At 29.4% G+C, this 64,997-nt stretch overlaps 4 protein-coding genes across 6 annotated transcripts; 1 reads left to right on the top strand and 3 right to left on the bottom strand.

Moving 5' to 3' along the window:
- Positions 1-2,235: 2,235 nt before the first annotated feature.
- LOC145183352 (bone morphogenetic protein 2-A-like) lies at positions 2,236-5,135 on the top strand. The gene is made up of 2 exons (XM_080058684.2): positions 2,236-3,151; positions 3,275-5,135. The coding sequence occupies exons 1-2, from the start codon at positions 2,842-2,844 to the stop codon at positions 4,081-4,083; spliced, it is 1,119 nt and encodes a 372-aa protein (XP_079914810.2). The 5' UTR covers positions 2,236-2,841; the 3' UTR covers positions 4,084-5,135.
- Positions 5,136-7,393: 2,258 nt separating this feature from the next.
- LOC145183582 (NF-kappa-B-repressing factor-like) lies at positions 7,394-10,522 on the bottom strand. Of its 2 annotated transcripts, none has more exons than XM_090086393.1 (3): positions 10,020-10,522; positions 9,687-9,830; positions 7,394-8,229 (listed from the first exon to the last, which is right to left on the bottom strand). In XM_090086393.1, exons 1-3 carry the CDS (start codon positions 10,198-10,200, stop codon positions 7,448-7,450), a joined length of 1,107 nt encoding a protein of 368 aa, XP_089942519.1. In that variant the 5' UTR covers positions 10,201-10,522; the 3' UTR covers positions 7,394-7,447. The 2 variants fall into 2 exon arrangements, with proteins under 2 accessions (XP_089942519.1, XP_089942520.1); XM_090086394.1 differs by having other exon boundaries at positions 9,680-9,830; positions 10,020-10,086.
- Positions 10,523-17,383: 6,861 nt separating this feature from the next.
- Positions 17,384-22,641, bottom strand: LOC145182537 (uncharacterized). The gene is made up of 7 exons (XM_090084877.1): positions 22,623-22,641; positions 21,924-21,999; positions 19,897-21,528; positions 19,619-19,775; positions 18,744-18,833; positions 18,018-18,071; positions 17,384-17,613 (listed from the first exon to the last, which is right to left on the bottom strand). Exons 2-7 carry the CDS (start codon positions 21,970-21,972, stop codon positions 17,583-17,585), a joined length of 2,013 nt encoding a protein of 670 aa, XP_089941003.1. The 5' UTR covers positions 21,973-21,999; positions 22,623-22,641; the 3' UTR covers positions 17,384-17,582.
- Positions 22,642-32,232: 9,591 nt separating this feature from the next.
- LOC145182912 (neprilysin-1-like) lies at positions 32,233-49,452 on the bottom strand. 2 transcript variants are annotated; one of them, XM_090084405.1, is made up of 16 exons: positions 48,279-49,452; positions 48,127-48,189; positions 47,810-48,001; positions 45,925-46,049; positions 45,594-45,819; positions 45,390-45,488; positions 41,586-41,663; positions 41,413-41,513; positions 39,970-40,028; positions 39,738-39,789; positions 39,465-39,532; positions 39,157-39,272; positions 33,340-33,399; positions 32,995-33,090; positions 32,617-32,669; positions 32,233-32,475 (listed from the first exon to the last, which is right to left on the bottom strand). In XM_090084405.1, the coding sequence occupies exons 1-16, from the start codon at positions 49,068-49,070 to the stop codon at positions 32,376-32,378; spliced, it is 2,280 nt and encodes a 759-aa protein (XP_089940531.1). In that variant the 5' UTR covers positions 49,071-49,452; the 3' UTR covers positions 32,233-32,375. The 2 variants fall into 2 exon arrangements, with proteins under 2 accessions (XP_089940531.1, XP_089940532.1); XM_090084406.1 differs by lacking the exons at positions 47,810-48,001; positions 48,127-48,189; positions 48,279-49,452 and adding an exon at positions 46,213-46,438.
- Between the last annotated feature and the right edge of the window lie 15,545 nt (positions 49,453-64,997).

Raw genomic sequence — 64,997 nt, forward strand, 5'->3', positions numbered from 1 at the left:
TTACGCGCACGTTCTAAGAAATACGTACACGTTCTAAAACATTCGCGTGTCCATCGAGCTGCAGAGAAAAAAAGTTTTACACTTTGAACTTTTCTGGAAATCTAAACCATGCTCTATCATCAAACTTTCCATAAAAAAAACCTGAGTAAAATTATAACAAAGCAATATTTCTAAATTTATTTAAAAATGAAACTGGGCATAAACAAATATTTGTACGGCTCTGTGATTGTGATTTACATGTGTATAGATTATTTTTAAAAGTTTTTAGAAACTTTCGGATCTTTAGAGTACTGAAAGCATTGTTTTATCATAAAGGAATTTTTATTTCACACTTTACTGAATTTAAAATTGAAAAATTGTTAGAGATTTAAAGGCTTGTGGAGGCTTTTTTTTATACTTGCCAAAAAAAAAACACAGTTTTTAAAATAGTTTAAAGAATGCTTAATATTTAAAAAATTGACCATTCAAAACTTCACATTAACTGGAATATGAACTAGAACTTATATTACATCATGGTAGTAATCAGATACATTTGTCGGGTGGATTTGTCATCGAGATTAAAGACTTACCGCAGCAAACATCACTTAGCACAGCGAATAAAAGAAGTTTGTTAAACAAATCCAACTGTGCGAATTTCTCTTTTTAAAATACCTTCTTTATTTCTTCCATTTATTTTCTGATCATACTTCCAAACCCTCCTCCCATTCACCCACTTTTTTATCGTCGAATGCCCGGCATCCATAAAATCCTGGTTTTAGAGACGCTTTTTTTCTTAAATTTTTTTTTGTAATTTAGTAGAAAACAGTATAGTTTGGGAGATCAAGTCTGGTATTCAACTCTGCTTCCTCTCAAAACAAGGCTAATTCACAATTGCTAAATTAATTCATGAAAAACTTTTGTGAATAGTTTTTATATGAATTTAATTGAAATAGAAAGGAACCTATTCAATTATAAATTGACTTCATAAAACAAACAAAAAAACATTTCGAGGCATTGAGACATCACGCTGTAGTAATTTTAATTGTTTTACCCTAAAAATACCCTGTTCAATACAAATGATGCTGATGCTGTTTAATTCAAAGTTAACTTAAAGAAAAATTCGGCTTTGTTTAGGCTGGCGACATTCCGTTAGGATAATCCGAAACTAGTCATTTTAGTTCATTACGTTTCGCAAAACGAAATCACTGTATGATGCATTCCTACGGCAAATATTTAGCCGAAAGATTAATGTTACTTTAAAAGCTTTTATGACGAAATCGAAATTGATGAACGACGATTGATAAACGATAATTGATACATGACGATGCTCATTTGTGAGATTAAAAAGATGATTATTATCATTATTATCATAATGATGAAAATGATGATGATAATGATGATGATCATCATCATCATCATCATTATCATCATCATTTTCATCATTATCATTCATCATCATCATCATCATCATCATCATCATCATCATCATCATCATCATCATCATCATCATCATTATCATTAAAATCATCATCATCATCATCACCATCACCACCACCACCATCATAATCATCATCATCATGATCATCATCATCATAATTATCATCACCATAATCATAATCATCATAATCATAATCATCATAATCATAATCACCATCGTCATCATCATCATCATCATCATCATCATCATCATCATCATCATCATCATCATCATCATCATCATCATCATCATCATCACATTATCATATCATCAGCAGCAGCAGTAACAACAGCAACAACAACAACAAACAACAACAACAAACAACAACAACAAACAACAACAACAAACAACAACAACAAACAACAACAACAAACAACAACAACAAACAACAACAACAAACAACAACAACAAACAACAACAACAAACAACGACAACAAACAACAACAAACAATAACAATAACAATAACAACAACAGCAACAACAACAGCAACAACAACAGCAACAACAACAGCAACAACAGCAACAACAACAGCAACAACAGCAACAACAGCAACAACAAAAGCAACAACAACAACAACAACAAATATTTTGATAACGTAATTTTTTTTTAAGAGAAATAAAAATCAAAAAAACTTCAGTCTCTGACATCAATGTTTTGGTATTACCTTGACCTTGTTTATTGCGCTGTTAAGTCAAGTCATTCGGCATATATTTGGATTTTAATATCAAAAATACCCTGTTTACTTTTCTGATAAAGATTAAGACTTATGTGAAAATTTAATTATTTTTTTTTTTAAACGTTGGTGTGTAGTGCGATGTATTTCGAAGTACGACGCAGCGAGTTTCACGCAAACTATTCGTTTTAAAAATAAGTCCTCTTGTGGAAGTAATTTTACGGAGGTTTGGTTTTTTAAATCAGTTTTTTCAATTGGTTTGACCTTAAAATGCGTGATTTTTATAGATTTGTAAATGGCTTTCGTGACCAAAATATTGTTTAAAGAGAAAAGTAAAAAATGAATTCCAAATATTGATTGTTGTTTTTATTTTTATTTACTTAATTAAATGACATTCATAACTTGAGGGTTAAGGTATGACGTCACACGTATTCACACTCAATTAGAGTAATTGCATTGTTACTTCAAAACGAAAACAAAAAAGAATTTTGGGGCGCTTTGATGACGAATATTCGCGTTTTTTAAACGTCCTTCAAAATTGATATTTTAGACTGGGCTATATTTTGCGCTGTAAAAGTTTCAAAGAAATGCAAAAATTGTATGCGTAACTCAACTCCAGTAAAAAGATTGTTTTCGTTAGCATTACATCAGCTAATATGTATTTAAATATTGCTTTGATACTTCAGGAAACTTAAAACAACGAAAATTCAAATGGATATTGCAAAGTTTTGTAGAAAAATATTGTGGGTTCTTCTGCTTGCCAACTTATGCTTTAAGGCGATTGGTTTCCAAGAAAAAATAGATTTTAGTCAAAGCAGTGATATGATGAAAGAAGAAATCAAAGCTGTTTTGGAAATGAAATTTCTTAGTATTTTAGGACTACCTTTTAAACCAGAGAAGCCGAAAAATAAAATTAAAGTTCCTGCTCAAGTATGGAAGCTTTATTACAAATGGTTGGACGATGCTTATGAAGATCTCGACAAAAGAAATGCTGATACAATACAGTTTCTTCATCACAAAGGTATAAAGTTATATACGAGATTTTTTAATTTTGTATGCGCGTGTGTGTGTGTGTATATGTGTGTGCGTGCGTGTGTGTGTATGTGTATTTGTGTAATTATATACATATATATTCTCTTAACAGAAGCGGATAGTTATATCGATGAAGGAAGTGAGCAAAAGGGAATAGAAAACTTACAGTTTGAAATAACTTTGTTAAACCAAAGTGACAAATTTCACCGCGCAGAGTTATATATTTTTAGTGAGCCTCACAGTAATCTCGGAAAAAGAATACCTTATCGTGTTTCAATTTATTACAATAACGACACAATACCCTTTATTGTAAGAAAAGTTGTGGGCTCACGATTTGGCTTTTCCTCCATTGATGTTACTAAAATTGTTCGTCAAAAACTTGAAAATAATAGTTTAAGCAATCCAATTTTGAATATTGGTATAAGTCTAAACGATCATTTGCACCTTCGACGCCGTAGAAATACAGACAATGACGAATGGCAAAGCAAAAGACCCGTTCTTGTTATATACTCTTTAGCTGGAGAGAAAACTAGAAAGTCAAAAAAAAAGCCCCAAAGGGTTAAGAGAAGCACCTTTAACAAAAGTGTAAATAACGAAATAAAAAAAGACACTTGTCATTTACACCCGTTTGAATTTGACTTAGTGAAGGTAGGTTGGAATGAATTTGTATTGGCACCGTTAGAATATGAACTAAACTATTGTGCTGGTTATTGTCCGCACCCACTTAGCCATCATTATAATATTACTAATCACGCAGTTATACAAAACACTGTTTTGAAAATAATGAAAGGCCAAGTTCCACCATTATGCTGTATACCAAGCAAACTTGAAAAAACAACAGTGGTTTATTTAGATCATAAAAGTAAGATAGTTATTAAAAGGCCGGATAATATGATTGCAACTGCGTGTGGGTGTCGTTAAAATTGGGGAAATTATATTTTGACCAATCAGCACGAGTTACAGCTAGGACATGCTTCAATTTTATTGAAAGTTAAAAAAAAAAAAAAAATGAAACGCAGAGAGTGTGAACCTATGATCAGCCATGTGACTACTTCCAACCAAAGGAATTTATTCATCCAATTGCGTATGACGCAGAGAACTCATAAAGTGTGTTCACAAGAATATGGAGAAAGTAATTTTAGAAATTGATTTATCGCTTCGCCAAATTAAATTACTTTAGTTTTGTGGAAGTATTTAACGAGGACAACTACAAGAATTGAAAGCCTAAAACATTTCAACGAGAACTAAGTATTAATACATTGTTGTTATTATTCCCAACTGAGAATTTATCGTTTGTCGTTTATTTTTTATTTGCGCATTTCTCACAGAGAACAAGAGAAAAGTTGATGGTTTAAGTGCTTAGTATTTTTCTTCTAAATACGAAAACAGAATCGAAAATTCTCTACCTAATCTTATAGTGTTAATCTTCTCTTGTTGTTGTTAAATTCGTTATTGAATGAAGTGGATGAACGAAGCAAGTCTCCTATAATCGAAAAAACATTAGGGAAATATGGCGGCTTTTCTTTATAATTATTTTGAAATTGGTTTTAAATGGTATGATGGCGCTACGTCAGTGTTTACTATTCAATATGTGTGCAGGGGTACACTAATTTTGGATTTCCTTGACTCCAATAATCTGATGTAAAGCTTCATCTCTGACGAACAATTGATAAACAGCAAATTTGCTGTAAAACCTTTCCTAAAGGTAAAACAAAACATTTGAATAACTGGGTATTAGCTGGTATATTTATGCAACTTATGCAAGAAAACTTTTTTTAGATTTTGTAGCAATATTAAATATTTATTTGTCAATAAATTTGTTTTTATCCATATAATAAATTATTAGATTTGTTGTAAATATATCTTTTACATATATTAGCCTCTTTGCGTAGAACTTTTAAAACTGAACAAATTATTTTAAGCAATTCCCACACAATGTACCATTTTGTTAGAATCGATTCGAAATAGTTTAATACTGTTTCTTTTTTCACGTTGTCTACGTTTCTTGGTCCGTGGCTCTTCGTTGCATTTTGAAATTTAAAGTATCCGATAGAAGAAAAAATGAGGCTGTGACTCTATAGATAAAGTTTAAGATTCCCGTCGAAGCTTTGAAACGCATTTCATTTATGCATTTTTTTAGAGGGTGTCAAGGGGTTGATATTCACCTCGTTATCGAATATTAAAACTGTGCGAGTAAATTTCAAGACTTTAGGCCTGATATTCACTTAGCGTATCAGTTATTGTTAACTCATTAAAGATCCTCAATTTCAATTGCAGCGAACTCAACAAATTTTAAAATTTATCTGTAAACATGCGAAATTTTCTTTAAAAAAAACTTTTTTTAACTTAGATCTTTTCCACGAAAACGTTTCCATCCAAAGGTTTTCTAGGGAAATCATAGTATCTTTTTAAATAAATTTATCTAAACAGTGGCGTATCTAGGGTAGGGCAGGCAGGGCACGTGCCATGGGCGCCAGCCTGAAAGGGGCGCAAAAGAGGCTTGGTTGCGATATAATAAGCGAGAATTACATAAAATAAATTAAGAAATAATATATCATATAAAATGAATATATTATATAAAATAAAGTTTGTGTCATCATTTATTAAAAAATTGTAATTAAGTACTTTATCTGGGGGAAGAGGGGCGCGAGATCGATGTTTGCCCCAGGCGCTATTTACCCTAGGTACGCCACTGTATCTAAATAAATGTGGCAAAATCTAACTGGCTAGTCTTGTATAAAAACTTATTTAAAAGAAATGGAATATTTTAAAAAGAAAAATTTTTAATCTTGATTTTTTTCTTATTTCAGGGAGAAAAATAAGCACCCAGAAACGATAAGATTTTTACCAAAAACAAAATTCAACAACGCTGTTGAATTTTGTTTAAACCTGAGGAAACTTTTTTGACGAGTAAACTTTTTGTGAACTTTGTTCAACGCAACTTTTTTTTTGCTTCTAAAAAAATATCGAATGTTTGTCATACTTTAGAACGTTTTATAAAAAAAATCAAAATCTGATGACCAAATTAAATGATATAACACCAATTTACTTGTCTATATCCTTTGTAAATTTTTCTATTTTTGACCACACAACAAAATTTTTGTCAATTGCAGAAAACAAGTTATGATCTATCTATTATTCCACGCGTGAGAACATAAAGCGTGACTGATATTTACGTTCCTCGTGTGCTAAGTAACTTTAAAGTTTTTACGTCATAAGTAGACTGTTTTACAATGTCTGTGATGACCTAATTGACTGTAAATGTGATGTGTTGCACAAAGGATCTGACCATCAAAAGGTCTCGAAAACTTTAGTCTTAGGGTGTTCTTTCGAGGCATACGTTTTGCGCAAGATTGTTGTAAATTGGACCCAATCTCTACATAGGTTCAAAACAAAAGATTCGTAAGACAACTAGCGTAGATTACGAATCATAATAATGTTATGAAATACAAAATTATTTTGTGACCCAAACATCTTTTTTCTTAAAGCGTGAGGGTTATATGTGCTATGACCGTAGATGAGTCTATTAGCTCTTTCTCGGCTTTCAGTCCGCCTCTTTCTACCTCTTACGTACGGAAGCCATAGATGCTTGCCTTTTTTGTTAAAATGTAGATGAATTCCATGTTCATTTTTCGCTCACAGCCTCGCATTGATATTAAAGTGTAAAGAAGATTAACATATAAATGTATATCAACAATAAGTAATCAGGGATTTTGCTTGCTTAGGAATTTGTACCAACGTTAGATGCCTTATCTCTTCGAGGTCTTTTGTAAGCGTCGAACTTTTATAAGCGCTGAACTTTTAAAACGTCGAACTAATCAAAAACTCGTAACGCTGAGAAAGATATACAGTTAAGCCCCGAGACCGATTAACTCGAACTTTTATCATCTCGAACTGTTTTATTTGGTTCCTTGAAAACTCAATTGTGGAAAAAACTTCACCTAAATCGAACATTCGTTAAGTCGAATAATTTCCTTGGTCCCTTGGAGGTTCGACTTACCGGGATTTAACTGTAAATGTTTAAGTTGCACTTTAACCGCTTAAATCGACGTAAAGCCGCTAATGATGACATGTAAAAGCAAAACAAAAAACAATCGACCAAATGGCGCCAATACTTTGACAACAATTTAAGGAAATCTTGTCTTTTTACTCGCTTTTTTTTTTTTTTTTTTTTTTTTTGTTATTGTTGTTGTTGTTGTTTTAGGAAAACTTTATTCTTACAAAAAGAAAATTTTTAAGATTTTAATCATGAATTAAATTTAAAGAATAAATTTTTATCAAAACTTTAAAATAAGTTGTCTAATTTTTTGGAAACAAGAAGATACCTATCCTCATTTTTACCGAAAGAACGATGCCTTAAATGGTACTTTTGACAAAGTTTATGAACAAGTGCACGATCCTCTTTAGTCAAATCAGATGAAAATCTAATTTCGTTTATTCTTGAATCGTGCAAAAACGAAAGCAATGACCCCTCTACATTTGAAATGCGCACAGAACGGTCGCTAAATTCATGTCCGATCCCGCTGCGTCCTTGTGCACCCTCAACAAAAACTGGGTCTGATATACCACACCCATCTTTACCCATACCACCAGTCCCACTCCAGCCCATCTTACGAAGAAGCTTGTTACCTAAATTAGATTCCGGCAACTTCGGAGCTTGATAGTAACTTGATTTCACTAGATCATTTTTAGGAATCATAGAAACACTTTTGTGACGTTTTATTAAATCAGTTTTATAAATAACGCCTTGGTAATTTTTGAGAAGTTCAAAAGCTAATGCTGCGGTATTTTGTTTGCAGAGTTTATTGTTAGCACCGGATCCGTGCGCTATGAGAATATTATCAATAAAAACGTCCATGTGAACCTCGTTGTTAATGAAACCTTTATTTATGTAATTGATTTCTCGTTTACACTTGGCGACACTTTCCTGTAATATATTTATGGGATTCGATTCGTCATCTTCTTTGTTGACGAATAAAACTAAACCGCGCACCATTTCATTCCCAGTCCAAGGCTTTCGAACTGTGTCCTCAAAAATTGATCGTTTAGGAGTATCACCATCGATGGCTACATAAAAAAAAAACGTTTGAAAACGTTAAATACGAGGATAAATAAAAAATACTTTCAATTCACTGACTAACGGGATCATATTAATTTTAGTTCAATATTTAAGTATCGCCACGACTGCTTGCACAGAAAAATGAAAAAAATATATTTAAAAAGTACATACATATAAATATATTTGTTAAATACATAACTATTAATGATAATATTCATATAATCGCCGTATGTTTGTCTTCAAACTTTTTTAAAGTATAATAATTTGTTAAATTTAACGTCTTTGTACTGTGATTGTACAAAAGAAAATAATTCCATGGTAATTTTGTTGAAGTTTCTTTTTACGTGAATTTATATCTTAAATATTGATTAATATTTTTAAAAAGTGAAACTTTTTTTTATGTGAAAATGTTGAAGTTGAATAAAACACTAAGAAAAGTTGAAGTTGAATAAGAACAATAAGAAAATGTTAATTTTCATGTAAAATAAAAAAATACAAAAATTAACTATATTTAAAATAACTAATAAAATTTACTAAATTTAAAAATAGCAACTAACTTAAATATTATTCACAGAAAAGTCCAAATTCATTTCATGAATAAAAGGATTGAGATTTTGAAAGTGGTAATCAATCAATTTTTAAAAAAATTTGTTGGAGCAAAAGATAATTTTTTAGAAATAATTTCTTTATTCTAAGCAACAGAAGGCAAATCTGTAACTACAGTTACATTTACCAATTTAGAGACTTTTTGGTTAAGAGAACAATAAGTGCTCTTTTAAGTCTGAAAGACAAATTTAAGAAATGACAAATTTCATATATATAAAGTAAAAATTTGGGGAAAATAACTTAGTTATTTTAACTAGATATCTAGTTAGTTTTTTAAGGTTTTTTTTAATACATAAGTGACATGTAATAATTGTTTATCATTTCTTGATAAAGTTTTACTTATTAAAACAATTATTGACTAAGATATAAGTGCAAAACATTCATCATCTTGCCCCAATTTCCCCGAAATATATAAAGACTGTCTCACAGTGTGACATAATTAAAACAATGTACTTAACATTTGGTTCATAATTAACTTAACAGCAGATACCCCACCTACTCCCCTTAATCCAGCACTATTTTAAAACTTATTGTTTTAATGAAAATCATGTTTTATTCATGTCCATAGTTAGAAAGAGTTTGTTAAAGGCATAGAGCTAAAATATTAGTCACAGTTTGCAACTCAATTAGAACTTTATTACAACTGATGAATGTATATTTTCTTTATAAAATTTCAGAGAATATGAAAATGAAAACTTTACTTCTCAGTCATTGTTTGGGACTTTTTTTAAATTTTAATACCACAATAATTTTTAACACCCCAAATGAAAACAAAATGAGTCACCAACATATTACCATTTTAAGGAAAATAATGAATAACACAGTTTGTCATAGAATAAAATATGGTCTTACTTTTTACCTTGCGTTGGTGGACCAGTACGTGTACCAAGACTTTCGCTTGATGCTTTTACAAATTTTACTTTAGGTGTTGCTAACTCTATTAACTGATCAATCTCATCTTCAATTTCACGTGGTATTCTTTTATTGCAATCCATCAGTATATCTAAAATTTAAACATATATAGATGTAATGCACTTTTAAACAACTGATTATGGAGTAAACATAACTCATAATTCTTGACTAAATAAGTCTTTGCTGTTCTAATTCTATTTAATAAAAAATGTTTTTCTATAAATATATTCTATATATAATATAAAAACAAAACTGTATTTTATATTTTCCACAAACAAACCTTGAACTTCAGGCCCATAAGAACAACCCATAAATCTCCAGTTAGCCCAAGACATAGATAAAGATGCAAGACGATCACCGTGATAGTAGGTCTGGTTAGTATCAATAAAAGCTTTTCTAGCCCTCCATTCATGGTCACCTTCCCACATGAGCCGTGGAATACCAAGATACTCTTCTGGCATTTTTTTTTTTTTTTTTATCAAATATCTATTTTAATATCAGCTTTGAAGAAACCTATACGAAGCTTTTTTTTTTTGATTATTTATAAATTTAATAAAAACATTTCGCAAACCATAAAAACGAAGCAACTAATTGGGATTTTTACAATAACTTTGTAAATTAGAGAAACTTTCTTAATATTAGCTATGCATTCATATTGCTTTTGTACATATCGAGCTGTATCTGAGTGATTTATCTTCATCTGAATTTTAAAAACCAGTAAAACAAAAATTATCAAATAATTTGGAAAGGAGACTTCACTTTTTCGCGTTTCGGAACTTTACTAAAAAGAAGAAGCCATTGAGCTCAATAGCTCGAGGCCGTAGAAACAAGAAATTTTAATGAAATCTTTAAATTTCTTCGTAAAATAACGCGCAGAACACCTCACTTTTATTTCCCATTCCAAACTTCAAGGTGTAGTTTTTAGTTTTCAGGGTGTAGTTTTTAGGTTAAACCAAAGTAGCTGAAGGTATGAAGGGAAAATAAAAAAAAGAAGCTAAAAGTTTTTTTATTTTATTCAATTTTTCGTATCATTGATAACATGAGTTTTAGCCGACTGCAATAGTACCTGATATATCAGATACGATTGCAGTCAGCTAAAATTCTCATTCTTACTTGAGTACTCCAATGCAAGACTTCTTATTTGAGTCTTTTTCTTCTTTTTTCTAAGTTTTTTATCTTCATAAACATAAGATATTTTTTAAAACATAGTTTTATTTAATTCAATTTAAACATACCTAGTAGATTATCATGTTGTTGGTTTTTTATGCAGCATAATTTTAGTTTCATCTATATTTTATTTTACGTTTATCTTATATTTTATTTTGTCTTTTTGAAAAAACTGCATTGAAAATGTGAAAAAAATAATATAATAATGTTAGTGGATGTGTTTAAACAAAAAGAAATTTCTAAATTGAATATTGAAAGTATTAACCTTTCTAAAATTTACAACTATATAAAGAAAACAGAATATATAATAGGAACGAAAAAGTTCATGAACACATCATTACTTAAATTTGACTTAAATTTTTTTTAAGTGTTGCGTTTCTTCTATGTAATTTATAGCAAACTCCTTCCCAAAGACAAAAAGATTCAACAAACCAGTGAGTTCCTAATACAGGACATTCATAAAATCAGACCACGTAGCAAAATTAAGTGCTGAGGAAGTATTAGTTGACTGACCCAATTCATTCTGGTGCCTAAATTGATCCCAAGGATTTCATAAGGTCAGCATAATCTAATAAGACTAATTGGAGACATTTGGTTAAATCATCTAAGAATATAGGAAAGTATTGAAATCAGAAGCTTCATTTTAATGAGGATCTTAAACTAAAAAGATTCCTCTGCTTCTTCCTGAATAGTAATCTTCTTAGGATTAAAATCACCTCGTCATAAAAATTGAAGTCATCCTTATTCGGAATAAGTTTAGACAGGGAAAATTTGGCCTTGGTGACACTCATTTATTTTTATGGCAAGGTCATATTTAGCCTGTGCAATTTAGAAATAATTTTTTGAATTTCCAAAAGATAAAAAGAAAAAGAAAAAAAAGCTCAGATAACTTCTTTAATACATAAAAGGCTTCAACAGCAGTTTTTACTACAATCAGATTGGATGTGTGAAACTCATTAATAGCGTCACTAACTATAACAAACATCTGCTTTAACCGAGAACTGATATATTACATGAAGAACAATTGATAAGAGTTATGATCCCTGCTGGGGTACAATATTTAGGCTCAATGCATAAGCTGGTGTCGCAAAAACTTCTTTTTTCGAAAAAAAATCCACATATTTTTACATTATCATAGAACTAAGGTAATTTGGAGCGAGTGAAGCGTGATATTTTACGTTTGCAGCTCCCCCTCCCCCTGCCCCTTTTTTTTTTTTTTTCTAAAAAAATGAATAAATATGGTAACCATTTTTTTTTTAATCAACAAAATAATACTCAAAATTATATTTTATCTCTCAGTGTTACTTGTAGAACAAAAAAACACCGCATAACCCTTTTTTTGAAGTTCCAAATAAGAATACAAATTACATGTTGATTACGTTATTACTTTTTTAAAAAAATGAGTGAAGTTGAAAAATTTAAGTAAAGTATTGGTTTTGATTTATAAGAAAAACTAAAAGTTAAAATTAAAAGATAAAATTTAGAGAACCAATGAAAAGACGAATGCTTTGACCAAAACTAAATATGATTAAAATATTTCTTTTTTTTCGCCCACAATCTGTGTTCCGTAAAGATTGTAGTTAAAAGCTTCAGCATTGTTATTGTCATCAAATCATAACTTATTCTGTAACCCATTGAAAAGTTGTTTTTTTCATTATTTTCTTTTAGCTATTTTTTCATTTGTTCAAACGTTCATCAGCATTTTATAAGTTATATTCAAATTTTAAAAGTTGAATCGTCACTTTTTTTTCTTTTCATATTATTGTAAGAGTTTACACAAGATAGGTGGAAATTTTAAATAAAGAATACGTAACCATACCCCGGTGTATAAGTAAAGACTTTAAGCACTTGTTAAGCACGTTGTATAAGTAAAGACTTTAACAGAGATCAAAAGCTTAACTTACACTCCACATCAACTTAAATAACAAGACAAGAATTTTATTTTTTTCAAAGATAAAAAATAGGACGTTAATTTATATACCATGATTAAGAGGTAAATACGACGTAATGTTTTGATGCTCATTTTTTCAAAGCATAACGTGAACTTTGATACTTTCCTCTAAAAAGATTTAGCTTGTTTGATTATTGCAGACCGACAACAGATTTCCTCCAAGCTTTTTCTGTATACAACTAGTCATATGTCAGTAACTGGGAAATAAGTTGTTTGGTAAAATTTCTACTCATTTGGATTGCGTATCCTCATTCATTGCTTCACGTTCAGCAATAATCATCAGCGTTTTGCCTTTTTGTTATTATCGGCTCGGTTCGTTACAAAAAACCTATTTTGTTTCGGAAAAAAGTGATTGTGTCCGACTTATTAATATTTTAATAAAAAGAGTCTAAATCAAATTGATCAAAATTGCCATTTCCAGACTTTTCTTACATCAATTAATCGACTTCCTTTTTTAAACATGTGCTCTGGTTAAAGTTTATCGAAATGTGAGTATAAATATCTAATGATATAAATATCTGATGATATAAATATCTGATGATAACGAATTAGTTCGAAAAACTTTCTGTTACAAGCGATTTAATGAAAACAGCAACTTCATGGCCTAAATTCAATAAATCAATTATCGGATTATTTTAAAACTATGACGTTTTTATGACAAATAACCGGTTACGAAAATCCAATAATATATAACAGTACCTTTAAAAAATTGATTTTCCTACGCTTAATTTAAGAATAAAAATAGCGGTGAATCTCGCGGGAAAAATGTTGTGCAACTTCACTAGTGGATTGTAGCTTCAGACTTGGATATCTGAGTTTGTACCGATATAGTAACACTTACTAAAATGTAAGTTAACAACTATAATGTTGATTTCTCAATTTTAAATTATTTGTACCGTTTATATCAATGAATTAAAAAGGCCACTTAAAGCTCGGTTTTCGAAGCTAGTGAAAAAAAACAGCTTTAGAAGCAGATTTTAGTTTATGCATCATGCGCATACCCACAATTAATATCAGTTGCGAAACCCTTATGGCATGCGGAATCGATTTTTACAAATTTACTTATATTGAATGTCATTAAGACAAAATAATATTTAGATAATATATTTTAGTTGATCCTTCTTTTTCCGACGCATGACTTGCAGAGTTAGGTAAATAAAAGCAAGTTTTAGTGTAACTTTAATTTTAATTAAAAAACAGCTAAGAGTTTGATACTTGGTACTTAGGTACTTATACATAACGAATGGTACCGTTAGTTAAGTTGTAAATATCTATCTTTAGTTTTAAAGAAATTAACGTTGTTTTGAATGTGAATTTCTCACAAATTCTATACAAGTAATAAAGAAGTTCTAAACAAGTAATAAATTTTTAAATTTGTATTTAAGAGAGCGCGTAGTTTTATCGCAGATAGGTTCAGAAAAAAAATAATCGTGATAAAAACTTACTGGGCTTTACACCCATAGATTTCTAGAGTTTGTGGAGGACAACTCAAAATTTTGGTGTATATCAAGTTTATTGAATTTCTAAAACACCAAATGATTACTTTTTCAAAATTTCTAAGTACTATAATGTATTTGGCAGCGGAAGCTCCAAAACTAGGCTCCTGAAAAAAACAGTTCAAAGTTGTTTGTTGTGTTGTTCAAAGTTTATTTTTAAGCAACTTATTGCAAAAATTGTCCTCCAAATTATACTGTCCTTGGTGGGATACTCTGGGATAAACAATATTTGTGTACTTTTTTACTTTTTTTTGCACTGTGAGCCATCTATTTGGCTTAAAATTTGCACGAAGATTCTAAAGTGTAATGGTAAGCTTTTTAAAAAATAGGAGATGAGGTCATGCAAAACGGAAAAGGGTGTTTTTATGTTGAATTTGTTTTCCAACCATTTGAAGCAAAATCTTTAGATACTCTGTAATCTAAGAAAGAAATGTTCAATTTCTCCAAAATTATCTGTAGACTATGGTATTTTTCGTTCCATGTAGGTAAAAAGGCTTGCGTAATAATTTTTTTGGACACATGATAAATTGAACTTTTTGTTCAGCATTTTCCGTCACACTTTCTCAATTTCTCTGGGACTTTATTTGTTTAAACTGGTTTAAGATAAATAAACTGGTTAGGATGATTGACAGAAACTTTATGGAATTCCTGCCCTCTAGGGATTCTATCTCTGTCTATGTTTTTAAGCAACGATCTTTCGAATCCTCCCCTAGGGTTTGGTTCCTAATTTTTTTGGTTCTATTATAAATTAGATCAAAATTCATTGTCAGATTTCAAACTTTATCAAAAAAAGTTTTTCATTTAAAAGTTACAACTTTTTAATGTTAATTCAGGGGTAAATGGAGCGAGTTTAAATATTACATGGTTATAAAATTTAAACGAAAAGAGATTTTTTGATGAAATTTCAAATCTGTCGATAAATTTTAGTCCAGTTAAAGATAAACCTAAAAAAAAAAAATTATGATTGTAGGAGACGTAGTTTTAGGAAGGAAGCAATTTGAGGTCAATTACCTTAATATCTTACAAGCCATCCTCATTTGACATTAGTACATATCTTAACAACATAATTCCTGAGCTCCTAAAATAGTAAAAAACGTTGCTTTTTATATTTTTGGAATGAAGAAATATTTCCTGATGAAATTCAAAAAAAAAAAAATAATAATTCCCAAGGAAAAAGTTTCTGTGCTACAAGATCTTAAAACATGTTCCTATGAACCATATTTAGTTTTTTCTTTAAAGAAACCATTTAATTTTAATAGCTGTGAAATAAATTTCAGAGTTTATCTCCACTTTTACACAGAAGCAGTTAATGATGGCGACATCATAGCTAAATGCAAACATTGCAATACGCAACTGACGATCGCAAAGGGATATAGCTTGTTAGCGTTTTGCATTATCTGTAAAATTACAATTGGAGCAAGAACACTTCTTAGGTTTGTCAGGACCTGTTGAAAAAGCTAACGTTAACCCATTAAAATGATGGAAGAGTAACCAAACCAAACTTCTCTTGCTTCCCAAGCTAACCCAAGATAAATCCTGTATTTTCCAGTAACTTCTGCACTAATTGGAAATTCAAATCATGTTACGTCATCAAGAGAAATTCTAATAGTTGTCTATTATCAACAAAACTGTGGACCATTTTAGGTTTCAAAACCAATTTAAAACCTGCAAACATTGAAGACTAGGTTGAAGAAAATTCCATTCCATAACTTGGAACAGGCTTTACTATCTCTTCACAAGAAGAAAAGTTTGAAGAAACGCTGTTTCCACATTCTTTCCTTCTTTCTCGTCTTTTTTTTTTTTTTTTTTTAACTTTTACGAGTTCGTACTATAATCACGGATATGCTCCTTTTTTTCTATAGTACTTTGGCTTTTTCACTTTCTTTTAGTTTTGTTTTGTTTTCCCATCCTTATTGGTGAAGAAGGAAATTACAGCATTAAACTCATCAGACAGCAACTATGAAAGGGAAAAAGTGTGTTTGTGGTAGTAATAGAAAAAGAAAATTTGCGGAAGAAAAATTCCTAGCCACTCAGAAGAATTCAATTTTGCGTCACCTTAAGCCTTTGAAAGATGCAAATACTCAAGAGATTGCTACTAATCGTTAAGATTTTCCTGATCCTGATGATAACCCTCATTGCGAAGATTTACAACTTCAAAATATTCTTGACGATTTTCCTGTTTCTGAAGATGATCCAGATCCCCTTCCTTGTGGAGAAGACGATTCAGGTCCAGTACAGCTAAAAAAAGATGATGATGGGATTTATGGCCCTAAATCCAAAGATGATCAACAGCCTATAGATATTCCAGAGAATAATCTTGTTGAAGAAAATAATACGTTTCTATCAATATCACAGTAAGTAGAAAGTTATTTTTGTATGACTAATTATAAATATTGCTTCTTTTATGAAATGCAGAATGCTCAAGTTAAAGGTAGCTGAATTATACGTAGATTAAATCCTATTTCCTTAATTGTTGCTTTTAAGAATTGAGGATCCTGCTCTTTGGCCCAAAATTTAATGAATTTATTTAGAGAAATGGATATTCTGATTGGAAACATAAGTTAGTAGAAACATTACTTCTAAATAGCAGAAATTTCCTATATATCGCTACTTTTTGACCCTCATGATATAGACTTTTACAGTGCAGGATATACTTCGTCACATTTTGTTTCTATTTTTTAAAAAACGTAAGGAAGGGTAATGCAATAAAATACGATACTTTTAAGAAAAATAATACTTTGATATATATTTAAAATGAAATATAAAGGTCACTCTTATAAACTTCAATATCAATCAATCAATAAAAAACACAAGGAGAAAGAACTTATTTTTGAATTAGACACGCTTAAAGCGAACGATAAAAAAAACCTTGATCAGATTTTTAAGTAGCTCGAATTTAATTTCAAGAAAAAAAACATTTTTTTAAGAAAACACTTATAAAACTGAACATAAACAAATATCTATCAAAGTATAAAATTAAATATATAGTAATCCAAAAAATTACGAAAATAAAAAAACAAAACGTATGAGAAACAAATCATTTTTAGTTTAGTTTTGGAACAGAAAATTCGAATGGTATAAAACAACAACAGAAAGATCAATATTTTAAATCATTAAATAACCAAAATTTCTCCTTCAACTACTACATTACAATCAATAATGAAAAATTCAAGAAAATAAAACAATCCACAAAAGTGGAAACCGGTCAGCATTTAACGGTTAGTAATTGTTAGTCGAATATTAGTGCGCCATTATACTCACTAAAACAGACAACAACGTTAGTGGGATTTGGGAGTGGGGCACCTTAAAACTACCTCACAATTAACAATCAACATTTAATTTGGTAAACAGCAGTGTTATCAATAATGAAATCTGAATTTGCTATGAAAATATTTATATAAAATATTATTAAAGAATTCTGGTTATTATACATACAAACACAGATTAAGAGGTTAAAGATAAAAATAAGAGCATGGTAATAAATAGTTAAGAAATACATACATTTCACACTGAAACACAGTTAATAAATATAAGTCCACCACATATGGAAATTTAGTTTATATGTAGATTTACAAAAAAAAACCTTTAAAAGAAGCTGATATGAAATAAAAAATTGCTTGGTTATAACCATTTCTAAAACTTGGATTGTGTTATTTGAACATACCCTTTTTTGGATGCTTTTTCTGAACATTTTAACTTGTATAGTGGGTTTTCTCCTCTACAAAAATAGAAACAAAGAAGCAACCCAGACTTTAAAAATGTATAGTTAATAAAGAAAAGAAAATACAAAATCATACATATTCGAAAAAATTAACTGAGCAAAAATGCAATCAAGGAATTCCATAAAAGGAAAATATGAAGCTTTAATAAAGAAAAGTTTTATTAGTTTTTATTAGTGGAAGTTGTTAGTTTTTTATTAAAAACTAACAACTTCCAATTTTCAACTTCTCAAATACTTAAATTCACAAGTTTAAAAACTTTCCCAAAATTGTAAAAATTTTAAAATCCTCTCATCAAATAACTTCATTCTATCTTTTTAGATTTCAAATTATATCAAACATTTTCATAAGAAAACATCGAACTTGTACAAAATGCATATCAAATACTTTTGGAAAAAGCATATCAATAAATCAGAGTTTCACAGTTTGTTGTTGCGAAACTTTTATTCAATCAAAAATTAATTTTATATATATATATATATATATATATATATATATATATATATATATATATATATATATATATATATATATATATATATATATATATATATAGTGCAAAACTTCAAACTTAAAAGCTTGAAGTTTCACATTTCGAACATATCCCAAAAGATTCATTCAAAAGAAAAAGTCAGATTCAAAAGAATTCAATCATGAAAAGAAAATCTTACAGTTCTTCATTATTTAGCTCTACCAGATGAACTGTTCCACCGAGCTCAGTAAACCCTGGTATTTGGAAATCATCATACAGCCTATAGTGTCTAAATCAGAAAAATTCTGAAGTCTGAAATTACAACCTTTGGTACATTATTTGAAGTTTTATTTGTTTGTTATAGATAAAGAAAGCATTTTATAACTACTATCTTAATAAAATGCTATTATTTTAATAAACAGCAAATAAGTTTGTAGTGCTAAGTAATATCAGAGAGTGTATAAAAACACATAATTTTATAGTGATAAATTAAAACCATGAATAATATAAAATCAAAACCAAAATGTGACAGAATAATTGAGAAACTTCCCTGATTTTACAAATCTAAAAAATATCTACAAGGAAGAGAACCTTAAACTAGTCATTTTTAACTCAAAGTGATTGAGTATTTAAAGGATTATGTTCTCTAGCAGGAATAAAATTATTAAAAAGCTTGTGTGTTTAGGACAGATCAAATAAAAATACACATGCAGCATATTTTGGCTTGATTTGTCCAATTCTATACAACCCCCCTTAAATTATAAAATTATTATAAATGATTAAACTTATAGTTTAAAAAGTAAGAGGGTTACTCTAGGATATGGTAATTAAATAAAGTAATACTATTATAAAAGTTAAATATAGTTTTTGACTAACCATTTATATTTGGTATTTTATCTTATGAGAATTTCAAAATCAATATTTTTTTTTTTTTCTATAATGATTTGCTTTAAAATAATCTGATTTTATTACTGTAATTTGTTTTGTTTTTTTGTTTCATAACCAATAACTTATTTATTTGATTTACAAAAGGGTTGCTTTATTCTAAACTCTAAAAGCAGTTTAAAATCAAACCTCTTTTGGTTTCTTCTGTTTATGCATAAACGAGAAAGTAGAACTACAGAGACTATTAAAATCAAAACTGCTATGCATATACCAACTGTCTCTCCCAATTTTATGGAGCTTTTATGTCTGTGAATAATAGGCTCTGTTGAAATCCAATTTGAATTTTCTATGCAAATTAAAAAGTGAGATTTAAAAAACTGGTTAACAAGTTGTTTAGAAAAGCTTCAAAATGTAGTAAGAGCTTCAACTACATCAATTAAAATCTTATATTAATTCAATCAAAATACCTGAATGATTCAATAACAGGGATACACTTGAGCTTGTTGAATTATTAAAAATTCCAGTGACATTCATGTTGAAAACATTTGAAATTAAATCCAAGTCATTTAAGTTTGAGGTTGTAGAAGAAGACAATAATGAAGTAATTAGGCTTTCATTATCTGTAAAGTTGACCATTGCTTTTGTAGCAGATCCATTTATTTCTATCGGAGTAATAAACAAATTTGTGCTGTTAGTTATTAACTGAAAAACTGATGAGGCTGTTTTATAACCATGTGATAAATCTATTTCTGTTTTACTTTCCTGCATTGCAGTACTTTTAAAATCAGCAGAGAATAAATCAGGTGTAGCTACACTTAAACTGTCATTAACTTTAAAGAAAGATAATACTGGGCTTGACTTATAAGCCAACGTCTCAAGTGAAAATGTCAAATTTACAGTTAAACTTCCATTGCTTTCTATTAGAGAAGATTTTGAAAATGTTTGGGAGGTCAATATTTCTTGCAATGAAAATATATTAGTTGTAAAAGTAAGTTTAGATGTATCTTCATAAACATATGATACAATACTTGAGGTATTGGTGTTTTGTAAATAAATTATACTTTCACTTATAACAGATCTATTAACTTTCACAAGAGATGATATGGAAGGTAGTGTATGAGTCAAGGTCTTTAGTGAATATAACATATAGGTATTTAATGCTAAACTAGTCTCCACCATAAAAAAAGATGCTGATGGCTGAATGGCAGAAGCTAAAGTCTTTAATGATGCCCTAAAATCAGTTTTTAAAATATCAGATAAGGTTGGCTTTAATGTTTCCATCAAAGAGGTTACCAAACTTGGGATTTGATTGTGTTGTTGTGAATTTGCACTAGTTGCCATTAATGAAAATAGTTGCTCACTTGTAACTAAAATCATAGTAATTGGTAGTCTTTCAGAGCTTGTTTGGTTGGAATACTGTAAGATAGCAGAACTGAACTCTCTAGATTTCAAAGCTAATGCTGATGTAGAAGAAAAATTTGAAGGAAGTGTTGCAGTAAGAATTGACGCATTTCCATATAATATAAAAGACGATAGAGTGTTGCTTGAATATCTTGGTGACATATTGCTAATAGCTGAGGAAGAAATCATGTTAGCAGAAAAATCTGTCTGTGATACTAATCTATCGGGCTGATAACTAGTGATTTCTAATAGAGATCCACTAATAGATAGGGTATAGGATTCCAGATGTGACTGAACTGAAATAGCAGGAGGGCTTCTCAAACTTTCAACTTGTTTTGAAGAAATCTCCAATGGCTCATATAAAGAAGCACTTAAATCAAAAGATATAGTAGATGAATCAGAGATTGCTACTTTGATTGAAGAAGAAAGAGAAGATATTTCTTCAACTTCTGAAAATTTTAGTTGAACTGCAGATATTGGAAGTACCTCTGTTTGTAATAAAGATAGAGATATTGATGGCATAGATATCAATGAAGGCATAGAGGTTAAGGAAGGCATAGATGTAAATGAAGTCATAGATGTTAATACAATATTAGCAGCCATTTGCTTTGCTTTGGCTGACTCCATTAAAAATGTTTCTGTATAAAATGAAGGCATCAGTGAAATATTTTCTTGGGAAGACACTTGACTGCCAACTTCTAAAAATTAAAGAATTCATTCTTTTTTAAAATTTATTTGCGGCATATACATTTATAAATCAAATCTAGGTAAATATGAAGTGCTTGATATAACTTGTTAAATATTTATAGTACAAATTATGTCAATATCACTATTTTACAGAAAAAAGTTTATTGAAAACTTTAAAAATACTTGTTATTTACATTTATTTACCTAACTAGTAAATGAGGCTCTACTTTTGTTAAAAATATGGCGGAGAAAAGTTATCATAATAATGTAAAACATTTTTAAGTATAAATATTTTTAATGCTCCTGTCAGAATAAAGGAGAAAAGGAAGTAAAACATTCTTAAGATTAACAGGGTCTACAGGCCTGGTGATGATATTTACTTGAAATTTTATGTGCAATTTCTTACCGCTTATATATAAAAATGCAAGAAAGTATACCAAGCAGTAGACAACCATTGCAGCCTTTAACAGATATATATTTACCTAAAATCAAGAGAACTCAGTTCGTAAAAAAAATCTGAAGGCATTTTTGTTTAAATGTTGTAGAGATGTAAGTACTGCTAAAAAGTGGATAACATTTATTACTAAATTGTGTCACTACTAAAAAAAACCTTAGCATTTCTAAGGACTAGATATTCTATTGTTTTAACTATTAAGGTTCTACAGGTGAACAGAACAAAAAATGTACTTACGGAAGCTTTTCGCGCTTATTTCTCGGAAAACAAGTTTAATTATTATATATAAAAAAAAAAAACAATCATTTTTTTATAAGTAAAAATAGGCTTTCAATGAGAAACGAATAACTTAAGATATTTCTCTATATTTAATGTAGTAAAAATACACATAAGTCCTATAAAAGTTGGGACTTGCAAAAAAAATTGATAAAAAGTTTTTGTTATCATTTTGATTTTAATCCTGTAGAAAGTTTTTTTTTTTTAAATCGATCTATCAACGTTTGTCCGCATCTGTAAATGGTTTTTGCCATACATTAAAGTCATTAAAAATCAAATTTTTTTAAATGATTCGTTTCTTTCATTTGTAGGCAATAAGAAAAAAAAAACAAAAAAAAAACAAACAATAATTATAATCAATACGATAAAAATTACATAATCTTCTTTTAAACGCAAACAAATGTTTCTTCAATTTCAACCTGTCATTGCTTACGGAGCTTCTAAATAACACCAATAAACATAACTCTTCTTATTGCGTAAATAATTTCTATGATTTAATTATTAATTTAACTGCTATATCATTAGATAACTTTTTTTTTTCTATATTTTTTTTTTTTTTTTTTTGCATATATAATTTTTATGTTTTAATCTTTATTTCATATATTTCTTTATTTCTCTTGGAAGATTTACACAAGCTTCAAAGTCTTTAAGAACGAAAAAAATACTTCATAAAAATAATGAACATTTTAGTCTTTTCTGGTATGTTTTTACAACAAACCCTCCAACGTGTCTGTCTGTATATTTTGCAAAACAGCAAATGGTTTTATAAAATTTAATTATGTAAATTTTTTATAAGTTCGAACCAAACATCAAACAAAAATGTAATTTTAAATCATGTTATGGTTTACAGTTCAACACGCATACTTAGAACTAGTAAATGCGATGGCTACACTAACTGTTTGTGTTAAGCTGCACATTTTTATACCGAGATACAAACTTTTTATCCTAGGACCTATTTTAAACCAAGTTACGTGCGTCATTGACGGATATTCGTAAATCACGAAGAAACGATCATAGTTTACGAATTCAGGCATTATAAAAATAAATGCGCTCGTGATTTACAGACATTTGTCCGTACATTAACGAAAAGTTTTCACGCATGGAAAAACCAACGCAAAAAAACAACCTCGTTGACTTTTTTTTTAATAAACCAAGTTTTCGTAAATAAAAAAAAAAAAAAATGATCGTGATACTTTATAAGACACGTACCTTTTTACAAAAATGTTGTGAAGAACATATATTTAATAATAATAATAATATTAAATCTTTATAAGATGTTATATCATTATGATGCATCAATTTTTGTTAATATCTATGATTATTGTTAACCCTTATTATAACATAAATAATTTATATATGTTAAGATCCTTAATAATATATCAATCTGATAATATAACTACATATGCATCATAATAATAAAACGCCATTCTTATTATTAAGTGATTTTAAAGTTACGCCAAAGTTAAGGCAGCTCATAGCAAACGTAACTTTTCTTGCTTTGAGTTGAGCAAGTTTCTAAGAAGTTTGATGAATACCATTTCAGTTTGGTAAACTTTAGGACTGAACTAACGCAAAAAGCTTACGAAAGTTTTTTTGAAACGCAGCTGCGCAAGTTTGGTGAATACGACTTTTACAGTTTTGAAACTTACGCCAAACTTTACACCAAGCTTACGACAAACTTACGTCAAACTTTACGCCAAATACGTCAAACTTTACGCCAAACCTACGCCAAACCTACGCCAAACTACGCATAAAATAAAAAGTTTGGTGAATAAGCTCTCAGATTTTTTAGTTTCAAGGCCAAAAAGAGGTAAGATTAGTTATAATTTTGCTTTTACTTTTTCTTAATGTTATATTATTGCATGATCTTGAATTTATGTTTTTTTTATTTTGTAGAATGATTAGATAAATAATTTTTTAATTTTTGCAATTTACTTCTAAGATTTTAAGTTTAGCATTAAAAAAATGCACTCTTTACTTATGAAAAATGACTAAGTATAAAGTAAGTATCTTTCCGTCTTTGGTTTAGTTAATGCTTTGTAGCATTGAATTTTTGTTGCAAAGACAAATGTTCGTATCACGGATATTTGTGCTACAAACATTTTCAATGTTTATAACACTGCCTGTACGAATATTTGTCCGCGATGCGAACATTTGTCTGTTCTACAAATATTTCGTCCGCGAGTTTAATAATAAGCACTGGACAACCGCTAATTAGACAGTAAAAACCGCCACAAACAAAGAGTTGAGCTTGTGTTACGGTGTCACAAAAGAAACAAGTTTAATAACGGTATTAGAAAAAAAAACAATTTAAAATGACTTGACTGAAAAGATTTTTAATTTTCAGTTCATGCGTAAAGACGTCATTAACCAATTAATAAACAGTCTTTGGCGGTTTTTGAGTTTATTATGTAAAGGATATTAAAAAAGCTTTTAGTTCACGTTCAACATTTTGTTGTGTGCATAAAAAAATTGAAGATACAGTCCATGATATGCCAATACTACACAAAGTATATAAAAATCCGAAACTTTAACCACCATAAAAAGAAAAAAAAATTAGGGATGATAATGACACGGAAATAAAAATCGAGTTAGCCTTGTAAAAAATTTGAAAATTCAAAAAGTTGATTTAACCGTTTGGATGTATGGTTGCTTATGATCAAGGCTTCGGGATAGATGCTAAAAAACAAATAACGTATGTATTTACGCGAACTTTCTCGCACTCGAACTTCCTCGCACTCCATGAGAAAGGTTTTGCACAAAATTTACTCCTTCGCAACACGACGAATTTCGTCAAGATTATGTTACGTAAATATCTTCGTGATAAAAAGTGTAAAAAAATTTCGTGATAAAAAGTGTAAAAAAAAGGGTTAACTTTGGTGAAAATGACCTGGCCGCTAAATGCTGTGTATGCTCACAATTTAGTTGACAATATATTGCAACTCGAATCGTAGGTGTTTTTATTGCGTGCATGCGAATTTACATTCAGGTTTCCGGTTTAATTTTAAAAATAGCGCATAAATCTGATTAAAAGTTTAAAAAAACTGTCAATAAAAAAAAAAAAAAAAAAGATTAAGAAAAAAATGGTTCATTTGCTTCCAGGCTTTCATCTTTTTTTTTGGGTAATGTATACATGTCTTTATATATGTAGTTCTCAAAAAATGTTATAATTATTTGATTAAGTTATCGTTAGGATTTTAAAAATACCTTTTAGTAATAAATTTGATTTTAAAAATACATGGAACTCTGAGTTAAGCATTCTAGATATGTGATCCAACTAGTTATTAAAAAATGAATCGAAAAAAACAACAAAAAAATAACTAATGTTCGTTATTTTTTCAACTTTAATTCTAAAAGTGAAAGTAACTTGTTAAGAAATTGTTTTCATCTATGTTTTGATTTTTAAACTTTACATTTTAAAATCAAAATCATAAAAATGGTTGCCAATTAAATATTGTTAACTTGACACCCATTAAAATGAATTTCAAGCAAGTTTATGCACTATATTTGTAAGCATTCACATTTACAGTAACACTTTTTGGTGTTATTAATCTACATACCGTATATATATACTGGTGCGTAAGTTGAGAATTTTAATTGTAATACTTTTTTATAACCGATGTTAGTGAAGATGCATCTTCACTAACATCGGTTATAAAACAATAAACTCCTTTTTTCAGTTAGAAATAAAGCGCTTTGACTTAAACACCGATATCTACGGTAATCATTTGCAACCTGATCCTTCCAAAGAATGAGGGTTTTTTAAAACGTTGTCCCCAGAGCCGTTCTTTCGCAAATGCAACAAGTGCAATTGCACTTAGTCCTGTAATCTTGAGGGGCCCCCAAATATTAAATATATTTAAAAAAATTCTCCAATAGTAAAAAAATATCATGAATGAAAAGAAAAAAACAGAGATCAAAGTTTAAAATTCTTACATAACTTTTTTGTACTATTTTTAAAATTAGAATTAACAAAAATGAATACAATAATATTAAATATATATATATACAGGCCCGCCGTGATCCTTAATGACGCCCGGGGTCAAAATTTCACTAGCGCCCTATCATATCGACCGAATCCAAAAAAAGTTTGAGTACTGTCCGAATGCTAATCTTTTTTTACTGAATTTTGAGGGCGTGGGTCGAGGAAGCCTCTAATAATTTTTTTAATATATTAAAAAAGAAATGCACAAATAGACATGTTATTGAACTTTATTTATATTGCAAGTAACTGTAAGTTTTAAATGTAATAGATATTTAATGCTTCAAGAGAAGACAATACACTTGACACATTTTAAAATTAGGAGTTTAAGGGCTTGTTTATATGGAAAGCGGGCTGGCTTGGCAAACGAGCAAGCCCGCTTTCCATATAAACAAGCCCTTAAACTCCTAATTTTAAAATATGTGTCAAGTGTATTGTTACAATAAATTTATATTATAAAATTAGGAGTTTTTCTTTGAAGCCCTGTGTATCTTTTTTATTAAAGTAAAAAAAATTATTGTCATGTGTGCGCCCCTTCTGATCCTGCGCCCGGGTAAAAAGTACCCAGTAACCCCCCCCCCCCCACGCGGCGGCTCTGTATATATATATATATATATATATATATATATATATATATATATATATACATATATAGATAGATAGATAGATAGTGTCTACACAGGGCCTTCTAAAATTACAGCGCGGCCCACATGAACACTGACAAAAGTATCATAATAAGTGCGCTAAAACAGTTTTGAGTTCTCCAAATATTTTTGGATGTCTTTTGATAATATTTTAATTAAAAATCTTTAATAGTTAAAAAAATTCCATTAAAATTCAAAACCAAAAAAAAAAAACTACTTGCTAGTTTCGAACGGCTAATTCGAATGTTAACTGATGCGGAAATTATATAACAACCGAGCCGTTAATTCCAGGTTTTAAACTTAATGTTACTTTTTAAAAACAACGTGTTGAAAAAATGGCGAATATTAGCACTTGTATATGAATTATATATATATATATATATATATATATATATATATATATATATATATATATATATATATATATATATATATATATATATATATATATATATATATATATATATATATATATATATATATATATATATATATATATATATATATATATGCTTAAAGCCTTTCTTTTTTAAAAAACCAATAAAGCTTGGAGTTATCTGGGTGTTATCAGGAGCCAGACTGGGTTGACCCATATTGGCTCTATGGCAAAGCTGCCTGTCACAGTATCTACTTGTGTATCAAATCCTCTTTACATACAGATCTTCTTTTGTATTTATGTTTAAGTTGTGTTGTATTTTTATGCGATTTTTATAAACAGGTGTGTGATGATTAGCTAAAGAAAAATCTAATGGCTTAGTGGAAAATTATTTGGTTAAGTATTTTTCCAAATGGTACCACATGTTTTAATATATGTAACTTTGGTATAATGCATTTCTCAGGGTATGTATAGTAATTCAACTTGAATGATCTTTTATATAACATATTCATCAAAAGATTGTTGTTTAGTGTTTGATTACTAGTAGATGTTTTGCTGTAAGATGATAGCAAAAATATAAAATGAACAAAATTAAATGAAAAGTACTAATATAAAAATAAAAAAGTAAGGTTCAAAAACAATCTAAGTAAAAATTTATTTCAGTTTCTAAAAAGGTTCTCAAATTTTTAGAAATTGTGAAGAAAGACTTTAAATTTATCTTTATTAATTCATGATCACTAAAGAAAAAGTCACAGTCTTTTTTAACAAATTGTGCAACTTTTAAATTCCTTAGTTTGTGTTCTTTCAAGTTATAGTACTAATAATAAAATAACTTACTTTTAGCCCATGGAATGCAAATGATCAGTTTGTTGTGCTTGAAAACTTGAGAACCCTGCTAGTATGTTCGGTTTGAAATCTTTTGCCTTATAAATGCTGAAGTAATTAGTGTTTTTTTTTGGAGTAAATATGTTATTATTAACATTCTGTATGTTCTTATGATAATTTCTAATGATCTTCCCTTTTCAACTGATAAGTTTTAACTTGCTGTGATTTCTTCATAATTGAATAGTAGTTCTTATATAAGTTTGCGTGCTAATCACTTCTTTAGCATTTATCTCCTGCAAAACCAATCCTGACATTTCAAATATTTCTTTTTAATTTTATTCTTGATTTGTATTAAGTATAGCAGTAGTTTGCTGCATCTGAGATGTTCTCTTTGAACTAGAGATTGCTTTTAATGTAGTTTGAATATATAAATTTCTCTTTCCTGATGGTTTTTTAAAAATAACAAAGCTGTACAAAGGCTGAAGAAGTAAAAGCAAGCTGCAATAAACAAAAGTTTGTCTTAATATATTGTTTAGAGTTTGTTGATTTTAGTTATTAATATAAATATATTACCAATCATTGAAAGGAATTCAACACAATTTGGTTTTTATTTATCTTCTGTCTAATAACCTGATGTGTTTCATCTTAAATGTTTCTTGATATTTCACTTTCTCTAGCCAAAAAAAAATCAGTGTTAAATTTATTTGGTTTGATGTTATCCTACCATTTAAGTATTAAATTCGAACTTCAAAAAAGTTTCTTCATACAACCTTATTCTAGTTTGCATTCACTATTGTTATGAAGAATGTGTTCTTTGGGTTACATTCACAGATTTTGCTGTAGTGTCTAAGGAATGTTTTACACATGCGTTTTCTTTCTGTTTCAATCTTTTTAAATATATGCGAAACAAAACGAATGTTTGAATTTAGATAACAGGGTTTTGTACATAATACTTTTGCATATTTGATATGTACATAAGTTCAAGTAGAGAGTTTGCATAATGGCTGATATATGTTAACATTGTTTTAAGCCTCAACAGGATCTTTCCGGATAGTTTCTCCAAATAGGGTCACTCATAAACGGCATCCGCACAAAATTGTTAGACCCATACTTTTTTGATGTATTGGTATCAAATCAAATTACATAACTAAAATTTGCCACAAGTTTAGGTTTTAAGCATTAAGTCTTATTTCGCTGACTTAGTTATAAACAACCTTTTTTTTTACTGTGTTGTGTATTACTCTGTAAAATTCAATAATTTTAAAAACCAATTCTTTTGCAGATGTCCTTTTTTCACTATTTGGGCTCCCAGCGCAATCCTTACTTCTTTCGCCTTCGTTTGCAATCAACGATTTTTTCGGACCATTTGCATTTCTTTCTGCTGTCTAAAATTTATGGATAGAGGCGGTTACAAGTTAAGCGAACATTTTTGAATAACTCGCTTTAGTATTAAAACTAAAAATATGCTGAATAAACAGAGATAAATGTCAGAAACCAGAAGTCTTTTTTCATTTTGCGTGTGCTGTTGAATTTTAGTTTTTAAATGTTTACCAGAGTTAATATACATTCGATATTAAGTATAATAGTCAAAAGCAAAATTTAAAGAAAAAGATTATTTTGCAGACATCAAATCCGAACGGATAACTAAATCTATCGTTTTTATAAAAAAAAAATTACTTTTTTTTTATAAAAACGATAGATTTCGTTATCTATAGTGACGTTATCTGAGGATAATAATATAATAGAGGATTTGATCGCACAGTTTCCTGCTTCAAAATTTCTATGCTGCACATAAAGAAGTCTAAAGCTTGGTTTCCAATAGTTGTAGAAATATCGTACAACAATCGTGCAACATTCGTTTGATTTGTTGTGCGGTAAATTGTTGTGCAACGCAATGTTTCCATTAGATTCAATTAGCGCAAAAGTCTTGAAAAAAAACAGTGTAAACAAACAAAAAATGGCCGTCATAAAAAAAAATATCACTCTTATCGACTTTTTGTTACACTTTTAATTTTAAGACGCCAAAAAAGCGTAAAGAAAAGAAAGCATATGTTTTGGGTCAGAGAACTATTTAAAAAACTCGTTAAGCAAGGTGCGTTTAGTTCTTTGGTGCAAGAAATGATGCTATTTGATAGGGAATCTTTTTTAACGATACTCAAGAATGTCTCCTGACAGACTTGAACACCTTTTGTCATTAATCGGATTTTCAAATTTGTCTTAATGTATTCAATGTGTTAAAATGAGGCGGTTGTACTACTGTGCAAAAGGGGAGTGGAGTTTGTAAATTGTATGATTCACAGTCAGATGGGAAAAATATTGTCAAGTTCATAAAGAAAGCAATGACTCATTAGTGTCTCAGGGAAGGGTAAAATAATTCCTCACAATGGCGATATTTTGTAAACTTTATTGTTATACAACAGTTATTGTGTGGTTTCCATTAAAAAATAAGCTGCGCGTTTTGCAGAAAAAACAAAAAACTGTTGCAGAAATAGATTTTTTTAAAACCTCACAACCGCAGTTGTACAACATAAAATTTGTTGTACAACCGACGTTAAGTTGTGCAACTTACACTAGAAAATGTTTCCATTATAAAACAAAGTTGTTGTGCAACTGTTGTACCACATTCCTACAACTATTGGAAACCAAGCTTAAAGCTTGGTTTCCAATAGTTTATGACGGCCATTTTTTGTTTGTTTACACTGTTTTTTTTTAAAGACTTTTGCGCTAATTGAATCTAATGGAAACATTGCGTTGCACAACAATTTACCGCACAACAAATCAAACGAATGTTGCACGATTGTTGTACGATATTTCTACAACTATTGGAAACCAAGCTTTAAGTGACCGAGGTTTGTAAACACAAAAATATAAAACGTTCTTAAGATAAATTTTTGGTCTTGCCTAACCAGTCACGTTAACTTCTTTTAATAAAACTGTTCAGGCTAAAGTAACTACTTCACGTGTTGACAAATTGCTAAACAAATTACACCAAGGTAAAGGAAATAAGTTGTTGGCACGAACAGATTTTTTAATTTTTTCAAGATGAACATTTGTAAATTTGGGAACTTTTTTCGTATAAACAAAGTCTGTCAATGATAAAATAGACCTGTAAGGTTAGTTTTAAAATGATTAAAAAAAGCACATCGAAATATAAAAAGCTTGTTATTCAAATTTATAATTATCTTGCAAAATGCGGCCAGATATTTCATGCTTTCGTTTTTAATATTTCATATATTATTTCATTTGTCATAGAAAGCACATAATAACCCATTTGTTTTTGTCAAATAAAAAATTAGTTTATATATAGCTGGTAAATCATATTATGGTAGTATTAAATACTTAGTTACTCTTGCGGTTTGCAGCAATATAATAGATGGAGTAGTTCCCTGGATATGAAACCATTGTGCTCTATGTAGCAACAAAACTAGTTGATATTTGGTATTATTTATTAAATCTCTAGTTATACATGTGCTAGAATATTTAAGTAAATGATCTCAATTTCTATATCATCATCAGCGTTATTTCTTAAAATATCGAGAATGTTTAGCTATGTAAAACTAAGCTTAACACTTGGTTTTAATGCTATTTTTTTTTTTTTTATAAATTAAACAAAAGCCATAAACGTTTAAATTAATACCATGTGATAAGAGTTTAGTTGGTGGCAAAAAATTTAGATTTAGTCAGAAATTCGTATGGTTCGCTGAAATAAGCGGCCTCTTTGATGTTAAACAATGAGTTGCACGTCCATCTCTTATACATCCATGGATATATTAATCCCTCCTAGGGGTTTCTTCGGAAATTCAAATTGAGGGTTTTTTTCTTCATTTTGACTTAATGCGAACAGTTTCGTTGAAGTCACAGATATATAATTTATGTACCAACAAAGTTGTCACTCATATTTATTGTCACACAAGTGACTACAACCACAAGTGACAATTTTGTTGGTACTTAAATTTCATATCGACAATCTTCAGCCGAAAAATTTTAGTTTACTTGCAGAAGCTTAGTTTACAGAACGTTTACTGTAGAACATGTTTGATTAAATGAAGGCTGGTTTAGTGAACTGTTTGTATTGATTTATATTGATTTATCATTGCTCTTCATCTGAGAAGAGGGGTTGCAAACACATTTTCCCTGCTTCAGCGAGAAAAAAAAATCTTTCTAAGTTCTTGAACATCTTTTACATGAAAATTAAATTTATATCCCATAAAAACATTTTTTTAAATTTCTATGTATTTACATTTTAAAAATATAATTGAATAAACATGCTATAATAACAATAAAATCGTTTATCTTTATGATTACCAAACATGGCATTTTTTAACAGGATTCATTTTGCTACCGATAGGACAATTGAAAGCAACGGAGAAGTCTTCGTTATTTCTAAGGACCATGTCCACTCTAAAAGACAAAAGCGTCTAAAGTTGAAAAAGAAATTGAAGTGGAGTATTTTTCCTTGCACTCCTTGTTTATGAGTTTCTGTATCAAAAAAAACGAAAATAACAACTTCATGCGACGATGAAATAAATTTAAAATATTTACCTGTCTTTTTCGAAACCTGGTTTGTTATGTTCTTTTTGAACGGAGCACATCGTCTAAAAAATTTAACGAGCCTTTAGTAAGTTATAATCTCAACAAAGAGTTTTTGCTGACATTATTTATGTCAGCAAAAAGTTTTTGTTAGATTGTTTATTCCCTAAAGTTATAACCAATGATGTCACCCACGACATTATCTACATCATAGCATTATTACTGCATCATAAGAATATCACTTCATCATACCATAAAACTTTATTATCACTGCTTTGCACCATTATCACTACATCATACTAAAATACACTACATCATATTACATCATACTACATCATACTAACAATCCACCAAAAAGACATTTTCGTCTTACAATTTGATTTTTGATACCTGGGCATATCCCATAAAGAACATTTGATTTGGCGTCATTTGTAAGCCAGGAAGTAATTTGTCTTCACCTCGTAAATAAGAATTTGTTTTGTATGCCTGAATTCAAATTATAACTACATCAAACAATATTTATATACATCAATATATATTTACATACTTCAATATCTATTTATAAAACTAATTTAAAATGTTTGCTGATTAGAGAAAATTCTTCAATAATTTTTTTTTTAATATCAAAACATTTACAATCAACTTAAATATTTTTACAAAAGATCCCATTCATTTTTCAATATTGGTATTATGCATGTTTAAGTACTTAAGATTATCAATGAAATATCTACTTACATTAAATGCCATCTTAACTCCACCACTATCTGCAATGATCTCAGAATAGTCCATATTTGTCTACATTTAAAGGTTTTATAACATCAAGCTCATTTATTTCAATTCATTACTTTTGCAAATTTGAAACTAACACACATGCTTAAACATAAATCAACGCATGATTCACAAAATTACAGTTATAAACAACGGTTAGTTCAAAAAATTACAGTTATAAACAACGCATAATTCACAAAATTATAGCTATAAACAACGCATAATACACACAATTACAGTTATAAACAACGCATAATTCACAAAATTACAGCTATAAACAACGCATAATACACACAATTGCAGTTATAAACAACACATAATTCACAAAATTACAGTTATAAAGAAAATTAAAAATTTACATTTCAGTTTTACAGGTACAAATAGCTGTACTGGAATAACTGGCTACTATTTATTAATTTTTTACTCTGCCAATTAATTCTCTTGCAATTGTGCTTAGTTCTTTTGATAAAATATTGTAGTTTTTAAATAATGTAGTTTTTTCTGATCCATTGAAATCAAGTGAACAAAAAATAACAGCAATAATAAAATCAGTAAGAGCCTTCTCCCAACACAATTGTCATAGGTGTTCAAAACTTGGGAAAGTTGTATCAAATTAACATAAATTTCCTAAACCTAAAGTTGAACAAAGTTACAACTTTAGGTTTAGGAAATTTATGTTATTTTACCATAAAATTTTAAAATTTCTATTGTTTCTTTTAGAGAATCAATTAACATTTGCAATAAAGAACGCTAGGGTTATAACTTTTTGAACTTTTTTCTGAAAAAATGTTTCCTATATCATAAATTTCCTGTATCATAACTTTTACCTAAAAAAGATGAAAAAAGTCTGAATTTTTTTTAAAAAAAGATCACCCAAAAATTAATATATGGAATGATTATATATCTAACATGACTGCGTTATTACTGTTACTTGGTAAAACTTTCTGAAACGTTTTATGACTTATTAGAACTTTCCAGACTTTCTTGAACTTCCAACAGCTGTTTACAACTTTTTATAACATTCTAGTACCTTCTAAAGAACATTGTAGAACTGTTTTGAACAGTCCTGAACTTTGAGGAATTTCTGCAACTTTTCATTTTTCCAGAACAATCTAGAACTTTCTAGAACAATTGAAAACTACCTTGTATCTGTGTAATTCACACCTGTCCGGAGAGCCTCAAAACATAAGTCATGCTTAAAAAATAAAACCAATTGGGTTTGGTAGCCCATACATCCATGTTTCAAAAAATAAAAAAATTGAAATCATCTGCCTACGTCCAAGAAAAAAAAAAGACTGATTTTTTGGGTTTTTTTGTTCCTTGCTCTATCGCCAGGAGAGCCTCAAACCACAAAAGACACACTCAAAAATAGGAAATAAATAATAAAACTGATATTGTTATTATTGATATGCATAGTCTATACATAAAGGCTTTAAAAATAAAAAATTAAGCCATCTGTCAATGTGTAGGAAATCATTGTTACTTTGAACTTGTCAGTCATTTTGACCTTACTTTTAATGGAAAACATTTCTTTAACCACCATTTTTTCTTTAAATTTGAATCATTTCTAAACTTAAAACACTGTCTCAAAATAAAAAAACTATTAAAATAGTGTCTATAATTAAACTCTGGCAAAGGCTGTTTCAAAATTCTAAATATTATAGGTTTTATTTACTGTGGGTTTTTTTTACAAATTGCAGTTACACACAGGTTAAACAAATAAGTATTTAAAAAGATTTAATCTCATAAATAAATTTTTGAATCAGTTTAAATAAATCCATTGGTATTTTCTCAGTTGATTTTTTTTGTCACAAACACTTATTCTAAAAGAGCAAGGTTTCAATGTTTATTAAAGATGCAACAGACATATTTCACCTAAATGTGCTTGCTATTGTATTCAACCACACATCTTTCAAGCCAATTTCCATATTGTGGATGTAATTTTGAATGTTCGTATCTTTGCCACTGAACAGAAAAATTATGATGAAGAGCTTCCAAAGATTGTTCACTGAAAGGACCAAGGGATTTTTTCTTCATTCTGATAAAATCATCAATGTGAAAAAAAACGATGTGCACTTTTGGGGTCACACTTACAAATACTAGACTTAAAAAAGATGTCCGAAATTCTTCAATTTTTTTTTCATATTCCTTGTCAAGGACATTTCCAAAACAGGCTCTAACAACAGCAATGAATTTTTTGAATGCATCAATGATGACCAAAACTGATGAATCTAGGTTCTCAAAGAGCTGATCTATCACATCAATATTTTTCAGGAGTTTTTGGCAATCATTGCCAGCAAATTGTCTGCCATGATATGGTTGGATTGTGATGTTGAGTCTTTTTGGTCACTCATCTGCATCTGGCAATGCTTCTTTTAGTGCTTTGAACAAGTGATTTACTATCCCAATAAGCAGATGAAGTTCCGTTGGGGGGATTAGTTCGAAAATGAATTTGCTTGGATCAGCTTTTAGAAATGGTTCATGGACAACATTGTTGAAAAACTTTGCCCTCCTAATGTCATCACCTTTTAAAAGAAAGTCTGTGTAACAATTTTGAAGATCAGACAGCGTCCTGAGCACACCTTTTTCAGCTAAGTTCTTTGCTTCACTATCACAATATAGGCATGGATGTGAGCTAGAGTGACATTGCAAACCACATAAAATGTTAGCAACTTTCAAATCGCAAGAGACCACAAAGCCCACATTTCCAGGTTGAACAAGCTCAATAAAGTTTTTGATGTTGCTGTAATTCTCATGTAGATCCTCTGCAACTGCAATAAGAAATTGCTTTTTAACTCCACTGTCTTTTAGAGCTCGAGAGGTGACGATTTTTTTTGAAGGTGGGCTGCTTGAATCATCTTCATCATTCATTCTTTGAAGAATTACTGTAAGCTTTAGGAAGCCTCGACCTCCATCAATCTCAATCTTTATAAGATGACCTGCTTGAAGTTGTCTCTTAAGTGAAATTTCTGCTAGAAAGTCAGAGAGATTTTTGCAGTGAACAACTGCGTACTTTTTGTGTGGCATTTTTTCGCCTGATGATGCAATTGTAGTTTTTGTAAAAAAATTTGCAAGTTGCAACCCTGCTTAATGAAAATTTGCTCGACAGTTTGGCTCAAAAAAAGTCGATTTGGAAACCAAATTTAGTGCTGATGCAAGTTTTTTGACTCCAATATTAGACATGCCTGTAGTTTTCTGAATTTGCACCAGGTCTTGGGGACTTAACTTATACTTTTCTGCAGTTGTTGATTTTGAACATGATGCTCCTAAAGACAAATTTTAAAAATCTTGTTATGAAATGTAATCTTAGAACAGACAAAATGAGTCCTTTAAAAACAGGAAAGGTACAAAATTTAATTACCGAGGGTAACAGGTAATGGACGACCTCCCATTCACTGACAGCCAGATTGTCCCACCTGGTGATGATTCTTGAACTTTGATAGTTGCAGAGGCTATCTGTTCAAAAACTTTTTTGTTTTCTGTTGAAATTTTTCTAAGGTTTAAATTCAAAGAAATAGAGTTGCATTTATGAGGTAAGCCTTTCCCTATTGGTGACAAACAATCTTAACATCTTTTCAGGGGATTTGTGGGATTTGAAGTTGTAGAATTATCCAAAGGATGTTTTTCAGTCAGCTTCAGCTTACCAATTTGGCAAATCAGGCAGTTACAGTTAGAACCTCTTGTCACAGTCTTAACATTGATAGTTTGAAAATTGTAAAGAGTAGGCAGCTTGACAGATACTCCTCTTTCAACCCTTCTAAGTTTCTTTCTACACGTTCCACACATTCCAGTTGGAACTCTAGAGTCCAAAAAGTCAATGTCTGTTGCAAAAATGTTTTTGAATCTCTCTAAGGCTACACTAGAAATTGGTGAATTGCACTTTTTCATACATACAACACACACTGTTTTTCTACACTCTTCATGAGATTTGGCACTATTGGGCATTTTGAAAGAGTCCAAGTAAAGTTAAAATTGCAAAAAGTACTTGTTTGTGTTTTTATTTGATAAATGACTTAATTTATTGTCAGCAACTAATAAAAAAGTTTATGTTTTTACAGCTTCTTTATTTCACCATTAAATGACATAAATATGTAACACTGTAACATTAAGTACTAAGCAATAAAATGGACCTAGCTATTCAAAAAATATGGCCTTAAAAAAACGTTTAAAACACTTGACTTTTAAAAGAAAGCGAATTAGCAGGTAAAGATAGCCCTAGGGTTATGCAATTTAAAATGGATTAACAATGCAGAATGCTTCCAGTTTTGAATTATTGGACAATACCAGTTTCTTTGAGTAAAAATCAAAGGCAGAAAAGTTAGAATTTTCTAAAAAAGTTGTTATCCTATGGAAAAATTAATTAAACTTTCAGTTCAAGTAATTCAAACAAAGCTTGACAAGGAGATGAAGATTTCAATGAACATGTAAAAAATGTGTAAAACGTGGATAATATGATGTTCTGAATAAACTTTTTGATATTACTAAACTTAATAGTCAGTGAAAAGCAAAGACAAAATTGAATACTCAACAGGTAAAATTGTAAATGAGGAAACCATCCACCCTTCAAAAAGATGAAAGCTGACTGTTGACTAGCAAGTCTGCAGATTGTGAATATAAAGAAAATGAAAGTACTTGTCCACCAACAAGAAAATACAATAAAAGTAAACTTGCAACCAACTTGGTGACAACCACAGGAACAAGAAGAAATTAAGCTGCTCAGGGAAGGATATCAACAAACTGCAATTTATCAGTTGTCAGCACTACATTGCATGGACAAAATTCTATATGTGGTGATGGATGAAGAATTTGCTGGTAGCACCAAATCACTGAACATAGAGTATCCATTTGTACCTAAACTTTTGAAGTGTAAGGAACTTAAAGAAGAGTTCATGAATGGAACAGAATAAATTCTAGATAAGTCAGGCTGAAGAGATGACATGGATTTTTATACCATCTAACACAAGTGTTCAGATTTTTTGAGGAAAATGGACATTTCCCATTCCACTTTTATAAAATTCCTAACATCAGTAATGCAAGGTGGAATTTAAAAGTCATTCTAGCCATTCTTGCATTCCTTCTCATACCTACAACAAGGATAAGTTTGGAGAAGGTATGCAGATTCATTTTGTATTACTGGGCAAATTATTGACTGATAAGATGTACAATGAAAATAACTTCAAACCACTTGTCAGAATTATTCCACCTATTTAAAAAAATATTACAGTTGTTGAAGAATCACTGAAGAAGGAACCATATGTAATCGAGATACCAAGAAGCAATCAGTGTGTTGAGTGTGCAACTAAAGTTACGCAGGAACTTTATACTGTCTGCAAAAACAAGGAAAAGCTCCAAGATTTAATCTAAGTAAATAACAGTGATAAGCATTGTACAGTGTATATTGCACACAGATTAGAGCATTTGTGAGCTCGTTTGGTGTTACTTGATACATCCATGTAACATGTAATACATATGTAAAATGTATTTCTTGTTTTCTGAGTGACTTTTTCTAAAAATGCATTGAAATGATTTTTCATTAAATTTTCTTATGCAAAAACTTATCAAACTAAGCTTCAAGAATATTAGGTTTTAAAAATGTTATAACCCTATTATACATTCTGCAAAAATGATTGCCACAGTAAAAGTGGCTCCAGAAAGTTAACAAAGCTTTAAGAATGCTCTCGATGAATATCTTTATGATGCATGCTTTTTTTTTTTTGGATGTATATTTTTATCTTTTTTACATAAAGAGAGATGTTACATCTTTAAAAATAAAGGACCCCTCACTTGTGTGTTTTGAGAATCATGTTGCTGTTCAAAGCACTTTGATTGATTTGAAAACATTGAAGCAGTTTGTTTACTCCACCAGCTTACCATATTTCCTGATTTGTCAAAATGTTGGCCTGCATGCAAATAAAATATAAAATCAGTTTATGTAACTTCATATTGAAATCATGCTAATTAAATTTTTTTTTTACAACAAATCAGTAGCTTAGAAGTATAAAAAAAACAACAATTTTTTCAATAGTTTGACACAAATATGACCATTTTTAAAAAAAAGAACCTCTAAGCCAACAAAACATTGCTCCTATTACCTTTAGAGTCAAAGCCATGTGTAAGAGCATTTCCGATCATTGATCCTAGAGCACCATAGTTTATTGCTCTAAAGTTAGAGAAGGGTTAAAACATTATTATACTATTAATGCTGGCTAATATAAGAGAGGATACTAAATCATACTTTTATAACTTTAAAATAAGCAGCAAGGTACTACAGCACTATAAAATAAGCAGTAAAGTAATTACTACAGCACTATATAATAGTGAACAAACACAAATATTGGTCTAAAATATGTAAGATTATAGCATACGTAGGAAATCCTGTGTTGAAAAATGGAGATTGTATTATACCAGCAGGAACAGCTAATAGCAAAAGCAAATTTTTTTATTCAAAAAATAAAAAACAAACAAACAAAAAAAAAAAAAAAAAAAAAACAAAGCTAGAGACTTAAATTAATCAAGATAAAAAGTGGAGTGATAAAATAAGGGTTTCAATCTAACACTAAAAAATTATACAAATCAGAAAAATTTGCAAAGGCTTACCAATATAATTGTTAGGTGAATTAAAGAACACATTAGCTTCTGTTGGCATCATATGCCACCTGAAAAAAGTAATTTTTCAATTAAGAAACCTTATAAAACATTAAAAAAATTAGTTAACTATCTATTTATTAAAAAAAAACAACCTAAAAGGTTGAGAATACACAGATATAGGACCAAGGAGCTTTTGATAAAGTAGTTAAAAAAAAAGCCAAATAATTGCAGATATCTTGATCTTACAGAAAATCTAAAATAGTGTAGAAAATTGGTTGAAAGAGATTGTGACACATGACCTGTAATTGCCCAATCTAACCTGTAACTGCTAATGCATGTTCGAGGTAACCACAACAAAAAACAGAGTATTTACTATCATATTTCAACATTTTGCAAAGCAAAGAATGACAAGATAGCTTTCATGCTTCACAAAGACAGACAAAGAATATGAAATTGTTATATTACTACTCATACCACATAAGTGATGAAAGAAGGCAGAGCTGTCAGAATTCCAGTCTGCGTAAATGACTGGTTGTTCTTGTTTTGGATTAAAAAAGTAAAAGTAGAAAGAATCCATGAATCTTCTTCTAACACTGATTAGTAAGCTAATTAAGCTTGCTGTCTAAACTTATGTTGCTTGATTATAGATAAATATTTCGGTTGATTTAACTGCAGTGAGATGAGTGTATAAATGTTTAAATCTATAACTAAATCAAAACAGACTTTAAACAATACATCTGTTAGTCATAGTTGTGTAAGTAAACAATATTGAAGATCGATTGTCTTGTTACCATTTTGTTAAGTTACCATTTTGCTATGTAACCACTCTATTTGTCTTGACTTCTCATCCTATTACCTTTTTAAGACTTCCTCAAAACCATCAACAAGGCAAACACAAGAACCAACCCTTGCCTTCACTATAGTCAAACACATTAAATACTTCATTTTTTGCACAACACAAGGATGCTGTACCAAGAAAAAGTTTCTTGTGAAAGCTAGAGGTACTTGAATGAATTTTTATAGTATTATTACCAACTCAAATTGAGGGACTAACTTAAATTGAGTAGCAGTCCTGCTATTTTTTAAAAAATACAGGAAAAAAATATCTAAATACTTTTTAACAAAGTGAATGTTCAGATAATTTTGTATAATGTAGTTTGCTATAAAATTTGACAGATAGAAAACTCATATCCTTGCTTTTCACTTAAAACTATAAACTCCCACATTTTATTTACTTTTAAAAATTTTTTGACTGCTTAGCTTCAGAATGCCTGCTCAAACGTGAAAAGCTTATATTGCAAGTTATAGAAACACTTGCAGCATACCTCACAAAAAATCTGAAAGAAAAGAAGCTTCACTTACACATGGCAAAGGTATTTTATGATCAAAAATTCCAAAAGTATTTTATTTGAGCATTAGGATTATTTGTGAAGCATTTATAAGTTAACTCACTCATCTCTTTGAACAGGATGACCTCGCCTTTCCATCATTCTCTCGTGAAAGAACTCCCTTGCATTAAAGTAGTTTCTTAATGGATTTTCTGTCACTGTTAGCTAAAATAAAAAAAGTCAATAATAAAAGGTTTTTAGAGATTTCAAAAAAGATCACAAAACAGCAAAACTTACATTCTCATAAAATTTGTTCAGCAGATTAATGTCTTTTAACCAATTAGGATAACCAACCATCTCAAGAACAGAACTGGCCTATTAAATTAAATTTTTTCAAATTTTACTGAACATCAAAACAAACTTTAAATATATTCAAAATTTACATGATACTATATATATATATATATATATATATATATATATATATATATATATATATATATATATATATATATATATATATATATATATATATATATATTAGTGTGATAACAAAAAAACTTTTTTTATGAAACCACTTGCAATCGAGGAAAATTGCATTTTTGATTTTTTTTTAAAAAGTCCCCCCCCCCCCTCTTCGGAAGAAAAAAGTGACTAAATAATTTTTTTTTAAAAAAACAACATGTGTTTTTTGCTTTATTCAAAAGAGTATTAGTAATAACTAAGGAACTTTCATTAACAAATAAGATACAGAACAGCTAGCAATTTGTCCAAAATGTACAAAAAATGTTTAAAAAATAGTTTTTGCTATGAACTTCAGGTTCAAAAATTCAATTTTTCTTGATTTCGCATGAAGTTCCTCCATCAGTTTTACAGCACGTTCAGCAATTTGGTTAGATCTGGGAATGTCAATTAATGACTCTTCGACTGACCAATGCGTCTCCAAACACTTAACTGCTTTCTTGCATTTTATATTCATGAGTGAGGTAAACAGTTCATTGAAGAACAGTTCATTGAAGGATGCTTCATTGTAGTGTTGCGAATGGAACCAAGCATTTGCCCATTCATAGCAGATGAAGTCGCATGCTGGAGTGAGGATATTGCGCCACTCTGGTATCAGAAATAATGCTATAACAGCATATATTGCACGTGAGTTCCACCTTGCCTGGTGTAAATTTGGGAGTTTCTTCCGGCTGATTATAGGCCAACGTGAAGTTGTTTTGTAATGACAATATGCCTGACATAGTTCAAATAAGAACTTAAAATCATCTTGCCATCCAGGGTTCTTGCCTGTGTTAACATCATCTGTAGCAACGAGGTGGTAATCAGCCTAAAGAGAGACATAGTTTTGTGTTAATTTGTTAATGAAGGAATAGTTGAGTTCTGGTTTGGTTGTTGGCTCTTGAATAAGAAAATCCATGACATGCTTCAGAAGGAGGTCTAGCACTTGGTGCTGACAGCCAATATATTGTGGCTTCTGAAACCCCTTGCTCAAGACATCATCCTGTATGAGCTTTACAATCCCGTGCAAACGACCAGTATTTACTGCGGTCGTGTTGCAGATTATCATGCGAATATTTTCCCAAGCATCGTATTCATCAATTAGCTGATGAAGTTCCTTGTGAATGGCTGCGGCAGAACCACTCTCACATTTAAGAATAATGAGTTTGATTTCAGTTGTCAAATTTTTCAGCAGAACAACTTGATACTCTTCCCCTTGCATTCTTTTACCATCAAACTGGAGACAATAGGGATCATTGCTTTGAAGTTTTTGAACAATTTTGGTTTTCATTTTCTGTCCTTTAGAGATTACTCGTTTCCAGACACCCGCCTGACTTGGAACCGGCACATCATGACCATGTTCAGCAATGGTTGCAAGAACATCATATGCTTTATGTGTAGAAATGTTGTTTTTCAGTACTAGTAAACCCGCTGTTGTAGTGCTTGATCTTTGGTGTTTTGGTTTGCATTCAGGAGAAGATGACGTGGAAGAAGAGGTTGGCGACTCGGGTGAAGAATCAGAAGTTTCAGAATCCGAAGATTCTGAGGCACTTTCATGTGTTTGTGTGGGTTGGGATTGAGAAGAGCTGGCTTGAGGTTGAGTTGTTGATAGTCGGATTCGTTTTCTTGGGTGGATTGATTCCAAAGGGGCTTGTTTGATCATTGAATAACCAATCTTTCCTCCACTTTCAACTTGCCTCTGGTAGAGCTCTTTATCCTCCGTGCTTTTCCATTCTCCATTAACGTTAGTGACATCAAATAACTGAGAAAGTGTTGCAGTGATTTTATCAGACGGTTTCTTTTTGTTTTTGTCATATAGATCAATCAGACTATTGAGCTTCTTTCTGATGAGTGCACTGGATAATAGTGGAAAGTCTAGAATTTCTCCCCAGAGCAATTCTATATCCGTAATCATAATTTTGATTCAATTCAGTTGCTGTTTTTTGCTGTTGAACAGAAAAGTGAAGTTTCCAAGAATTTGACGGTTTGTCGGCATTCGTGTGAGATTGGTTAGCTTTTCAACAGATGGAATACTTGGATCTCTTTTCTGTTTAGAAAAAGAGGGTAGATTCTTCATCCAAATATACCTGTTTGACTTTACACTGTTGCTGGAATTTCTATAAGACATTTTATTGACAATCTTGCACTGAAAACAAAAATATTCAAACAAGTTCACACTTCACACGGTATAGCAAAATACCATGTGAAGTGTGTAAGTGAATATATTCAAAACAAAGATAATAAACAACATCTATTAAGAAACTACTAAACTAACAACCATCTGTAAAAGTCTAGTTTATAAACAAATGGAAACAGCTGACTGGAATGTGCTTAAGAGCAGTATAGAACGTCATATAAAAAGTCAATGTGAAATTGAAACCGATAGTCAAACTGTGCGATGTGCGCACAAAAAAAAATTAAAAGGTGGGGGAACTTTTTTCAATTTTTTTAAAAACTGATGTTGCTACTGTCATCTATCTACAATTGTTCCTCTAATGTAAAGGGTTTCAGTTTCGTAACGAAAAATAATGATAATAGTTATTACCCTAATATATATATATATATATATATATATATATATATATATATATATATATATATATATATATATATATATATATATATAGGATGCAGCAGTGATTCATTAAATTTAAAGCAAAAAATTATAAGGTGGGAAAACCAATTATCTTCAACTTTTTTCATTAATATTCATGGAATATTAATGAAAAAAGTTGAAGATAATTGCTTTTCCCACCTTAACATTCAATTAGGTCTCCTTTTTTTTAATCACTGTCTCAAGCCTAGAATGAAAGGACTGGCAGGTGCTAATTATATAGTCCCTTGACATTGAGATCCAAGCACAGGTAATAGATGACTTTAGTGACTTGACCCTTGAGTGGGACTTTTAGCCTTATTCTCAACTACACTCCACACATTGTAGTTAAGGGGATTCAGATCAGGGCTGAATGGTGGTCAAAATGTTTGGGCAAGAAATTAGCCATATTGTCCTAAAGATATTGTTGAGTTTTTACTGGGCCTATGACAGGGTGGATTTTTAAGTTGAAAGATGTAATTGCCTTCGGGGAATGTCTTCTTCAGTCATGGCACCACATAACATTTTAGTGAGTCAACACTAAAAAGTTTTTCATCTAAGAAAATTTTGTTGATGAATTTTTACACTTTGTAAAATGTTGTTTTCGATACTCCAGAAATATGAATCATTTTATTTGCAAGCAAACTCTCATGAATCAAATTTAAAACTTCAGTTCTTTTGGCTTCCATTGTAAAATTTTTAATTAAAATATTTTATATTCACAATTTTATTCAAATCTAAGATGTTCATTGAATATTAACCAACCAAAAACAAATTTCCAAAGTTTTCTATTTACATCACAAAATCTGGACAAAAATTAGTCTGTGAATTGCTGCTGCACCCTACATATGTGTGTGTGTGTGTGTGTGTGTGTGTGTGTGTGTGTGTGTGTGTGTGTGTGTGTGTGTGTGTGTGTGTGTGTGTGTGTGTGTGTGTGTGTGTGTGTGTGTGTGTAGACACACACACACACTTTATGATAATTAGACTTTAATTTAAAAAAGACAAACCTTTCCTGCAGCAAGATTTTTGGTGTTGTCATCCATCCAACTAACTTTTGGAATGTTAAGAATAAATGCTTCTTTAATCATAGCAATCATTTTTTCTACCTTTTTAAAAAATATAAAACTCTTTTGAGTATAAGAAAATATTTAACTATTCATGCAAATTGGAAAATAGCTCCTTATCAAAAAAGGTTACAAATGGATTCAAACCTCATTTTTAAAAAGTCCACCTTTTTCCATTTCCTGTATAAACAAATAACCTGTGGCAAAACCAAAAACAGAGTCTGTTTTTGATATACAGCCTCTCCATCCATCTTCAACACTTTTACTTGAAACGTCATTTCTGGAAAACTCTAATACTGCCATGCGATATGGCTTTGAAAATTGTATCAAGACTGGTTTGATTAAATGCCAGACCATATAGTTTGCAATAATCCTGAATTTAATAAAAATTTTAAACTCCTAATGGCAAAATAAACTATAGTTAGTATCTCACTCAATAAATTATGTTTAAATATATTGCTTTTATTCATATGTATACCTTCTTTCTGTCTTGATAACTAAGTCAGACATGCTCTTTAAGAAATGTGGAGTATAAACAACAATAGGTTCATCAGATTTAACAGGGTGTTTGAACATATTATTTAGATAGTCCAACCAAGGTATCTAGTAAGAATACTTGGAAATTAAAAAATATATATCAACTTTGAAATTGATAAACCCATATTTACAACACTTCATTTTTAGAAACATAACAAATCTCTTTTTATGATTAAAGTGCAGTAAATATTGTACTTTTTATATATTATAACAACTTTTACATAAGTACCTAACTAACGAGTCCTTTACATTAATCCATTTTGTAGATTAGGTGCTTTGATAGGTGCTTTAACTTTAAATATCTATTCCATATCTTAGCATAAAAACACCAAAAATCAATGTGCAATGTCACCAGAACAAAATGTCTTCAAACAGTTCATTTTGATATATATTTTATTATATTTTATAGTTTTTTAAACCAAAGGTCAGAGTAAGATGATTACTTCAAAAACCTTTCAGGTTTTTGGAGTAATCATCAGGTTGAGGCCTTTTATTTACAAGCTAAACTACAAATTTCTCTATTTTAGGCACACCAATGACCATGTAATCTTTCCAGTCACCTATGGAAACCAGGATGATTTACCTTTGAAAAAAATTTTAAATCAAAATTTGCCTGGGTAGTTTTCTTATAAATTTTACCTTATGCAAATAATTTAGAAAATGTAAGAAAAAATCTGATCATATTAACAATCCATAGAAAAGAGGTGATATGAGCACCTGCTGAGCATACTCCTGATTAGAATTCAAAGATAAAGAAAACAATGAAGGCAAAAATGTAAGATAAAGAAAAATTCAACTTGATGATGAAAATCTAGTTGAGCTTGTCAATTAAGGAGATATAAATGAACTTGTTTTCACGCATGGTTAGGAAGACATTAAATTTTAAGACACTTCTATGTGGTTAAACAATTTCTTGTTCATGGTCCAAATATTGAGAGAATTGTTAAAGAATGGGCCCAAAGACTATTTCCAGATTTAAGTGAAGAGATGATTACATAAGAGCAACAATCAATCATATAAACACATTAACAGTAAATCATTCAAGAAACGACCTCCTGGATATTTTATTAACTTCAATATTTGGTAGTTATGTAATCATATCTATGTCAACATATTTACAAATTTTAAAACTTATAAATATTCACGAAATATAAACGTTTAATAGTTGTAAAATTGTCTTTCATGGGCAGTTCTTAATTTTAAGAGGTCTTAAGGGCATGGAATCGATCTAGAATGTCTTTAGAATCATTAGAAAATAGAGAACTTTCGTAACTACGCATAATGAACATATTTTGTAAAAAAGTTTAAGGCTGAAAACTGAAAAGTGAAGTTTAGACTTTTCAAAAAAGCAACTTTCTAATCATAAACGTATTGTGAAAGACAAGAAAAATGCTAGCTGTATTTAGATTACAATTTTTTTTTTTTTTTTAAATGAATCTAGTTTAACGGACACCTAAAGAGCTGAAATGATACTTTCGAACTCGATTAGTCGATTTCGAACAATTAGCCATAAGAATTAAAACCTTAAAAATATTTCAACGTTTTTTTGAATTTCATCCATGCGGGGTTTTGCCTTTAGCGATAACTTTTAAGTCATTTCCGTTGAATTGCTTTGAATGTCAGTTAAAGAAAAGTGGCATATTCTTATACATAATTTAAAGTTTGTATTTCAATTTTTAACTTTAAAGTTTCATTTTCAAATTATATGTAAAGAATTTTCATTAAAAAAAAAAAAAAAACAGAAATTTTGTTTTGAACTTTTTCATAATTTTCATAATTTCAATGTCAATTTCATAATAGTTATATATATAAAAAAAAAAACCTACCGCTGGACATAAATTAAGTAAATCTGCTACTGTCATCTTCATGTGATCTGCTTCATGCGATTTTTTTTCGTAAATAGAAGCCAATTTTTTCTCAAACTGAAAAATCTCTTCCATTCCTTTTTCTGAAGTCTCTCGACTTGCTCCTAATAATTGACCGATTGTTGTCATGAACTTCTTGTATGATTGGATTATCTATACAGTTACCAAAAAAAAAAAAAGGGAAGTAAAAATTTCAATGTTTTGATTAAGATACAAAAGTTTCATAAATGAACGAAAAAAAGTCAGTAATGCTGCGAAGAAAGAATTTGAAAAAATACCTTGTCGTGATCTGGTAATGTATATAACTTCTCATCTCCTAGTGATGCACCAGATTGTTCGATCTAAAATAATTACCTATATTGCTGCTATTACTGCATCATGTAGAGAATTTGCAGTCCAAAATCTTTATTAACGAAGTAAAAATAATTACCTTTATGATGTTTTTTGATGAATTTCTATCATCCGGAGCCACGTACATATAAAACAGCGGAGTACTTTTCAAATGGTGAATGCGCATAAGTGCTTGACCGAAATTCCATTGCTCTTCATTCCAAGCTGTTTCGTTTGTTATCGCCCAAGACTCAACATAGTTTATGAGATCTATTAAGGATTGGTTCGAATTCTTTTCAACAAAATCTTTTTTCAGACATGCGTCATAAAACTTACGCACTTTACCGATAATTCCATCTAAAGCCTTTATGTTGGTGAGTGTTAGTTTTAATTTATTTAAGTTTGCGTCAGAAACTCTTTGCAACGCACTTTCTTTAAAGTTTGAAAATTCAGAACCTTTTAAAAACGAACCGCATGCGTGATTGTAAAAACTTTGGCACGGATTTTCAGCGTGGTCCATGTTAGCGGAAAAGCTGTAACTAGCCTCAACACACGATTTATGATCACAAAGTCTCTGTCCGCCCAGTGTAAATTGCAAAAATGTTTCTCCGTGCTTATAACGGCTATATAACAAAGCTGTCAGTAAAAAAACCACAAAAACACAGCAACTGACTATACATGCAATAAGAACTTTTTCAAGTCGTGTCCATTTTTTTTTCTGTTTTTGCTGTCTCTTACCATAATCTCTTTCTAGCTGTTGTATCCATTCTTGGTCATCAGAGTCATTATCACTAGAATTAATAAGCAGTTCTCTTTGGCTCAAAGATTCTTTCTTTTTATCTCTACGAGCTCCAGAACTCAACTTACCCCAATTGGGTTCTCTAAACGTCATTTAAATGTGTTTATATGGAAATTTAGTAAGTATAAATCTATTCCAATTTAAGATTAAATCTACTTTTGACAAAATTGAACGTAATAGATTTTGATTAGTTCAAATCATTACAAAACATAACACGAGTACCAACGAGAATATACCGAGTGAAGTCGCAGATTTTCTGTATTTTGTTTCTTTTGTTCTCAAGCGTCGATTTGATGAATTTGTGAACAATTTAAAACAATGAAGCGTGCAAGGCTATTCGCAAGGTAATTTAAGAAGCTGCTTAGGAACTTTAACCATTTTTACTCTTTGGTAATAACATGCTTCTGACTTAAAACGCCCTTTTTCAGGTTCATTTCACACTCATGCCAAGTATTTTGTTAGTGAAAAGAATCTTGTAAATAAATGGTACGAAATTTGAAGTCATGTTTACCTTCTTATCCAGCCTTAGTTTAAGAAATAACGAGACTAATAATAAAGAAGTAACAAAAGATGAAAATTTTTATTTTTCTTGTTTTTTAATTTACAGATTTTAAGAAAGAAATTTTTTAACGATTTAAGATTTAAACTCGAGGCAGGTAAGGCATAATGAATAACTAAGAAGAAATAGATAATATGTTTTTACATGTAATAATATATGATAAATTTTTCTAAACATACACGATATCGAAGTTTTCATATAGGTTTACAGATAAATGACTTTTAGACTAAAATAAGTTCTAATTAACAGTCAACAAAAATATTTTGAATGCAATTCCCTAAACTATTGCAGTTATATATTTAAAACTACATTTGTTAACTTTAAAAATTACATAGCTTACTAATAATTTCGCAAATATATTCGGTAACATCCCCATAATAATAACTCGATTAAAGAAGGAGAGCCATCCATATAAATTTTCTTTTTAACTAACTCTCCCTCCCTTTTTTGGCAAATCTATTTCCCGAATTTGAATAAAGGTGGAAGTAATTTTTTTCTTGAGTATGGTTTCATGGTTGTATGAATTTCATAGAATTCATGTGAAATCTTCATGTGAATTTTGCAAAAAGACGGAAAATTCATAAGAATGGCGAAACAAGAGACTATCTCATACAACTGACCATCTTCTGCTTAGCGGATGTTATTGTTTTTAGGCCTTTGATACCGGGGAGAGATAATTTTTAATAGGCTGAGGAAGACTCGTTCCAGTCTTACTAAAACAAATTTTAATCGCATTTGTTGTTGATAAAGTTAGGGAAAAGTTTTTTTCAAAAGAAAATATTGTTAGCGGGTTTCGGTGTTGTGTTATTTGACACAAGATGACTCGTCAACCCTTCATATAAATAAATGATAAAGCAAAAAGAATTATGTAAAAACAACAACTATGAAAAGACACAGAGACTTATTCAACCTGCCATTTGAATAAACGATAAAGAGAAAAAAAAAAAAAAGTTAAAAACAATGACCGGAGAAGATTTACACACGATGATTCATCAACCTGTCAAGTTCATCACTTTTTCAGTCAAAAATTACATTCAGATCTTCAGTCAAAAAGGAGAACAAATTTGAATGGGATTCTTCAGTATTTGCATGATGGTAGAACCAATGGTGAGTCAGAATCTAAAGTGGAGCTCGTAACAATTCCTTCTTCAATAAAATGTTGATGCTCAACCGACTAGACTCTTCAAATTCAGCTATATCACAAATAGTTTATGAGTCAGAAGTTGAACTTTCTATTTCAAATGAGGCACCTCTTGAAATTGTATCTGAGTCTTCATCTGAATATATATTTTCTCCTCCTTATTACCTTTTTAAAGTGGAGAAGTTTTTCAGGCGAGTTCAATAATGATACAAAAAAAAACAAAATTGCTAAGGATACCAATTCGATGTGAGACGCTGTCGACAAAAATTCAAAAAAAAATGCCATTCTTTGAAGGAACACTAGGGATTTTGCATGTAGAGCTATAGAGCACATCCAGAGTTAGTTTTTTGTTTTAGCAGCACTTTTTTTTACAACTAAAACAAGAAACTAACTTTGAATGTGCTCTATTTTCTTAAAACTTTTTTTTTTTAAAAGAAAAAGAAATAATTACATATCAATATAAAAACAATGAACTCTTAATTATTTAATAAACAATTTTTACAAATCTAATTTAAATGTGTCATTTTATCAATTTTCTTAAAATCTTACTAAATTAATGTGCTAATATTCTTTCAAGAACTGGTTTATTTACAAATCCCTGGACCAGGTAAATGTAATCCCGAAATTTCTGCATCGTAAATATGGTCCGGGATTACAGACCCACAAGTTGAACAGAGAGTTGAACAAAGAGTTGAACATGTAAAACTTAACTAAATGTGAACTTGAAATCTAAAATGGTCCTTTCAATACAGGAGACTAAACAATTAGTACAAAGCAGTATTTTACTAAATGGACCAGCAATAATAATAATAATAATAATAATAATAATAATAATAATAATAATAATAATAATAATAATAATAATAATAATAATAATAATAATAATAATAATAATAATAATAATAATAATAATAATAATAATAATAATAATAATAATAAAAATAATAATAATAATAATAATAATAATAATAATAATAATAATAATAATAATAATAGTAATAATAATAATAATAATAATAATAATAATAATAATAATAATAATAATAATAATAATAATAATAGGGGAAAGGTGCCTATGATGGCATACTTAACTTTAACGTTTCTCTGAGTCATTACCTGAAAACTTAAAAAATAATTTTTGACATGGGTGTATTCCCTCTAGCATGCAGAATAATAATGAACCTCAGAATTTTTACTATTTTGCTTTTTTATAAGTTTATACCATTAAAAAAAATAATACAAGTATGCCATTATAGGCAACTAACTGCTCCTATGATGGCACACTTTAAAGAAATCAGACAAACAAGAATTTTTTTTGGTTTTTTATTAATGGAAACACAACTTATCAAAAAAAAAATTGAAAATAAATATTTGGTCTATAAGCATAGTTCACATATAAATTTTTTTTTACTCCTCTTTATGCCTACGTATAAACAATGACACCAAAATCTGCATTTTTGACAACAAATCCATGGTTCTTTAGAGCAAGACAGCGAATAAAGTTCATAACAGTACAAAAATGCTGCATCAGGTTCGAAATCCATTTTATTATTACTTCTTTTAATCTCCTCACTGCAGTATTTTTCTTCAACAGTTGTCTTTCTTTTTGTTTTTCTAACAAATTTTTCATTTTTCTTTGTTATCTTTTTTTTTTGCCTTATCTTTTAATTCTTGGATATCCGGTGTGGTATTCAGAGGTCCACTTTTTCCACGTTTTCAATTCAATTTTAGAGGGTGCTAAAGGCACCGGACAAAACTTTTGTATACTAGATCTTATCCTTTCGTTGAAACAGAAGATCCAATGCATATGGAAACTTCTGATGGGGGAGATCTCATTTCCAAATGTGTAGGTTTCTCAAACTCTTGTATTTGATTTTTGTTCTTAGCCTGATCACCTTTTTATGCGCATTAAAATTAATTTCAGGCATTTTTTTCAACTCATTTTGAAGACTTTCCTATGATGGTAACTCCTCGGTATGCCATCATAGGATAGAGTCACCATATTTATTAAAACAAGCTGTGTCTACCTTATTCTACACATAGCATTAAAATAAGTATTCTAATAAATGTACAAATCCTGCAGATGAAATGCATGAAAATTTCACTTCTGTATGATGTATAATAAAATCGTAATCCTAAATATATGAGAGCATTAAAACTACAACACCGCATGCGAAAATTTATGTTTGTTGATTACAAAAGCATTATTTACGACAGAAGGACGAATTTTCACCAGAAGTAATGAATTACTAATATACACGTGTTGGTCTAATCACTTATACACCAAAACCAATATTTATGGAAATATAACCAGTATGCCATCATAGGCGCTATGCCATCATAGGCACCTTTCCCCTAATAATAATAATAATGATAATAATAATAATAATGATAATAATAATAATAATAATAATAATAATAATAATAATAATAATAATAATAATAATAATAATAATAATAATAATAATAATAATAATAGTAATAATAATAATAATAATAATAATAATAATAATAATAATAATAATAATAATAATAATAATAATAATAATAATAATAATAATAATAATAGTAGTAATAATAATAATAAAAATAATAATAATAGTAATAATAATAATAATAATAATAATAATAATAATAATAATAATAATAATAATAATAATAATAATAATAATAATAATAATAATAATAATAATAATAATAATAATAATAGTAACAAATATTTTAACATTCATCGGTGGTGGAACAGGGCGGTGAAATAGGACGGGTGTTCCTCCCCTCTTCACTTAGCTTTTTTTAAAGTTGACTAAAAAGTAATAATTGAACGTGATCAGTCCACAGGTTCTCCATCATTACAATAATTTTTGTGCTGACCTTTTTCCGCACATGGGGTGCACAGATAATTATCAAATTTCTTTTCTCAAAAGATAGAATTCCTAAACAACACTCAACACTATCGTCACTTTCCGTTTCTAAACCACTTTGCACCTAAAGCACCGGTCCGAAATTTGTTGGAACACCTCCGTTTAAAAGATTAAACTTATTCGTCGCTATTTACGCAATACAAAGCCACTATTTCGCCATTGCAATTCTTATCGAGCTGTATTTCTTAATTCTAAAGTGAATAAATGACTATGACGCAATATGTATTCATGAAAAATGTCCTAAAAATTGTCTTCAGAATGGAAACTGCTGTACGTTATTTTCTAGGTATATATATATATATATATATATATATATATATATATATATATATATATATATATATATTTAAAATCGCTAATAAATAAATCGTACCACTACTTTTACCACTTATTACCAATTTTTTTTCAGGTGGACTTTTTTTTTTTCATATTTATAAATAAAATTTAAAAAGGTTCTACGACATTTTTTCTACTTCAATTAAATATTAATCAGGATTAATAAACACACAAATAGGAATAAGATTAAATTATTTTTGTTCAGAACTTATCAATATCAAAGGTAAATAATAGAAAAATATAAAATATTCATGCTTGAAATTGGAAAATCTGCTCAGAACATTCAATAGTAGATAATTGGATTATAGAAATCTCTCAAACTATGCTCCTCTTAAGTTACTGATATCAGTTACCCCAGCAAGCGCACGTTGAAACAACGTTGAAATAACGTTGATCAACGTCGATCAACGTTATTTCAACGTTGTTTCAACGTTGTGTGTTTGCTGGGACGGATATTAACAGGCAGAACTCACCACTGACCAAGTCCACTAATGCCTTTTTACAAGCAGGGGACTTTAACTATGAGGGTTTGATCATCATGTTGTTTGTAATTAGTTTATTGAAACCAGTTTTTCTAATGAATATATGATGTATAACAATGTATAATCTTATAATTAGCATTATGTTAACTTTACCATAACATATACTAACATATATACTACATAACATCAATATTATACTTAATATAACATGTCTATTGTTAAAATTTAAAAGCGCAAACCTATAAAATTATCTTAGTAATTTTTTGTTATTTAACTAGAAGTCATTTAAACATTGTTGTTTTTTTTTTGTGTGTGTGTCAATATTAAATTTATGTAAATCTTTTCTGGTTACCCTTCTTTGGTAACCTTGGCATGGTAGTCAATACTGTCGTATTGTATTGAATGTAGGTCAATCTGGTAATATGTAACTAAAGATGTATTACTGAAAAAAGATAATTGCATTTTGAAATAAGAATATTTTTTTACTTAGCCTTTTTTTGTTTTTACTTTAGCTGTTTTGATAAAATAAAAAATCTTAATGATGCTAATCTTCTTTTCTAGGCTTTGTTTAGTATAGTTAATGTTTTAAAGTGCAATTAGGCATTTCTTTTCATATTTGAGTTCATATATAATCCATGCGTAAAAAAAAACAAAAAACAAAATGAATCACTATTTATTTTCATTAAAAAAAAAAAAAAAAAAAATATTTAAGTATTTTTGGCACTTAGATCTTCAATCTTCAATTATTTAAATCCGCCTGTAAAAAGATGTTCGGTTCGGTGAAAAGTGTTTTTTTACAAAGTTGTGAAACCGAATATAAATATGGATTACAATTATGTCATTACATGAATTAAATATTTTTACGCGGACTTAATCAGTTATTTTTTTGTTTTATTTAGGATGATACTATCTTAAAATAGAAATTACAAAAGTTTGTTAAATAAATAAAACAGATATTCTAAAACCAAATTAGGAGTGTGTGGGTTGCTTCGAATCAACTCGATGTAAAAAGACGTCAAAGCGGAATAGAGCAGACGAGTTCCGTTCAATAGATAAGATTGAATTGTTAACATTGTTTCCTCAGAGTGGGCACACAGTTAATTTTCGAAAAATCTAATCTCAAGTTGTCTTTTAATCTTGTGATACTAAGCAACAATCACTCCTTTTTACATTTCTTTACAAAAATAGATTTTTTCAAAAATGATACCTAGTGTTAAAATTGTATAATTAAAAAACACAAGACGCCATTTAATTACTTTCAAAACATCTAAACTAAAAAAAACTATTCATTAAAATTTTAATGACATAATTAAATTTGGTCGAGACATTATGAAACTTAAGGTACTGGGAACATCTTAATTTTTAGGCTTCATTCGTGCAAAAATATAAAAGAAAAAAAAATCGTATTTTGTTATTGTTTAAAACACAAAAAACGATTTTTTCAAAGCGCGAGAAGTTAGAGGGAAGTTAGTGGGAAGAATGAGATGTTATACAGGAAGTGTTGTCACAAAATCAGAAATATTACGAAAGTTAGTAAGAAAGAAAAGCTGACGCTATTTTACGTTTGCGCCAGACTTTTTTTTGTAACAGACCATAAATAAAAGTTCATTTCAAATTAATGTATACCGTATTTCTATTTTCCAGTGAAAAAAAGGATTCAGGAAATGCCCAGAAAAAATCTCTTGTAGTGTTAAAGTAGAGGTTTGGGATTTCACGTTAGATATGGGGTTAGGTCCGGAGAAATGGTTGGGTTAAGTTAGCGGATTAGTATGAGAGTTAGAGTAACTTTTTTAAACAAGGATAATTTTTTAAAATTCCAAAAAACTTTTACCAAAAAAAAATTTTTAGTATCTGACCGAAAAAGTTAACATTGATTTAGGACTGAATTAATCAAGTCTCACCTGGTACGAATAAGTCGAAATTTTCTTTAGAAAATTAAATTTTATTAATTCATTCTCAGCAGTATACAGGTTCATAAAGGTGTAGCTGTTGATGTTAAATATAAATTTCATTAATATTCATTCATATTTATTATCTATTAAAATAAAAATATATGTATTTACATAAATATCTATAATATAATTTTGTTAACATTTAAAAAAATTCTTATCGTTTGAATTTTGATATTTTATTTTCTGCCTCGCTGATTTCGGTCTTGCTCATTTCGGTCTTGTAGATTGCTTTTAAACACAATATTGGTTATTTATTCCAAATATCTGTTGGATATGTGCATGCTATTTCAATTGCAGAAATTCTTTTGGCATTTCACTAAATATTGACAGACTTTAAATATGCAATTGTGTCAACCTTGTTCATCGTGATTGCGTACTGAATCGCAGTCCTTCCTCTCTCATCTATATTGTGTACGTTAGCGCCGTATTCTACGAGCATTTTTACGCAAGAAGTCCTTCCGACTATCGAAGCAAAGTGAATAGCGCTAATCCCGTCTTCATTCAATTCGTTTATATGATTGAAACGCATTAAAATATTTTTTAAGAGTTCTGTGTCGTTGTTTTGGATGGCGTAAAAAATCATGGTTAAGTTACGTTCTTTTGTAGAAACATCAGATTCGATTGCGTTGCCACGTAGTTGACCAGAAGACATTTCCTGATCTTTAAACTTCAGTGTCATCGGAGACTTATTCTTCAGTGACTTTCTTACGCGAAGTATTTTCATTAGCTTTGTGAATATCATTTTTGAGTTCATTTTTCGAGGATCTTTTGGATTTCTCTTTTTTCCTTTTCTTTATGCTTAATTCTTCGTTTTCGTCAATTGATTTTTTCTTTTTTAATAATATAATACCATCGGGGACGGCGTTTTTTTTTTTTTTTTTTTTTTTTAAAAAAAAAAAAAAACATCCAGTTTTATTACAATAACAACATATCACATCATCAGTGAAACGTTAGAGATCAGCTAATCTATGAATCGCTTCAATTTAAATTTTCGCTGAACTGCAGTCTTTCGAGATGTTTCTTTTGTTGCTAAAAATATTTCAAATTCAGACAGTTTTTCATTCAGATTTATTGTATTCTACATATTTTCATAAAGATCTATTTGCGATTAGATTTTATCTTAGATGAACAATAATAAGCTTCTCAAAAAAAAGAAATTCCTTTTTTAAAAAAAATCCAGCATCAACGCTTTGCATACAATAAGTTGCGAGCAAAGCATTGATGCTGGATTTTTTTAAAATGGAATTTCAAGATATTCAAACAAATATTAGCAATCGAATATCTGAGAAAATATTAAAAATCATAATTAGTAATAATAATAGTTTAAAAAAGATAACAATAATGGAACAATAATATGTGTCCTGAGATTAAACTTTAGAATGAATTTTGCTGAACCTACATGTAACGTGTAATGACGTGTAAGTACCGTCTAGGTTGACTAATTAAAATTACAAAGCCGTTCATGAGATGTCTCTAAAATATTTCTCAGCCTTCTTTAAAATTTTCTTTTAATTTTATTATTTTATCTGCAGTATATGAAATATATTAATACATACATTAATATTATTTAAACATTAATTATATATATATAAATTGATACTATACATTAATATTATTTCATAAAAATATTAATTTGTAATATGTTACAATATAAGTCTTTGTATAAGAAAGATAGGCCGTTTAGAAGATAAAAACTCAAGATCTAAACTCAATTGAATTATCAAGGGAACAATCTTGCATTCAAAAAAAGAATAAAGTTATATATAGTATTCGATATCTGCTATATTTACATCACTTCTACGTTTTATCGTTATAATTATCATAATTATTGAAAGCAGTAGCTAAGAATCTCTTTTTATTATTTTTAATCGTGACACTGCTGCTGCAGGATTTTTTTTGTTAATTTAGCAAGAAGAAACTTATGATTGCAACAAGATGAAGTTGCGTCAGTTTTATCGCGAACGAAGAAAATTTTAATTTTTCGAAAATCGATTAAATTAATTACATTTTTCGTAAAAGACGTCATTATTTTATTTATAGCTTACATTCATACTCTAATTAACGGAATTAGTTGTAAGGTTTAATCGTAATAATATGTTTTTTACATCAGTTAAGAAACTTCCTTTAATAATTTGCATTAAATTCGTGAATACGCGATATGGGTCTTTTTAGAAATGGTGTTTTTTATATAATATTCTTTGTTTACAAAACTGTGTTCTACCTAGATCAGTTCATGTAATTCCTTAAAGAGTTATTTAGTCATTTTTTTAAAGGTTTTTTATTAAATTAATTGTTGAATTTACTGAATTTATTGAATTTATTGAGATATTGATTATAAAATATTATTATTTTATTTTTTATGTACTTTTATCGTTATTTACGATTCGTAAACGTAAATATTCGTCAATTTCGAAATTTAACTACATTTTTCTCAACTAAATTTCTACAGTCCTGGTGTCATCAAAATGTCAAGATCTTACCAAACTCTCGCTATATGGTTTGGTAAGGTCAACCGGGGTGGTAAGGTCAAGGCCAAGCGCAAGGTATGTGAGTCTAAAGGGTAAGCAGATCACCCTTAGAATAAAAAAAGGTATAACTTCAAGCATCAGATACCATCTTCAGCACGAGCACACGAGAGAATGAAAGAAGTTCCGTTCCAATGAAACCCATTCCCTTCCGAAGAGATAGATGATGAAGGCTCTAGCAAAGGAGCAATTGCTACTCAAAGCACGTATCGGTCTCAGTTTTCTGCAACAGAGGAGTATGTTAAGACTCCAGCCAGGAAACAACTGATGCGATACGACAAGAATTATGTCAAGATAGTGAAATGACAAGTGTGTTTGCTGTTCGAAGAATCTTGTACAAACTAGTTTAAGATTTTTCACATAATTTAAAGTTCTTTGGACTTTAAATTATGTGAAAAATCTAAACATTTTATGACCATCTCCATAAAAAACAAACTGTTCTAATATATGTATATAGTATTCTTTAATAGTACGTTGGTAAAGAATGGGATAGTAGAAAAATTTTCCATAATAAGTTTTCGTAAGAAACGTCAGTTACGAAATTTTATGTCAATTTAATGGGAAAGGATCGTAATAAATTGATGGTTCTCTTAATTTTTAACGGAAATTTTCGAGTAAATGATTAATTAACGTCAGTTACAACGCACCTTTCGAGCAAATTACTCGAAAATACTAATTGAGTAAATTACTTTTCGGAATTTTGAGGGTCAGTTTTCGGAATTTTAAGGGTCAGTTTAGCATGCGCAGTGATTAATTTTCAAAATTTATTTACAAACTGGGGATGCTCACGTAATTAATTTTCTCATCCCTTTCTCGTAGCTAAACGGATGAGTGGAGACTGACCCTCACTTTAAAATTTAACTGATAAAGCTATTGTGTTCGTTTAATTTTACGAATGCACGTAATTTTAATCTTTAATTGTTATGTTCGTAAAAACTTCGTAATTCTTTTCTCTAGCAAGAAGCTGAAATTCGATTAGTTTTCTATCATCGCAAATTTCTTTTGAAATTAAAGGGCTTCTTAAGCTCTTTTTAAGGCTCTTTTTAGAGCAATACTCAGCGCTTCTATCAAGGTAAAAAAAATATGTTACATAAATAATATTAGCTAGCTATTGCAATCGTTTATCAATTGCAACCATAAAACTATTTTATTCTTAATTAAACTCCTTTGATAACTTTCATACGGTTCAAACCTTCAAAAGACTTTTGAAACTGCAGCTGGATTTAATTTTTATTTAACAGCTAAGTTACTTAACTGAAAACAAATGTTATTTTGAATGTGATCAATAGGTTAAATCCGAGAAAGATAATGGTATTTTAGGAAAATCTTTTTCCCTATTAAATATCGATAACTTAAAGATTGTATTTATTGGTAAGTTGCACCAACAGATACAATCTTTAACTTATCTTTATTTAATAGGGAAAAAGATGTATGCCATTCTTTTGATTTCCGTTTTACATCTAAGTTTTATACCAATTTATAAGTGATAGTTGAAGTATATAAAATTCTTAATCAGGAGATAAAAAAAAAATAATTATACCATTTTTTAAATTTATGAAAAAAAAAAAAAAAAAAAAAGTAAACGAGAAAAATGGTTGGAAAGGAGAATACCTAAAGAATGTTTAGAAGAGGAAAAGAAAAGAAAAGAATGTTATCAAAAGAAGCTGAAAAATTCGGTAACATTATGAATGTTTTTATCTTAAAACTCATAAAAATAAAATTTAGTGCTAATGAAGGTGGACTGGTAATGGGTAACACAGAATTCCCCTTCTATAAATACACGTACATCAGTAACAGAATTTCAAATTTTTTTAATGCCTGAAAATGAAAATGATCAAATCAAAATCAAATCAAAAAAATGATAGAATTCTAATGGTAACCTCAACTGATAGTCTTCAAAAAACTCGACCCTCATTTAATGTAGAAGCTGAAAGTTGTACTTATAATATGTTTAATAAACGCAAAGTCAATCAGTTCCTTACTTTTTCTTTTAATATCACGTTTTAAATGATGAAAATCTTCCAATATTAAAATACCTAACAACCTTTTTTGCCGACCAGATGTATAAAACTAATTTTCTTTCAATAAAATTAACAATTCTTTTTATTGTACAATTTGTTTGGTATTTTTTGATGACGAAAGTAAGTTTATATTTGGACCATTTGATGTTGACCCTACTCATTTATATAGTAGAGTTCATGAGCATGAAAATAGTAAAAACCATTTTTGAAATTTTGATCAATCAGAATCAATCAAATCAAAATTCAGGTTTAATCCATTTGAATTTTATATGATGCAATCTAATGGAAAAAAAAACAAAACAATTATATATTGGTATTGAAAGACTAACTTGCCAAAAAAATGAATTTTTCAAATCTTATTACGAGTAAAAATTTTTAAGTCTTGTTTAAAATATTAATAACTAAATTTTGCTTTGGTCAAAATACATAGTTTATTAATTATTGTAAACTTGATTTACTTATGTAATCTAAAAATTTTTAAATAAAAACGGTTTCGCTTTTTTGAATAAAGGAGGAGAACAAATGCTTTTGTTTCATTGAAAATTTCATTGGCTTATGTTTCATTGAAACTGCTAGAAATATTTCCCCTCGGGCCTAGGTATAGAGCGTATAATCTTTTCTACGGTTTGATCTTTTAAGATTTTATCAATTCCAACCGCGTCACCTTAAATTTTTTTCCAATAATTATTTTTTTTGATTCTTTTACCACATAAACAAGAATGTCATGTACTTTTCTAATAACCTTTCGTTCAAAAATTCGTAATATTACAAAATATAGTATACTACAATATATTACATTATCTTATTTTTTATTATATTATACTTCATTGTATTGTGTTCAATGATACATATTGACTAGATATCTAACTCGCGCTTCTGCAATGAAGCAAATTATTTGCCAGCCCAGGTCTGTTTTGCCAGCCTGAAAGGATGAAATAATAAATCAAAGCAAAGCAAAAATGTATTATTGTCAGTTTAAATAAAACGACAATCGGCATTAAAAACTTTAAAAACTTGCTTCACTTTTTCTTACGGAATTTTTGTGAAGTTAGACATCTAGTTAATATGTAACATCGATTGCATTATATGCATATGTGAATATTTATACATATATATTAGAGCGGGTCATAATCATACTTTTTAAAAAATTTTGATAAGCAGCACGGTGTGATGATAACAAATTGGCATAATAAAATATGTAACCAAAAAAAAAAAATTTTTTACACTCCCCCCCTTGAGGTTGAACCACACACAAGTTTTACTAATCTTTTTTTTTTTTATTAAAACTTTTTTTTTTTTTTGAAAAAAGTTTCTAAAAACAATATTGTCTAACTTCAGTAATTTTAATTTCTGAAAGTTTAAAATTTAAATAAACAGGTTTAAATATCGGATATCATGTCAACATTACGTCACTGTCCCACATTTTATTTAGGAATAGAACAATTTGTACCAATGGAAGAGTGGGAGGTGTTTTGTTGGGCAGAAGCAACGCAAAAATAAACTTGAACTACTTAATCGTACCAGGTTATCTACTATAAAAAAAAAAAAAAAAGAATTTAAAAAAAAAAATTGACTTTTAACCAATAGCAGTTAACATACAAATGTGTAGAAAAACATGCGTCACCGATGACATGTTGTATAAATCAGTGGAAAATTACAAATTAAAGAAACGATACGACAAACTAAATGAACCCGGTAAATGTCTTCAAAATGCAATCAAAATTGGATTTTTTACAAAGAACTGAAATTTACAGAAAATTGTTACCGGCTGCAGAGCAATTGCAGCCACTGATCGTGCCAGTTGCTGAGCAACTGCTGCTATTGTCAATTCTTTAAAAGACATTGGTGTACCAAAGAGAATTTAATATGCTTGATAAGAAAAAAGTAGAAAAAGAAAGACTTCGCATTGAACAAAGAAATTGATTGGGATTAAATGTAAAAATTTGAAATTAGATTGGTTCTGATGGAAAAAATTGTCTGAAAGAAAAACTTTTGGCTCTACTTTATTTAAAGAAGAATTAGGTAAAAAAAAAATAATAACAGGAGACTTAACTAATTTAACAGCAGTTCTTTTAAAAAAAATCAAAGGAGCCTTTCATTTAATTCCTAATAACATCTTTGGTGAATTAAGCTCAGATCAAAAGTATCTTTACAGTATTTATTCAATTGGAAGAGGTCTCAAATTAAATCTCTAAAAATTGTCCCGGACACATTTATAATGCTCGGTGGCTAACAAGCGCAAACCGTACTCCACGTCCATACATTTCAACAGTAAAGCTTGTGAAAGAAATTAGTGAATTAGTTACAATAATTATGCAATTCTATGGACCAGGATGGTTTCAAATCAAATTAAATTATTTGCCAATCAATAGCGCTCAAAAATTCTGATATCTTGCTCGATTAATTAGAAATTCAGATGTTCATATAAAGTGTAAGGAGGTAATGGAGTAAGTTTTGAAACAAAACTCTTAATTTTGCAACTTGTAATAAATTATTGGTGATGATATAGGACAAGAGTAAACAAGTCAGAATTTCAGCCATTCAAAAAGATACTCAAATCCAGAAATACTAACAAACGGAATAAATATTTTAAATTTCCTACAACACGAAGTCTTAGAGCCAAAGATTACTGCGAATTGGTAAATTGAGATCAATCCACGAGGGAGTCAATTCACCGGCTTTACTGAATAACTAGTTAAATGAAGATATTTTGAAAGCCAATGACAGTCTATTGAGTATTCCAAAATATCGTTTTCAGAGTCAGAATACGGAAATAATTATTGGAATAGTCACAAAGGCATCAGAAAATAGATATGGATACGAAAAGCCTCATAAATTTGAAATAAACTTATTAAAGCCTAGGGAAAAATTGTCTAGTTTGATTGTAAAGCACAATGGAAATGAGACATTTATACAAAAATGTAAACAATCATAGTTTTTTGTAGTAGATTTTTTTTACATTATAGCATTAGTACTATTCTGGTTAAAAAAGCTAAAATATATAGAGGCTAGCACAAACCTGAAAATTGCTTACATGCTATATACATATATAAGAACCCTACACAATATGCTGCTTTTTTATAAAAAGTTTGACCCGCTCTTACATATAAATAATATATATTATCCAGCGCCTGATATTTCACTATTGCACAGTGGGACAAACCACATTTTTTATGCCAAAACTTTTTTACCGCTTTTTATTGTTAAAACAGTTATAATTTAAGAATAAAAACCATAAAAAATGTAATTTTAGCTGTCATATTTATAGTTGAAAACTGTAAAACTATATAAACAGCAAAATTATATTAAAAAATTAACAATTGGTTTTCTCTTCTTTCTAGCAAACAAAAAGTTAAACAAAACCAGGAGAAAACTTTTTTGGTATTGTTATGCAACTTGCTTGCTAAATTTTCTTTTGTAAAAACTCCCAGAACAAGGTGTAAAGTTTTGGATATTATTGCAATTAACGAGTAAGTATATCAGTAATTTATGTCTGGTCTAAAATTACTTTTCTCTTACCATAATTTTATCATAATTTTTTAATTGTAAACATCCAAGATTGTTCATACTTAAAAAGTATGAACAACCTTGGATGTTTACAATTACCAATTACTCTCCTATCAAATGTAAAACAAATAATTAAAAGTATTAAATATTCATAAGTACTGTATTAATAAATTCTAAAAGCTCACATTGATTTGAAAAAATAAATTCGATTATTAATTCTCTTATTTTTTCTTGCTGCCACCCCGTCGGTAAAATTATATTTTTTTTATCCAAGTCGAAAAAATGCGCATTTTATTAAGAATTCTATTCAGAAAGAGGGCTGAAAATTCGCCACTAAAGAAAGCAGAGATATATTCTCAATGAATATAAATAAAAAATACAACAAGAAGTTGAAAAACGGACATTTAAGCTCTTTTGAATTTAAATTGTGGAATTGTCTTTTGGTTTGATAGTGCAAAAATGCCACATAGAGCAAAATAAGCAATTAGAACTTAACACTGGAATAAAGTTTACCAGCACTAAACTTATTTGGTTAGCAAATCGACCAAACAGTTTTACCATGATGGATATGGTGTG

Source organism: Hydra viridissima, unplaced genomic scaffold (assembly GCF_058129835.1).
Source record: "Hydra viridissima isolate aposymbiotic clone 2 unplaced genomic scaffold, HvirCarnegie_v1 scaffold_4, whole genome shotgun sequence".
Classification (NCBI taxonomy): domain Eukaryota; kingdom Metazoa; phylum Cnidaria; class Hydrozoa; order Anthoathecata; family Hydridae; genus Hydra; species Hydra viridissima.

What these genes read in the sequence shown, in the direction of transcription:
- LOC145183582 (XM_090086393.1), bottom strand. Translation starts at nt 10,200, where the DNA reads ATGCCAGAAGAGTATCTTGGTATTCCACGGCTCATGTGGGAAGGTGAC. An exon ending in TTATGGGCCTGAAGTTCAAG is followed by an intron (nt 9,831 to 10,019) that starts GTTTGTTTGTGG and finishes TTTAAATTTTAG; the next exon opens with ATATACTGATGGATTGCAAT. An exon ending in TACTGGTCCACCAACGCAAG is followed by an intron (nt 8,230 to 9,686) that starts GTAAAAAGTAAG and finishes TTTTTTATGTAG; the next exon opens with CCATCGATGGTGATACTCCT.
- LOC145182537 (XM_090084877.1), bottom strand. Translation starts at nt 21,972, where the DNA reads ATGGTTGTCTACTGCTTGGTATACTTTCTTGCATTTTTATATATAAGC. An exon ending in GAGCTAAATAATGAAGAACT is followed by an intron (nt 18,072 to 18,743) that starts GTAAGATTTTCT and finishes CTATTTTTGTAG; the next exon opens with AGGAGAAAACCCACTATACA. An exon ending in GAAAAAGCATCCAAAAAAGG is followed by an intron (nt 17,614 to 18,017) that starts GTATGTTCAAAT and finishes TGTCTGTTTTAG; the next exon opens with TGAGTATAATGGCGCACTAA.
- LOC145182912 (XM_090084405.1), bottom strand. Translation starts at nt 49,070, where the DNA reads ATGACGTTTAGAGAACCCAATTGGGGTAAGTTGAGTTCTGGAGCTCGT. An exon ending in CATTACCAGATCACGACAAG is followed by an intron (nt 48,002 to 48,126) that starts GTATTTTTTCAA and finishes GTAACTGTATAG; the next exon opens with ATAATCCAATCATACAAGAA. An exon ending in CCAGGTTTCGAAAAAGACAG is followed by an intron (nt 32,476 to 32,616) that starts GTAAATATTTTA and finishes TTTGTCTTTTAG; the next exon opens with AGTGGACATGGTCCTTAGAA.
- LOC145183352 (XM_080058684.2), top strand. Translation starts at nt 2,842, where the DNA reads ATGGATATTGCAAAGTTTTGTAGAAAAATATTGTGGGTTCTTCTGCTT. An exon ending in ACAGTTTCTTCATCACAAAG is followed by an intron (nt 3,152 to 3,274) that starts GTATAAAGTTAT and finishes TTCTCTTAACAG; the next exon opens with AAGCGGATAGTTATATCGAT.